Source organism: Aphelocoma coerulescens, chromosome 4A (genome assembly GCF_041296385.1).
Source record: "Aphelocoma coerulescens isolate FSJ_1873_10779 chromosome 4A, UR_Acoe_1.0, whole genome shotgun sequence".
Lineage (NCBI taxonomy): Eukaryota > Metazoa > Chordata > Aves > Passeriformes > Corvidae > Aphelocoma > Aphelocoma coerulescens.
In genome coordinates this window covers 19310821-19381049 of record NC_091018.1, presented here as the reverse complement: position 1 = coordinate 19381049, position 70229 = coordinate 19310821, and the positions used below count along the sequence as shown (strand labels likewise).

Below are 70229 nucleotides of genomic sequence, written 5' to 3'. Positions count from 1 at the left end.
CACTCATGTAATACTTGTAGCAAGTCTGGAAAGAAAGAGAGAGAACAAGAAATTCTTTATTAAATCTCAACTGGGCTTCAGCAATTCATTAGATTTCAGCATGCATTAGAAGCAGCAGTTGCAAGGCAATGCCCTCAGCATTCTAAGCCTTTTACATTTGTTTTAACCTAAAAAACATCTTCCATGGATAGAACAGGTCCCAAACCATGACTTATTTAGATGGCTCAAGGTCTGTTTGAAAATTAAACAGGCTTTTGTTTGATGGCTGCATATCTGTGGATCTTAGAACATCAGCTGAATATTTCTTTCCAGTCTGAACATTTTTTTCCATCCATTTCCTAGGTAAATCAACACCACATCCACCCTGACACAATTAATCCTATAAAAATTACAATTTTCAGCTGGATGCTCCTTATGTTAGCATGTGATGCCATAAGGCTATAGACAAAAATGTCTTCAGCATTTATCATGATGTTAACACCCAAGGATTCCATTTCCAGGTGCAAAAAAAGCATTTTCATTGATAATGTGGTAATGCTAAGAAAAAAAATACAAATTATGCAACCAGAATTATTGATAGCTTCAGTTGCTGAATTGTTTACACCAAATTCTGTAGGTTTGGTGTTAGTGAAGAAGGTTCTCCCAGGCTTGTAGCTCTACTTTGAACAGGCATTAAATTAATACAATTCAGAATCCAGAAGAGGCTTCATCACCTGAATTTAAAATGATGATGCCCCATTATCTGGAGCAGACTTGCACATCTGTTCAACTGAACTATCCAAACAACCAAAATCAACATAAAACCCCAGTAAAATCCAATGTTTAGACACTTGATGGAATATTCACAGTCAAAGGAAAACAGCTTCTCAGGTCTGTGACTGTTTACCTAAGCAGGAGAAAAATAAGGGCAGAACTAGGCACAGAAATAATGAAAGAGCTGGAGTATGGAGACCAGGGGCTTCCATTCCTTCCTCTCACATTAACATAAGGCCATGTTCAATTGTAAAAACACAGAAAATCAAGGGAAACAACCCTTGATATAATTCATGGAGCAGAGCTCCCAGTCAAGAGCTGCTACTGAGCCCAACACCTTGACCAGGTTACAAAAATGACCCAGGTCACTGATGTGCACTGCAGGAACCTGGGCAGCTACAGCCACGTGCTGAGGTTGTGCAAAGCCAGGAACAGCAGCTGGGACTCCAATGGAGATGGGGAAAGGGTCACTGTGTGAGCTGATTTTTGTAAAAGAAACAAGCCCGAATGCAGAGAGGAGCCAGCACACCAGACTAGATGGGCATGGCTGGGACATTTGTCAGCTGAGTATGGAACACTAAAGAGGAGCTAGGAGAGGGAGAAGGAGAGAAGAGCAGGGAAATGCTACATCTACTTTATAACACAGAACTGTATCTCTATCTTTAGCAATGTCTTTATAAATACAGAAATCTCCCCAACCACAGGAATATGCAAGAGAGATCTCTGCAGCTCTCCAAAAATTACCAGAGGCCTCCACAGCAGGAGGCAGGGACATTTCCTTCCTGCCCTGTCCCACCTCTTCCCACTGCAGCCAACTCAGGGCCTCTGTGGAGCCAGCAGGAAGCCACACAGCTGAAAACTCAGATACTGGGCTTAAGGTTATGGATTAGACCAGCACTGCAAAGCTGCCATAAATTAGAACAGTCTAGGAGCTGGCAGAAACAGGGATGGCTTTGAAGCTGCTTTTCTGCTCCTTATTTCAATGCTGTTTTACATGGAATGCTTTAGCAGGAGATGCAGACTTGAATCTGTTCTTAAAATACATTATGAGTAGGCAGAAATTTCAGACAGATCATTTAACATTAAAAATTCACTAAGATTATATACCCTTAAAGCTGTAGAAATAAATAACAAAGCAACATAGGATATAAGAAAAAAGGAATATAAATTTGTAAGTATATTTGCCTTTTTTTTCCTCCTTTTAGTTTCCTTAATCATAACAGCTAATGACTGAAAACTTTATTGACAAATGAACAAGAATTACTCCCACAAAATCCCACCCAAATCAACTAATATGACATTCTGAAACAAAAACAAACAGAACTGTTTGCCACATACCTTACATATAAGCACTTTCAGTGTAGGGTGTCTATAGATTGAATCCTTTTGAAAATGGTTCACCTGCTGCCCACAAGCTGTACAGCTTACAATTCCATGGAGTCCTTCTTCTATGGAGAGGATTACAAACCACACATCAATTGTTTTCATTCTTATTTAAGAAATCTGTATATACCTATTGCATTTTCTTACAATACTCTGGCCTGTCAGGTTTCTCACATGCCTTTATTTCTGCACCCAGCACCAGAGAAATCTTTCTGTACCCATTTGCTATTTTAGGACTGATTTTCCCCCTGATTTCTATGCTTCACTCAGGGTGAAGATACAATTCTTTCCCTTTGAGAGGTTTAATTTGAGTTAACTGGTCACCTCCTGGAAACACACCTAAGTAAGAATCATTGCTAAAATTCTTTCAGAGCAGCTCTGATATTCTGGATGACATTCCCCATTTAATCTTTGTTCAACAAATATCATTGCAGTTCATGTTTGTATTATGACATTTTTTTCACACACAATTTTAGTTTCTCAAAGAAAAGCATGAAAAACTCTTACAGAAAATGCAAGCAATCCTTGTAATAGTGCCTGAAAAATCTTTCCTCACATTTTGTTCCCTTCAGGATGGCGGTTTTTGGGTTTTTCTGGAACTACAATTTTGCTATGATCCACATGTTCTCCCCATGTTGCTGACTGCTCCCATGGTGTGTGCACCACTCTGCTACATTTGGTCAAGAAAGTTTTTTTTTTTAATGCCAACCCCCCAGTTCAGCTCAGAAGGGGCAAACTTGGGCCTGGCAGGCTCACTCCATGCCAGGCTCTTAATCTGACTAATTAATACTCTGAAATCTTTTTGTTTTCAACAGCAGAAAAAGGAAAATCATTTGTGAAACTTCTATACTTCCAAAAACCCAATTTGGGATCAAGCAGATACAGGTTTGGTAAGAGATCACTTAACTGTGAGTTGTCCTTTGCTGTCATGTTCAGTGATTAAGTCAATAAGGAAATTAACTCAAACAGTTTAATTTAATGATTACAATCTGAGTACAGACTCTGTATTTTCTCTATTTTTAATTAACTAATCACTACCCTAGAATTAGAATCAAGCACCAACACCACCATGTTAAGGAACTGAAGGAACATTCTCAGGAACACAGTACAGGCTCCCAGCAATCTGCTGCTGAAGCACAACCTGAGATGGCTCAGGGGGCAGTGAAACAGCTGATCCACCCTCGTAATTCAGTGAAATTCTGAATACAGGATATGTTTGCCTCCAGCCATTCCTGACTGCACGTCCTGCAGGGTCTGTGGACCTGCAAGTCCCTCTCATGAGCTCCAAACCAGCTCAAACACCAGTTTCAAATGCTGCTGTGACCGTGCATGAACACACCCATCACATCACACTCCTCGGGAAAGAATCCCACATTCTGCAGCACAGAATCCAACCCTGGCACACATCACAGTCCTTAAACTCCTGCAGGAATCACTGAGGGTCCCAGCCAACCCAGGGAGAACATGATATTCCCTGCCAAGTCCTGAGCCACTTCCCTTTTTTCCATAACCAAGGCGAAGCACTATGGCCTCCTTCCTCAAACCTCCAAGCTGGCACCAGGAAAAGAGAGAATTTATGAGGCAAACCTTTGTAAACCATGTTACTACTACAAATGATGATGATCCAAAGAAATAAACTACTACTAATTCATTAATACTGAGAAACTATTTAGTTAAAAACATTAACTGAATTTATTCAGCAAAAATACAACCATAACCATGCTGCAGACACAAAACTTGAAAATAATGACACAATGCCTCTTACAGTCTTAGATAAGAGCATCTGGTTGCTAGAAAGGCAAGAGTTCTGCTTCTACCACTATTTCTAATCCTCACAGACATATAATTCCTACTAGAAATGCAAATATTTTAAATATATATATATATATATGTCAGGCACAGTACATGAGTAACCAGTCCAGATACACAAAGGAAAGCCTGCAAATTCCCTAGAGATGGAGATTAAAAAAGCTGGAAGGGCAGGTCATACAAACTGTCCTGGGGATGCAGACACAGGGCACAAAGCTCAAGCACAAGTGTCTTATCTTTTTAACGCTGTACCCCTGAAGAGTCCTGTTGGACCATGTGTAGAATTGTTATAAGCACAAATGGAAAAAGCATTTTTATATGAACAGGACACCTTGCATGAATAAAACAGAACCAACTTCCAAAGTTCATAATTTGGAGGAAACATCAATGCTCAAAATGTCACTGACACCACACGAGCCCAGGTGTATGCACAAGCACATTTCCACACAGTCACATTTCACTCCCCTTCAACAGATGGAGAAATAGCACTCAAAAAATTGCTTTAGAAGAGAGCAAGGATCTCAAATGATACTATGGGAAGCATGACCAGTGTGTGCAAGAGCTGTTTGTATGAATACCCTGGGTACTGCTGGACGTGTGTGAGCCAAGATATTGCCAGTAGAGTTAACAAAAATATCTGCCTTCTTATTGGCTACATTATACATAATCCTCCCTCCTCTCCTTTACTTTTGAGGGAAAAAATAGAGAAGAGAGAAATTAATTTCTGTTAGTATTATAATCTACCTAACCTCCCAGTTTTAGCAGCAGCTATGGCAAACCAGCTGGCACAGCAGCTTTTCAAAGGTAATCCTTAGAAGGGCCCACTGGTCGGGAATTTCCCACAATTTAAAAGCAAAACAAAAAAGTCTTTATAATGTTTGAGGGTTTAGGATTTTTTCTTAGCTCACTGATGGATAATCTGCCTGTACACGTCCCTGCTCAAACATGGTTGCTTTCCTGGTGAGTCAGTGAACGTTCCTGTATAAACGGTGCTCCAATAAAATTCCTTAATAAAGGAATACCTGTAACACCTGATTGCAACCAAGCAACTGCACCTAATGAAGCATCCTATACCTACTGAAAATAAGGAGTTTAATGGGAACTAATCTTAGCTTTCACTGCTGCATTGCAGGGGCAGCAATGGAGGCTAATCTCTATCAGCTAAAATCCTCAATGAACAAAAAGCCAGAAGAGTGGAGGTATTTTTAGGATAATTTATCAGAAATATGGACAATTTTTAGATGTACCAAATGTGGTCGTAAGCAACAATTTAAACCCGTTTCAATAGATGTTTTAAATTGTATTTACCTCCACGCTTTTTGGGAGCTTCAGGTTTCATTTTAACGGTATTTCTGCTTCTAAATTCAGGCCCTTTAAAATCATCTTTGTCTTCATTCAGCACTGGCTCAGGCTGTACAACCACTGTACCTAGAATAATTTTATTTAGAAATTGGAAACCATTACACATCCAAGTGAAGTGCAAAAGTTCTGATTAATAAAGCCAACAAAAAAAAAAAAAAAAAAAAAAAGAAGTGCAATCTGTTGACTAAAACTCAACAAAGTTTTGAATGCACAGATGTTCACAGAAAAAAAAACAAAAAAACCAAAAACAACACCACACATTTCAAACTACACCTGTGTGCAGCTGTAGGACAGAAGCCAAGGACTGAATGGGCTGAGGAGCAAATCCTGCTCTCTCTGCCCTGCTGTGGCACGTGCAGGACAGGACTGTCACACTGCTGGGGGGGTGTAGGACAGGAACTTGCTACCAATAAAGGATATCACTTAAATCCCTCAAAACCCTTAGAGTAGCTATGCTTTTCTCTCTTTGCCCCCTTCTATTCAGTTTCCCTGAAACTGAAATAACTTGATTTATTTCAGTGTGAAATAAACAAAAAAGCAATGGAATAAAACCTGCTTTGTATTTAACAAGATTCAAAACTGACATTTTCATTTAAACAAAGTACTAATCAAAATTATGTGAAGGAAAAAGCATATCTTTCCTATTTAAGAGCCCAGTTTTGTTGTGAGGACACTGAAAATAATCTAATATTCTGAAAAAATCATTTTAGAGTGACTGCTCTAAATACTGCTACTCACGCAGTAAACGGCAGCAATTTTTCCTGTAACTTTCACAGGTAAGAAATGGAGATTAATCCAACTCACACTGCAGCTAAGAGCAGAGGGATGTAGGCCTACAGTGTTAACTGTTTCTAAAAGGTGCTTAAAAATACATCCAACAATGGCATTCTCCCCCCAGAGTTAGTTTTGCCTTTGTTGATCTAATTGCTAATAACCTCAAAGACAGAACAGTAAAATAAGACCTCCAGGTGTCAGAGCTTGAGACTCCTGCAAAACAACAGAATAAATCATTTCCCCTCTTTTGTGATGGTTTTATACAGATGTCAGCAGGCATTTGAAATTAAGCCACCAGCACATCCTTGTGCACCCATGGATTAAAATATGCTGGGTTCCAAACTGAAGGTGCTCAGGTTCCTCTTTTTGTGTGGACAGAAAACCAACAGGACCTTCAAGAGGCATTTTACTAATACATGTGCATTCTAGTGAATTATTTATGCTGCATCATAATCTTGGCTAATTTGCTGAATTCAGAAACAAAAGAAAAAAAGACATGACCTACCTTTAGGCAAGCTTTGCATATCTACATCATTTTCTGAGTTCTCATTTGAAATATCTTCATTTACAGTTTCATCTACGATTTGTTCATCATCTGACCCAACATATTTTGTTACAACTGTAGGTTTCCTGCATAGACAGAAAAAAAACCCCATGGTCTGACAAATAGTACATATTGCAATTCAGGCAAGCTTTGCCTGCAAAGCACCATATTAACTGTGAAAAACTAAGTTCTTTTTAAATTAATTAAAGACATTAGGAGGTGGGATGCTCCAAGTTACTACAATACATAAATTGTAGGCTAATTTTCTGGTTTGGAACAGGAATTCTCCCCTCCCACGTGAAATAAAAATATATACTAATAAAATATTTTTGTTGTAAAACCAAGGTTTGATGTGTTTTTAAGAAAGTCACAGTTCCAGGAAAGAAGTCAAAGAAACACAAGTGAATGTCTGCTCATGAATTTTATACATCATTCCAGGTTTAACAGGCAGCACAAAGAGAACACAGATACTAGCAAATTACAAAAAACATCTTGGCAGAAGAGATGCTTGCAAGGAAATGAAGGAAATGCAGAAAGAAATGAAAAAGCTGTTCAACAAAAGGATCAGCTGACAGAATTCCACACAAACATAATTCAGAACTGAATCCATGAAAATGAATCAATTTACTATGTGAGAATGGGGAGAAAATAATACAGAATATGGAGCAAATTTTTCAGTAGTCTGAAGGCAATGCATGAACTACTGCAGGATACTGGTTTTGTCAGTACAAGGCACAATATGATAAATGGATGAGTGAAAATCCCTTTAGTGATAAGACAGGAAGCAAAAAATGGGACTAAAAAAAGTATATGAATGAAAAGAGTTCAGCAGGACACTGGATTCAAAAGATGAGGGAGAAACTAAAGCCAAATATAAAACCACACTCTCAAATATGGCATCAAGACAAACATAAAAAGAAGACTGAAGAATATTAATTCCAGCAGACATGATAAAATAAAGCAACTGGGATTAAAAGGAGAGTGAAAAGAGATACAGACTTTTAAAGAGCAGTACTGAGGCAGCTGTGGAAAGCTCAACTCCCTGCACAGTTCACTGGGATTTAACAAAAAGCACAGAGGACAGAATTTTAGTGAGCATCAGCTGAGAGCAGATGAGGAGGACTTTGACTGGAACAAGTCTGCTCTTACTTGGGACACAAATGATTTGTCTTCTGTAGGTTCAAGCAGCTGGTAAACAATTCACTCCATACTTTTTAGATCAAAGAGGGGAAAAGGATTAAGCAGGCATACAGCAAATGGCAGTTTCTACACAGGACAACTCAACAGCACAGTCCAATGCTGCACTCTCCCAATAATAAAGCACATAAAGCCTCTTTTTTCAGTGCATGACCCAAGATACAGTTTTGGAAGAATCCTACATGTATAAATAGCAAGACTGAAGGAACTCTTGTATAAACTCCTTTGTCCTGAAGATATGGGATAATTTTGTCTTTGTTAATAATAATCAAGCTTTGGTATCTTATCCTTTCACCCTGAGAAATCATTTGAATTTTAAGTGTACTATGAGGCATTTGCTTTACCAGCACTCTGCTGATTTCATGGATTTATACTGGTATGGACCAAAAATATTTGACACAGTGCACCCATTTTTCTACAGCTTCCCATACCCAAAAAGTAATTTATTGTTTTATTTTCCAAACCAACCTTTTGGAACGGGATAATCCTAAGGATTTGGTTCTTTCAGAAGAACTACTTCCCTAAAAACAAGAAAAAAAAAAGTCAACACATTTATATCCAAGGGACCTGTCAAAAAACAGTTTCTTGCATTAACCAGAACACAACTCAGAAGTCACCAGGGCCCTTATAAAAAAATATTTTAAGAAGTGCAGCAGGAAAAGCAGTAACTACAAGTGACAATTTCAACAGTCACACCAGTACAGTTAAACTGGATCTGTGGAGTTTCAGATCAGAAGTCAGCAGCTTACACAGGCCTGTGAATGCTCTTCATGCTATGTGAGGAAACCATCCCCTTTTCCAACAGACCATTCCAGAGGGTTCTGGCACTCAGGAGTAGCAGCAGCCTGCACCCAGGAATTGCCAGCAGAACAGACTCTTGTTATGTGGCTCATGTGCCAGAAAGCACTGGCTGCCTTCAGAGCAAAACTGATTTTTTCAGCCGTTTTTGCACTCAGATCACAACTAGGTCTGGGCAGTTTAAAATACCTGAATTTACAGCAGTAAAGGCAAACTAAGGCAGGACACTGGCATTTGTGTTTTCTCTACAATATTAAGATACTGTCCACCAGAATATTTCCCACAGGAGAACAGACAGAAGTAAGAAATACCACATGAAAAATTTCTACTCTTGTTTAACACAGATCCAGTATGTCCATTTTTACTTTTTTTAAAAAGGGAGCATATTTGCCTAAAAGAACAGCTAAGTACCTGCTGTTATCTGAGTAACAGGGTGAAGGGTGATGACATTAATGGGTGCTTCTCACAGTATTATTTATTGTAAAAGCAACAGACTGAACTCAGCTGCCGTGCACTAGACATGCAAACAGAATTCAAAAGCATTTTTATTCCTACCTCATCCCTATTGTTCTCCATTGAAGCTGGACTTCCTTTAGGTTCTCTACTTTTACCTATGGAGAGAAATTAAAGGAGCCCACTGAAATGCAAGGAACATCAAAAGTTCTTCACACTGCACATCACAGCATTGTTTATGTTTCACCAGCCTGGCCAGAGATAACCTGTGACTTTCAGAGACAAACTGCTGCACAACAAAAAAAGACATTCCATTGTATGGCATAAATTTTACAGAAATAATTCAGAAATCCCTTTCATTTCAGTCCCTGGGAGCCTTCCTCTGTTGGTGAAGAAATACTGAAGCACTGGCAGTGCAACTGCATGCAGAAATAATATCATTAGTGCATTTTTGCTGATATTTAAGAAGTTACTACAAGTATTTTCTTACACATCTTGACATAAGAAACAAAGTATTAAATCTAGGATTATGGAACCACAGACAAAAACCTCATTTGATCCAAGATCTGACTAAGAATTCCTCTTTCTCAGTCTTGGGAACCGTGGAAAACAAAGCCTAAAGACCTGTAACCTATTGGCACCTGCTCCAATCCACCAGTCCTGGAAATGGAAAGGAAAGTTTGGAGTTCAGTGATTGAATGATTCTTGTATGAAGTTGCTCCAAAAGCTTAGGAACAGGGATTTTACAGATGCTACTGAGTAGGCAGTATAAATTACTGGATACTTGTCAGGATTATTTGTGATTTTAACAGAAAACTACTAGAACTGCAACTTCTTCATCCTTAAACTTCAGTTTTGGGGAAAACCAAACCATTTTCTTCTATACTTTGAAAAAACTGAATCACTCAGAGAATTCAATGCTAGATATTTGACCTCTGCTGAATTGTTTGAGTAAATTTCAGAGAAAATCATCCAGCCATTTCCACGTGTGAAGGGGGAAATAAAAAATGGAAGCAAACAATGTTTTTGGCCTTTTTAAGTACCTGAAATTTCTTCTCTAGAATATTACAGGCATTCCCTAACTGTGAGGGAGGAACCTGAGATTTGGAAGGAGAGAGACATTTCTTCTGGAGCTCGGATAGTGCCCACCTTCTACTCTTGACCAATTTTGCCCAATTGATAAGCCCATGGAAAATACCAGCTTGGAGAGCTTGGCAGAGCTTTCCCTACTCTGGCAGCCCCAGTGTGTGCATACTCTGCACTCAGACTGGCAGCCTGATGCACATGTGCTATTCCCAAAGCAGCTGAACGTGCTCCAGTGCCAGTTTCTCTGTGTGCCCGGGCTGCGTGCACGTCATACCCACCAAATGACCCCACGTGCTGCAGCCATCCCCTCCCAACTCCGTCTGACCCGGCTGCTCCTGCCCCAGCCACTCCAGGGCTCCCAGAGAGCAGGGCTTCCCCTGGGATTGCTGCTCCAGGGAACGAGCTGCACTCTTGGAGCAAGAGCAGGCACTCTGGCTCTCCTGAGCTCTCCATGACTCTTCTGCTGGCACCCATGCAGTGGAGAGGAGGGAGACATCCAGTTCCAGTGCAGAGGAGATAAAGGAACATTATTAAGGCTAGAAAGCAAGTACTGCTTCCTATTTTAACTGACCTCTGTGTGTGGCAGGGACCTAAGTTTAGGGTATAAAGTAGTTTCAGCTAATACTCCACTGATTTCTAACAGCCAGCCCTCCTGGGCCACACTTAACCACCTTCATCATCATCTCCCTCCTCACAATACTCTACCCAATAGTTCATATATCCTCCAAATGCTGCAACAAAACAAGATCCATTACTAAATAAATCTGATTTGGCCCCAGTCACACCCATAACTTCTGCTTGTAATGAGCATCCCGTGGATTAAAAAAAAAAACCAAGTACAGTTGCTAAAGACACTTTCATTATGCACAGAACATTAGGAGGGGAAGGAAATTTGGACAATTAATTCTGGCATTTCCTAGTATTTAAGTGTTTAATTCTGACTCTTCAACTTTAATATGTTCTTTTAGATCTCAAACCCAACATTAAAATATGTCTGCTATGAATTTGCAAGTGTATCCATTTCACAGACAATCTGTGTTTTACAGCAAGGAACCAAATGCTAATTTTTAACTACAGAGGATAAAGGGAGAAGATTTCTTTTTCCCAGTGTGCTCCTCAGCAAAATTTCACTTTGAGATGCATCTACAGCACAGTTTATTTTACTATTCTGCTGAAGCATCATGAGTAGTTTCTTTTTCCTATGCTAACAGTTCCATTTGATGCTGATGTTGAGGAGGTGAGTGCCACAGGCAACAGACTCCCTCTCTAAACAAAACATTAAAAGATAAAAACTACATGCCACAAAACCCATGGAAGACATTACTTAAGATAACAGGAGTTCGAAAATAAATTCTGTAATACAGCCAGTCCACTCTCATTCTCCTGCACTCCACCACATCAACACAACTTTTAGCTTAAACAGTAGAGATTGAAAGGTTTTGCACCTGTATCCAGTCCAATTTAAAGTAAGAAACAATTTAACCAGTTAAATTTGGAAACAGATTTTATTCAGTACTGACATGAAATATTTTCACTTTTAATCGCTGTCAAAGTGTTTAAACTTCGTTACCTATGTCTAACTTAGAAGTAAAAATTTCCAATACCAATTCTGACCTAGAAGAGGACTCTAGGTTTTTTAAAAGTATTATTTTCTTTCCAAATGTTTCCAGCATATATGTAGAAATCTTTTTCAAATTACTATGAAAGCATAATCTCCAGTCCACACCTACAAGGACTGCAAAAGCTTCACTACAGCAGAAAAACCACGACACTGCATTTATAAATTCAGGAACGCTGAACAAGGAACTCCTAGCACAGCAAATACGTGTGTGTTTGCTATCTCATGTTTCATAGGAGGGAAATTATCAGAAGATCCGATTTTTTTCATCTTTAGAAAGATTCAAATTGAAATAAATATTGTATCAAAGGCCTACTGTGTATTTATCCAGATATCACCACTTAAATCACATTAAGGCTTTGTGTAAGTACCCCCGTGAAGTGTGATAGAGTGAAACAACAGCATCAAATTATTTGACTTTAGAATCACATATACATTGAAAATAAACGTAAAACATCCCTTTACCTATACTTTTGTTTTTAGATAATGCTGGAGGAGAGTTTGCGTCCTCAGATTCTTCTGATGAGTGAGCCAAGAAGTCATGGAGTTTCTGTACCAAAGTATTCAACTTGCTTTCACTGTTAAAATACAAGTAATATTTAGAGTTACTTACATATCTCACTCCAATTTATCAAGCTTGAAAGAAATTATGTTTAATCTCAATTAATGCATCTACAAGAGTTTTAAACATCTGTTTCTGCACAAGTATATCAGAGCAAATAAAAAACATAATTTTGCTAAATACTGAGTGAAAGAGTAGGTGCAGCTTTATTGACAAAAAAACACTAAAGATTTTGTTCATAATAAAAAGACTATTTTAAGTAATTTTCACTGTTTACAGTTATTGACAAAATTCAAGAAAGTCTGAGTGGTAACGCTGCTATGACATGAAGACAGCAAAAAATTAATATTCTACTTGTCAGAAGCCAAACAGGTAAGAATAATAAAGTCTTTACTACCAAAAAATGTCACCTTTGGGATATAAACCACGAGAACTAACAGGAGAGTTTCACCTGCAAACTTAGAAACAAACAGGTCCACTGAATATGAAAGTTTGCTGATGCCAAACTTTTAGTAAATCTACCATCTACATGTTGTGTTGTGTTAATTTCATCAAGAAACAGCCATGCAGGACCAGATCATTCCTTTATATGAGTACTGATAATTAACTCATAAAAAATAATCCCCTGGCAACTTTCACTGTACACTTTTAGACCCCAGGAACTGTCAGTCTTGTGCACATTTACTGATTACAGTAAAAAGCAACACCTTGATCCCAGGCTTTCCTCGAAAAGCTGTTCCATTTCATAACCTCCATGTTACGCCCTGGCATTTTACAGGGTTTATTTCTCCCAAAACTCCTACGATTTCCCAGGATAAGGTTTTTCCAGCTGCCCTGACTGAGGCCAAGGGCGCTCAGCCCATGTTCAGAAGCTGCTGCTGAGCTGTTTGCTCCCTCCCCTCCTATCAGCCCTCTGGAATCTGCCAGCTGATCTGTCCTGACTCATCATGCCTTATCTGCTGCTCCAGACACTTTTCCCACTGCTGACCTACCCTACCCCCAGCAGAAGTGAGCCCAGCTGAAGGATCAAGGATTCCACCCTTCCCACTGTTTTGTTTCCCCATTAATTTCAAAACAGTCTTCTAATAGCAAGAAGAAATTACATTTTCTGTGCCTGTTTTATTGGTCACAGGAATTTTTGAACAATCATCCAGAGCACTCACCTTTACCATCTCTACCATTCCTCTGAACACATCCATTTGTTAACTTCTGACTTTCAATTTAACTGTTATTGCTAAAAAAAAATCCCATTTTATTAGAAGGATGTGAAGGTGAGTGCCCTCTTGAGCAGTGAGCGGAAGGGCATCCTCATATCAATGCCAGTGACTATTCCAACCGGTGAAAATTACCACATAAAACAGTGTAAACCATCCATTAAAAAAAAAAATCATCTGCAGTTTCTTTAAATCTCCTGAGGTACTCAAAATAAAACAAAATAGCACTTTGCAATGAAAAGATTTTCTGCATGAGTGAAGGGCACTTTTCTTTTGAGACTACATATGTACCATCAATCACTCGAGCAAGTCTGAAAGAGCGGAACAAAGCTCTTTAACTCTCAAGAGTACCTTAAAATTTTTCTCTCAATCTGTCCAAAACTCTTTCCCTCTAATTACTGGACTCATGCTGCTACACAACTGCCAGTTCCCTAATCTTGGGCTTCCCTTTTTCTCATGGATTGAAGGCATACTCGGAAAACATTACAGAAGATGATAACGGTACACTACAGTCTTAACAGCTTGCAAGTTCTCCTTTAAAAAGGAGATTTAATGACAATTTACTTGCATTAAGTGAAAAAAAAAATTAGGGTTGTTCAGAATTATTTGATAGTAAAAGCATATAAAGAGATTTTATATCCATTCCAGATGGTCTGAAGAAATAAAGCACATTTAGAAGGCCACAAGAAAGTACATTTGTGGTAGTAAAAACAACAACAAAAAAAACCCCACACATGTGGAATTCTGCTCACTTAGTTTATAAATAACTTGTTTTGGAAACAGCATTTTAGAAAGAAAATAGGAGCTATAGATGAATTTAGTATTATTGTCAATACAAAACAAATTCAGAATAGTATGCATGTGTCTTTGTGACTAATACTTGGAACATTATTCACTATCGTATATTAACTCTTATCCTAACTAACCTAAAATTATCATTTTCAGAGCAAAATGTGCTTGCTGACAACCAATCAAAAAAGATGATATACAAACTAATACTAAAAAGTCTTCTCAACTTGGTTTTTCTCTTGATTATTCATATTTTGTGCCATAAGCCTTTGTTAAGGAATACCAGGTCAAATCTAAGTAAAGGTGTTACTATACTTCACTAGAGAGAAATGTTAATTTAGGGCAACGCTTTACCTGGTTTTGTACAAAATACAAAAATACATGATTTTATGTCATGCATTTGTACTTGAGAATAGTAATCTATCGTTTTTGTTTAAAGCTTCTACTGCAAAATGTTTATTTTTTGCAGTACAGATCCAGCCACTATTAAATTGATCACAACCTATAAACGCATGTTTTTAAAAAAAACCACAGGAGCCTAAAAATGTAGAAGCATCTCTGAAGCACTACTGAGGCAAGCAGGCTCCTCTACACTGACAGTCCCCACGGTATTTATTAGTGTTTTCAGACTGGAGTTTTCTAAGCAAATGGCTTCCCCATCACTGTAGAGTTATTTCAACACTGTTCAGCCTAATTAAAACAGGACTGAAAGGGAAGGTGCCCTGCTATTATTGGTTTGGCCATGAACCTGATTTGTGACCTTGGGAACTACCTTGGAACATACAATTCCTTACCTACATTCAGAGCAAGTGCTGTAAAAGCAAACAATAAATGTCTGGCCCTTACAGGATAACAAAACATCCAGAGTAGGCAAATTACCTCTAAATGAGTCCACAAATAATTAGAATAAATAAAGAGCCAGACAGGCTGTGTCCTAATCTAGACATAACACACTTCATTCCATCTGGCTCTTGAGTGCTGTCCCCTTGGATGTTCTTACCTGTACCAGATTTGTGTGGCCAGGTTTTGGTAGTGGGGGGCTACAGGGGTGACAAACTTCTGAGCAGAGATGCCAAAAGCTTCCCCCATGTCCAAATGAGCCAACACCAGCCTGCTCCAAGAGGGACACGCTGCTGGCCAAGGCTGAGCCCATCAGCAGTGCCCATAGTGTCTCTGGGATTATGTATTTGGGAAGGGAAAAAAACCTGCTGCACAAGAGCAGCTGGGAGAGAGGAGTGAGTATGTGACTGCAACAACCCCGCAGACACCGAGGCCAGGGAAGAAGAAGGGGAGGAGGCACTCCAGGGCCAGAAGAGAAATACACCTGCAGCCCATGGGGGTCCACAGGGGAGCAGAGACCGAGCTGCAGCCCATGGAGGACCCCACACCAGCACAGGGTGATGCCCAAAGGAGGCAGTGAGCCCAGGGGACGCCTGTGCTGGAGCAGTCTCTTCCTGAACCCCATGGGATGGGAAAGGACCCACGCTGCAGCAGTTCGTGAGGACCAGCAGCCCATGGGAAGGACCCACATGGGAGAAGTCCATAAAGAAGCATCTCCCACGGGAGGGACCCCACACTAGAGCAGGGAAGGAGTGTGATGAGCTGACCACAGCGCCCAGTCCCATCCCACCGATCACCAGGAGGAGGCAGAAAATCAAGTGAAGTTGAACCAGGGAGAAAGGGAGGGGTGGGGAGAAGGTGTTTTAACACAGGGGATTTATTTCTCATTACCCTGCTCTGATTTGATTGGTAATAAATTAAGCTGATTTCCCCAAGCAGAGTCTGTTTTGCCTGTGATGGCAATTGCTGAGTGATGTCCCTATCCTTATCTGAATTTGAACTTTTCCTTGTGCTCTCCCTCCCCTGCCCAGCTGAGGAGGGGCAGTGCCACAGTGGGTACTCACCACACAACCTCACCCCCTGTGCCAGCTGATGATTGTGCTTCCCCAAAGCAAATCACATCACCTTGGACAAATAAAATTTTAAGGGACAGTTTTCATTTGGATCCAACTTGCCACACATTCACATGATCATATTTCTTCTGAAGGCAAGTGAGGTGATGAGAATCCATAACCAGGGCAGTGGAAGGAGTAGCACTGACCATTTCAGCAGCAAACCCAGGACACATTGGATTATCCTATGAAACTGCACTGAAAACCTTGTTATTGCACTCCGTTTCTATTTGCTTTCTTCAGACACTTCAAAACTGGAAGAAGAGTATGTCTCAGTTATTGTCAACATCTGGAACAAGAATCTGAAAGCTACATTTTCTTTAAACAAACACCTACCAACTATTAGTCTAAACAAGTGTCCCTTATCTGCATTTCAAGTGGCTCCCGAAAGTGATACAAGAGTCCTTTCCAGCTTTTATCTATCCCAGGGTTGACAAATATGCTTTTTTTAAGCATATGCCTTCCTTAAGTTCAATACCTGTCTAAGATTTTTCTATGTTTAAACTTTTAAAATAGTTCAAGGCACAAGTTTTTTAAATTTATGTTTACAGTTGCTTCAAGTTAAGTCTCAGCCATTTTTCACTTCTGAAACTGAAACGAAACACTGCAGAACAGTGTTTAAACAGACAAAATTAAACACTCCTTAGGAAAAATAATTGAAGAAAAATAAAATCAGCTGTACTTTTAAACTGCTGGTCTGTAGACTGCCATCCTCTGCTTCAGACTGTATCCCTGTGTGAACAGCAGAAATCCAACAACCCACAGCAAAAGTCACAGTATTTTATTTAGGATAGTGGGAAGAGAGACTACTCCTAAGCCTTGATATAATCAGGCCAGTATTCTGTCACCTGCAAATCTTCATAAAAGTTTTTCCTGATGAGAAGGAAAAGGGTTAGAATTAGCCCAATTCTAAGATTTCAGTTACAAGGGCAGAGTCTACATTGTTGTTTCACATAAAACATGTCAATATCATGGCTGAACACACATGAATGAAATAGCTTACAGCTGTGGGAAAGAGTGAAAAAGGACAAAACCTGCAATAGAAGTTGCTTATTTTCTTATCCCAATTAAAAAAAAATGGAGTGAACACACCTGCCATGTCCTAAGAAACCTACTCTCTCAGAAAAAAATACAAAAGCAAAAAATAAAATCAGCCTAGCATTAATATTACTTGAACAAGTAAAACACAGTTTTATAATGGTGGGGAAACAGAGCACTTCATGCCAGTGGTTGTTTTTTAACTCAACAATGGTTTTCTGCAGGCAAAGCAACATGACACTGTAAATCCTAGATCCAATTCATATTTTGGACCTTACTTATACTGATACACCAATCATGCCAAACCAAGTGAGGTTTCACACTCAAGATTCACACAATCTGTTCGTGTTGGCATGAACCAGCTCTACTGCTCAAGGACACAAACCCTCACACCCCGCACACACCTGATGCCATCCACACTCTTCAGTCCTTTCCTTTCTCCTCCTCTCCACTCAAGGGACCTCTGGACATGTCTTAGTCCAATCCCCAGCACAAGAAGAGACAGGTACAGGTCACCCAGGAAAATGTCCAGCCAGGTTCCAAGTGACTCCACAGATGGAGGCCCCACAATCTTTCTGGGTGACCTGCTTGTGTTTGACCATTATCACAGTAAAGTACTTCTCTTGTGTTTAGGAGGAATTGTACCACATCAAACTTACTAGATCAGATACATCAGAAAATACCTGAACACTAAAGCTCTGACTGAAAAGAGATAGAGGCATCTAGCACTTCATCAGCGATTCTGTATGTAACACTTTGCTAACATACACTCACTTTTTTACTTTGTTTAGAACTGACTTTAAATCCACAGGGGCTTAATCAAGTGATACCTGCTACAGCTGAAGACACTCAATGATGTGGATGAAGTAATTAAAGAGCTTAAATACAGCATAACAGGTTCAGACAAGTAAACAGAATTATTCTCCTCCAGACACACAAGGGGAATGAGAAGGCAACAGTTCAAAGTCACTAAGAGACCCTTTATCCTGTTCAAGGAAGATGCACAATTTCTTTCTGTTGACGTGGTGTGAGTTATCACACTTCATTCACTAAGAAGTGAAAAAAAAAAAAACTTTGTTTTTAACCTGTTTCTTTAATGGGATCTTAAAAAACCCAAACAAGCAACATCATCACAAACCCACAAGGCAAAAGTAAGACAAACAATCTCATTTTTAGGTTGGTTTCAATGTCACTGAGAAGTGTAACTTCAATGGTGAAATATCCTGCAAGCTGAAAAAGACTGAAGCCACCAAGTGAAAATCTAAACACAGCATTTTCACCTTTGTGAGACAAAAATCATGACAAAATGCACACCTTACTCTGGTGATTCAGGAAAAGAAGCTCAGTCTAGCACAAACCAAGCTGTATTTAAAATGCTTAAACACACTCTGTGTGAAGGGAAGGAAGGACCCACGACCAAGAGCAATCTGGGCCCTCTAACTCTAAAAATGCCTTTTGCTTCATTTGCCTTCTGCTCCCTGGAGCTGATCACAGATTCTCAATGAAACATCCTTCAGTACAAACTCTGCCTGAGAATCAAAGCCTGGCCCTTCAGCTCTCCCACATATTCCCAATCACAGTTGCCACAGCTTTAAGGGTTGTAGCTCATCCAAAGGACAGGTTTTCATTCTACAAGATAAAAGCCATCTCAGTCCCAAATTTATTGCCTATTTTTTAGTTTTGCTTTACATGACAGACGCATTTGCCCAAAAAAGCTTCTAGGCTGAACCTATTAAAGCCTACAGTTGGACCAACTCAGACAGAAATTTCTACAACTATGCAACTTTCAGACTTGCAAATGAACTGCTTCAATAGCACTACAGCTGACATTGGTCAGCAACCTGTGTCATCAAGTTCTTGATTTTTTCAAGGTTTCACTCCTTTCCTAACAAAAAAAACAAAAAACAACACAAATTGATCCATCACCCACCTTGAGTGACAACTGCATTTCACCACAGACTATGATAGCTTTATGCTCCTCCTTTAGTAAATAAATCAGGACACTTCACCTCTTTTAAAGTCAACATAAAACCTTCCATTATATTTGCCACTGAATTTCTACAATTTCTTCTTTCTCCTGCTGCCACACCAAGGGAACAACCTGCCACTGACCCATCCACGAACTGATTCATGTTTCCAAATCACCTGCAGGCACGAGCTGAGCTCCAGCAATACAAAGTGTGATTTCATGAGGTTCAGCACTATCCTTAGGCTTTCCCTTTATAAAAGACACTTCTGGTAATCCAGTTTAAACTGTACTTGGTCACAGGCTGCAGACATTTGTTTTTATGGTGAACACAGCACATTTTATCATCACTTTGGTATTTTCTTTTGGTGAGGTATAGGGACATAAAAAGCACTATCTTTTCCACCCTCCAAGCAGAGGGTACAAAGAGTTCATCTATAACAGAACTGAGAATTTCAAATTCCCACAATGTTAAGGTCACCCCGTTACAGAATTTGTATTACACATCCCTTTGTCACACCAAATTATTTCCTAGAAAATGAATATACCTTCGGTTAAGCCCTATAAAGACCCTGACACAATTTCCAAAGCCCTAACAGACAATACTGTATAAAACCACAAATAACAAAGTCTCTGCACTAAGTTCTTCTCCCAGAGAATTTCATTTAAGTGCTGCAGATATTGGTTCTGAGGCACATCTGGCACTAAAGATGACACAGTTTTGCTCTTCTTCAGGAAGAATCAAAGAATCTCCCTATGCCCATTCCAGAACAGTGTGGAAGACAGAGAACTTCCACTGTCCCTTTAGGGAATACAGAAGATTGGTGTTGACTTACTTCCAATTATATCATTGTGGCATCAAGTAACACACTCAAGCAACCCTACAATATCACTCAGAACAAAGACATTCAACTGACTCAAAAATGCACACAATTTAATAAAAACTTTAAAATCAAATGACAATAATGTGAGGTGAAAAGTCTGAATTAAAGAAACCCAAGAACAAAGCTCATTTTGTCAACTTAAAACAACAACAAAAAAATCTACATTCATTGACTACTAGATAGTTCAAGTAAGGAAGATTCAAAACTTGTTTTCTTTTCCTATTGCTGTGCTTATTTTGTATGATGTATGAACTGGTAAGAACAGGTTAGGTCAGTATGACAAAGATTCCTCCCCTTTAAAAGAAAAAGATGAAAAAAAAAAGTTTTTCGGGCAAAAGTTATTGAGACATCTTTATAAATATTTACAGAAGCAGAACTTTTTAAAAGTTTTTCAGTAAGTGATTCCAGTTTTTATCATTCTAAATTTCTCATTCAGGACATGGGAGAATCCTAGGATCTTTATATTAAATAAAAGTATTCCTTATAATAATAGTTCAAAACTTCTCTGGGAGCAGACTAGTATTGATTGATTATTTGCCTCTGAAACACTCTATCTTCCACAAGAGCTGGGAATAGATTTTCCATCCCAATTCAGTTTTTTGCACATCTTCCCAAGATTTCTAACAGCGATCCCCCAGTCCTTTATTTCTGCACACCTCTGACATGGGCAAAACTACAGAGGCAGAGGATGAAGTGACAGAAATGCAGGCAGCTGACAGCCAACAGGACGTGTGGGAAATGGGAACAAAAGAGAGAAAGACAGGGTGTGCTTTTCTTTTTCATTTCCTTCTCTCCAACTCCAGTTTTAAGCAGAACTGGAATGGAGAGAAATAAGGAAAAGCCCATGCAATGTGTTCACCACAACCCTGAAATGCTGGGACCCTGCAATGCTGTGCCCAGCTCCTGGCACAGATCTTGTGAAGTACAAACTGCTCAAGATGAGCTCTACGCAGGATGGCACTTGTAACAAACATTTAAACTGAATGAGAATTGAGTTCCTGAACAGAAGGAGAGTTTGGAGCACCAAAAAAATTTTATGTCTATCTACTTAAAAGCAGTTTGTGACAGGGCTGCTTACTCTGTGGGCAGATTCCACCCAAAGACAGCACACAATCTCAGACCTGTTCTGTCCATGCTTTCTCATCTTCAAGATCACAAATTATCTGAAATAATCCAATTCTCTCTGCAGGTAGCCTAAGAAATTGCACGGGAAATGTATGAGCTTCTGCATCCTCTTCCTCCAAAGCACCAACTGAAGCAGGCCCTTGGTAGTAACAATAATTGTGGCACTAATGACAACACAAGAACATGGCATGGGTTAAGCACAAATCCTTCATATTACAGACCAGGAACAAGTGGTTCAAGAAAAGGCAAACAAGATTATGGATGACAGAGAACAAAATATGACAATCACAATAAAACAAAAAGTGAAGTGGTCGTAATGGAAGAGCATTTTTCAGAATATAAAATACTAATAGTGACAGAAAACCGGACCATAAATATTAGTAACTCAGATCTTTTTGTTCTACAAAAGTCAAACTCTACCCTTGATTTTCAAGGGCTGGAGAATAAAGAGGAGAAAGCCCCTTAATTAGCACTTCAGTCTACTCAACAAAATAATCACTCCAGCAAAAGAAGTTGTTTAAACTGTCAAAGTACTTTAAGAACACAGAGGAGAAAGTGGGAGTGAGGAGGAGAAAGAATGAGAGATGGACAATCCCTGTCTTACAAAATAAGGAAGGAAATACATGCAGAAGAAACTGCTAAACGCTGGGAAATCATGCATCAAATAACGTGTATTTGCAATGCTCATGACCTACATCAGCATGTGATCAACATCAACAACGACGATAATGGTAAAAAACCTCTTTTTTGTAGATTCCTAATTGGAAAGGTTAAGGTTTCAAAAACAAGCAATATGCAAGAGGAGAAAAACCACTACCCCTTTAACTTTTGTCTAAAATGACACAGTAGTTATGAACTACTCAAAATAAGGCGGGAGGTGAAGATACTCAAATATGATCGCGGAAAAAACTTTACCCAAGGCTCAGTACTAAAGACAGAGCGATGAGTACTAAAGACACAGGGATGCTTCTCCAACACGGTTTGAAGATATGTGTAGCATTTGTGAGGATCAAGGGACAACACCTCATGGTTCGTGTAGCGCCTCAGGCACGCGGCGTGTCTGTGGGTGATGGACTGCGGGGCTCAGACCCCCGGGGATTCGGACAAACCGAAAGCACACAAAGACAACTATTTATTAACAGTTTAACATGGCGCCTCTCTCAGCCCGGCTCCACGGGCGTTTGTCAGTTATTGCCGTTCCGTGTCAGCCCCGCGGCCGGAGGCAGCGGCCCGGCGGTGGCGGCCGAGACCGGTGCCCAGCACGAGGCGCGGGCGGGGGCTCAGCGGAGCTTCTCCGCCGTGCTCGCACGTGGGGCGGGGGCCGCCCCCGGGGCCTTCCCGCCGCTCGGCGCGGTCCCTCCCGCCCTCCGCGCCGGGCCCGGCCCCGCCGCCCCGGCCGAGCGCGGCGCTGCCCTCCCGCCGCCATCCCGCCTCCCGCCGCCATCCCGCCTCCCGCCCTCGTCCGTCCCGCCAGGGCCGCGCCGCGCCGGGCCCGGCCCCGCCCCACCCGCGCGGCCGCCGCGGAGCCGCCCGGCCCGGCCGTACCTCACGGGCTCTGCGGTCATGACTCCGCCGCCGCTGCTCGGAGCGGAGCGGCCGCCAGGGCCGGGGCCGCGCTCAGGCGCTGGGCGCAGACAAAGCCGCGGCCGCCGCCATCGCCAGCGCCGCCGCCATCTTATCGGAGGGAGCCTGAGGGGACCTGCCTCCTGCCGCCGTCCTCCTCCGCCGCCTCCCATTGGCTCACGGCCGCCCACAGCTATTTTCTGATTGGGCGGCGCCGCGCCGACTGTTGCTAGGGCAGTTTACGTCACCGTCCCAACCTTCCCCGCGCTGATTGGCTGGGGCGGGGCTGACGTCACGCTGGCGTCATGGACCGAGGCCCGTGACATCATTTCGTAACAAAGTGCACTGACACCTGTGCCCAGCAGGGGGCCCCAGCGCGCGGCTGCGGCCATGGCGGCAGGAGCCAAGCGCTGACACTTCCCAGGGGATGGACGGGGGGGACAGGAGCTGGTGTCACACCAGGGACAGGCGGCACTGCAGCGCAGAACTGCGGCCTTGGGCGACCCTGCAACCGCGGTAGGTCGATCACAGCAGTTAGATACGTCACCCTTACAAAGGGTAACATGGAGTGCATGCTCAATCTCATAGTAACAGCGCGACAAGGAGCCTCCTACTCCATGAGCATCACCTGAACAATCCTTCTCTGCAGGGATCCCCAGAACAACTCTCCTACTCCATGAGCATCACCTGAACAATCCTTCTCTGCAGGGATCCCCAGAACAACTCTCCTACTCCATGAGGATCACCAGAAGGACACTCTTTCTCCATGGGGATCAGCAGAACAACCCTCCTCCTCCTCTGCAAGGATAACCACAACCACCCTCCTCCTTCAACAGGATCACCAGAGTGATCCTCCTGTTTTTTGGGCATCACCAGCACAACCCTCACCTTCTGCAGGAGCCAGCCCTGGAACTCCAAGCCCAGCAGGACACGAACCCAGAAGCAAGCTTGAGAGGAGACTGTCTCAGGTACAACGACAGCAAGATGGGGATAACGGGGATAACGTAAGCGGCACACAGGCTGAATGTGAGCAGCCCAAGTAACCCTGCTTGGGGCCACTTCAGCCAGGCTTGCCTACAACTTTTTCTTTTTAATCAGAAAACTCTCTAGATAAGTAAATGCATCATTGGCAGTTACACCTAAGGATGCCAAGACAATTTTCCCTGCTGGTACTAGCAGCTTCTACACTCTTGTCAGATGTTAAAATGCTGTGAAAGGAGGAGGATTGGAATACAGCCCTCTTCAAGGGAAAGTTGTTACAGGCTTTTTTGAGAAGATGACTGAACACCACAGGCTGGGGTTTTGGGTGAAGTTCCATCACCACACAGGACCAAAACAGAATGGACCACCAAAAGCCAGCCCAGTACCACAAAGAATCTGAAACAGGTGACAAGCATTATTCACTTACTATAAAGAAAACCACTTTTGAAAATTAATACCTTTTTCTGCAGAAACTAAAGAAGAAATAAAATTAACCTGCTCATGGGGTTTCATAAAGCAACATATGAAAAATGAGAAAATACCCAAGCAAATCACCCCTAACACCCTTTTCATTCTGTGATAATAGAATCAACAGCACTTTCACACTTCAGCACATCCAAGCTTACACATCTCCCAGGGAAATTCTACAAACAGGTCTAAACATAATTCGCTTTAGAATGTAACATTTTACCCAAGAGCTGTGCCCTGTATCTGCTGAATTTAGTAATAACAGAGAGCAGATTTAGCAGCAGCTTTGTTACCCAACTCTGTCTCATGGCCAGTGCTGCACTTGGACAAGACCAAAGCATCACCTGCCTTCTCACTCCATTTTAGAAGGAGGAAAAACAAAAGCCATTTTAACTGACTGCTACAAATTCCATTAAAAAATTGCAAAAAGCCATTCTAGGTGTTTTGCCACCAGTGAGATGAAGGAAACTGGAAGCATTACTCAGTCTTAGCTCTGCATTAGGACTCCAACTGCGTGATTACAGTAAGAACACAAAACATTCATTTTCCTCCTCAAGGGATTTAGTCAGCATTACAGACTAATATCCCACTGATTTAGAATAACAGATAGATTTATTACTGTTGTTCTGTAATATTTTATTCTTTCACTATTTCCTTGGGGAAGGTATCTGAAAGCAGTTCAAAAACCCAAATTTAATTGCCTCCAGTTCATAACTTCTATCTGAAGCCACACATGAAAAAGGAATCCTACTGTAAGAAAAGGTCAAGATAAAGTAAAAATGGAAATGCTTCCATCTCCCAGCAATTACTCCAGAAGACAAAACCTGACATTATCATGAGGTTGTCAAAAAACAGATTGGAGAAGCACAGGATCTTTCTGTACACTGAAATCTGTGTACAGACAGATGCTGAGTGCATCTGCAGGGAAACATTCTGCACATCCACCAGACCTGCACCCAGTTCAGTTTCCCAGGACCACTTCCCCCTGCTCCAACAGGCGTGGGAGAGTCAGGACTCAGAGCTCAGCTTGCAGGACAAACCACTGTAGAGTCTCATCACAGCCATTGTTTCTCTTCATAATGATAGCAATTAGTTTCCTTAAGTACATATTACCCTACTTTTAAGGAACATGGCTGAAAGACATGTACAGCTATCAATTGACAAGAGGATATTTTAATAACTTGATGTGCTCCTGACCTAGAAATACAAACTACATATACATCTCTTTCATATTATTATCTGTGATAAAAGTAGCACAATTAATCCAGACCAATAAAATGCTACGCCTAAATTAATTTTGTAGGAATGATCAAGATCTGAGCTGTTAATTGGAACAGGTTATGTGCAATGAAACTCTCTATTCCTCAGACAAAAAGCATGATAAAACTGAAAACAGATGACACTCACTTGATGGCCTGGGTTTGTTCTTTGTGTTGCTGTTGCTCTATTCCCCTTAGGAAAGTTCAAAGGGATGGCAGGGAGTCACTTGAGTAGTGGTTTGTAGTTGAGAATTAAACCTTTTCAGCATGAGAAAGCAGCAAACACCAAGGTCCAACACAGAAACCAAGTGCCAGTACTTTCCCAAATCCTTTGTGAGAATTACTTCTCACAGCAGATGAATGCACTTGGAAATTTTGAATTCTTAATCGGATTTCAGCTTGTTTCTCTATTATAGAATGGGTATTTTTTAAAACAGACTGCCACAAACCACTGCCAACAGCCCATGAGGGAATGCTACAGACCATTCTTCTCTCCCAACCAAGTCTGGCTACAAGATGCCACAATTTGGCATCATCTAATATCATGGGCAGCACATTCAAACGAACAGAAGCCATCCACACATCTGATTTCCTTTGGATGTTCCAAATGTTTTGAAAGTTAAGCAATTTACTTTCTCCAGTACTTCTGAAACTCCAACTTGAATTTGCTGGGAATGAAAAAATCCCTGCTATGCTTTTACACATTTTGAACAGGGCTCAGAACAAGCCTTGCTGTACATTTACTTACACTCCCAGTAGCTGTGACCATAAAAGCATCTACATTGTCCTCCTGAAGTCTCTAGCCAGCCATGATCTCACCATATTCCCCAAGCATGCATGGCCACTCATCCCACTGCCTGCTAAGAGGCTGGACTTGTTCTTACCCTCATGGCTCAACCTTAGCCCCATGGCCATCACCTGCCAGGGGATTCATTAAGGTTATTTGCATGACCACCAAGAACACAGCAGATGCAAAGCTGAGCACATCTTCCACCTTGCTGGAGGACTGGGCAGTTCAGCCCCTGAAGGGCAGGTGCTCATGGAGCATCTGTAAAAGGCTTACCTGCAGGAATGACCACTAGGCACCACTGTCACAGAATTCCAGAATGGCTTGTGTTGGAAGGGACATTAAACCTCATCCCTGCCATGGGCAGGGACACCTTCCACGATCCCAGTTTGTTCCAAGCCCCATCCAACCTGGCCTTGGACACTTCCAGGGATCCAGGGGCAGCCACAGCTCCTGTGGGCAACCTGTGCCAGGGCCTCATGAAAATCACATTCTGTGCTAAACACTAGAATGGTTTGAAGGCAGGACCTTCCAGTAAATTGCACATAATGCAAAACCATTACACAGATTAATCCATTTAAATTTACTGTCTTGCCTTGAGCTTAGGGCAGAGAGGTCCCAAAATTATTTCTAGCTGTTATTCCAAAATATCTTCTAAATACACCACAGCTCCTTCTCAAAAGCAGAAAAAAGCAGAAGTCACTGAGGCCAGCCACATTAACAAAACCACACAGCTCATTTTCAGCTGCAGAATACACCATTTCCTCCCTTTATTGCAAGTGTTCTCTCAAGGTGAGCTTTTAGGGCACTCCTGAGCTATTTAATGACTCACTTCCTAAAGGAGATGAATTCCCAGTTTTCCCAGAGCAGGTCTCGAATGCATTGCCTCATGCACCTTTGTTCTGCTGGCCCCAGCTGTGTGTTGTATCAACCAGTCAGTGAGCTGCCAGTGCCCCGGGCCCACAGAGTCACCCTGGCTACCAATTAGAGCCAGCCATTACCTCTCAACTGCTGCTCAAGTCAAACCTTGCCAGAATTCATCCTCTCTAAGCCTGCCACTTGTCCTTGCAAGCACTCAATCTTCTGCTCCACTACCACATTGTTCCCTCCTCCATGCACTTCAGTTTCAGCCTAGAGAGCAGAAAAACTGTTGGAAAAAAGGAGCATTATTTTCATCTTAAATGTAAGCATGGAAACAAAGAGGAAAATCCCAAACTCTCAACATCCTGGCCACCTCAAGTGGAAGGCAAACATGACTCCACCATCCACCTGCATGAGGTGCCACTGTTTAAACTTAGTCAATATGGAACTGGGTGGTTTTAGAAGGACAGAATAAATTATAACTAAAAAAGTTTATGGGAAGCATTTTACCAACTGGGCAGGAAAACAAGCCACAAGTACAGCACTGCTGAGTTGTTCCAGGCAAATCTACAGTGCTAACAAGATTCCACCTCCAGAAACACTGTGAGTTGATCTGTCTAGAACTCCAGGAATCCAAGATTTTCACTGCATGACAGCTGTCAAAAACAAGCCAAAAACCATGTAATCTTTATGCTATCAGTTGGCTACATGAGCAGCACTTCTGTAGTGCTGACATTCTGGGCTGTAATTCTCCACAAACACATACAGGCTACTAATCCAGTCTACTCATCCATACTCAGGTTCTTTACTTTATACCAGGCTATGATTAACACACTGAAGCAATAGTGGAAGAAAAGAGCTTGGCTTGTTTTATGTCAAAGTTCAAAAGACACAGGAGCATGTATTAGACTAAAAAGTTTTATTGAAACTTGTCCAAAATCCAGTCAGGCACACAATTTATCCATTCCACTAAGGTTTATCATTCTATATGGCATAGAAAAATGCATCTCAACAAGTTGAAACATCAAACAACTAAATTAGTCAAGTTAAGGCACTTGAGATGTGTATTAATTTAGCAAAACTGCATAACATTCTACTTGGAGAGATACAATCCTTTCTGAGATTCAATTTCAAACACCCAGATTCTGGAACCCCTTGAAAGAGGGGAGAGGCAGAAGCAGGAGACAAAAGTCTCTCTGACTCCAAGCCTCTAAGGCCACCACAGCCTACAGAAGGAAGTGTTACTGAATCAGGCTGCAAAGATTTCCTGTAGTACAACTGCTGAACTGCACAACAGTTTGGGCTGAGGCACACTGTCTCCCATTCAGGAATTCTTAAGGCAAAGCATCTTTGTGAGTGAGAGAACAAAAGGAGAGAGCAAGCAGCACATGCATTCAATTGTAAGGCTACCAAATGTGTCCTGGGGTAACAACATTTATCCTAGTAGTAGACATCTCTGCTCAAAGGATAAAAATGTGGAGAAAACAAGTGGAGAATGCAAGAACTTACTATAGCGACCACAAATCTGGTATCTGTTGGTTTGCCAGGGTTCTAAGCAGTAACTTGAGAGCCAATTAGCAACTTTGAATTCATGCAACACATAGATAGTTACCTTTGTACTTTTGGTTTGTATTTTTGAGAGGGTGAGTGTTGGCCAGTCTAAGGACTTTTTTTCCAGTGCTGAGTCAAAGTTTACAACTTTAAACGTTGCAGTTTCAGCATTTGGCAAAGAAAGATTTAATTAATAACTTGGTTCTACATGTTGAAAACTCCCCCTCCACCTGTGGAACAACCTCTTGCATCATACAGCAGTTAAGAACTCTTCTCAAAAATGAGATACAGCTCTACAATATGCACATTCCACACTGGAACCTGGAGCATGCTCCAAGGGTCGCACACAGGCTGAAGGAAAAGATTTCCAGGTACATGAAGCTGTTTCCTCAACCACGAAAAGGCACGACAGAGAAGCTGCTGTCACCTGATATGCACAAACAGGAAGATGATAATTCAAGGGAAAAAGAAAGATGGTGAACAGGTTATCCAAGTGGATTGAAAGTACCATTTCTAGTTAGTCCATGGGAATGTAGTTTTAAGCATTATGTTCTGAATTTCGCTAGAAGTAGAGTTGCTTAAGAAGATGTAAAGCTTATGAAAGAGAGATTGCATCTTAATACTCTGTGTCCTTCAGAGCAAATTGCTTGTTGTATTTAAGGCACTACACGTCGTCTTTGGTTCAGTGTTTACTGTCTCAGTGTAAGCAGAGGTAGCACAAACCACACACATTGAGCTCCTCATTCCACCACATCCAACTTCAGAGCCACCACCTTCCTGATGTTACAGACTCTGGAATCCTTTAGCTCATTAGGAAACTGTGAAGAGCAAAATAACAAACATTTTTATTAATCTTATAAGAAGCAAAGGTGTGCAACATTCCACTTAGCTTTTATAAATGCCAAGAAAACCAGAATGAGAAACTGGGCCTGATGCTGCTACAACAAAAGCAGCTGTGAAGTCACTTAAAAGTGAGTTTCTAATAACTCAAAAACAAAGACAACCACATCTTCCCTACAATAAAGTTAGCAGGAATACCCAAGACTGTCACAGAGACCAGAATAAAAGCTGACCAATTATCAAACAGGGAATAATTTCAGCTGTCTTCTGCTCTTGAGAAAAGTCTTCATAAAATATCAAGTTTTATTATTTAGATATTTTTAAATAAGAACACATTTCTCATAGAGAGGGCATAATATCTACCTATGGGATTAGCTTTATAGACAAATTCAGCTCATTGCAGATGGTGAAGTCATTAGAAACTGGTCCTTCAACATGTATTTATTGCTTCAAAATGCATAAAAGCTAGCAAACACATCTAAGATATCTGTATCAGTCAGACATATCTAGAAGTGGTCAAATAATAGTATTAGACTCCTTACCCAAGCAATACCAAAATGTAGGCAGCTTTAAAGCATCAGGCATCCTCCTTGTTCTCACAAATAAGATTAATAATGAAGATGTATGAAGATGGAAGAGAAAAGTAGGGGGGAAAATACATTTGTTGGCAGTATAAACTGGCTGAGATATCATTATGAAAATAGAAGTATTTTATAACATGAAATGGCATGGAAATGAGAGCTCCACAATCTTTCCTTTGGCTAGACTGAAAAATCACAATATCCATCAAACACTGGTATTTCTGCTGACTTTATCAACCAATATTGCTACTCTGAGAAACCAGTAGAGCATTTTTAAGAGAGTATTTCCTGCCAAATGAGCCAGTAGAGCTACAGTGGTGTAGCTGTACCACAAAGGCCAGGAGGGCAGTGGCTGCAGGGTCCCAGCCTGACCTACCTGTAAGGGTAGCCGTGGTATTTGGATCTGAAGACAGACAGCAGCCAGCTGAAGAACAGCACCACCAAGCCAATGCCAGCAATGCACATAACTGCAAGAGATGCACAGGGAGAGGCTGTGATGTGACAGCTGCTCCTGGAAACACCACAGTGACTCAGGTTTTCAAAGCCTTCTGCAATAGTTACAGATTTGGTCAGATGAGGCCTCTATTCATGTCATTGAGAAATACTCAATTAACACCAATTTTCTTTCAAATTCCTTCTGTGCATCAATTTTATACAAATGCTTTGAGAAAAAGTCCCTTCTTCTCCCCCTTACTAGCAAAACGCTGCATCTTCATCTCTCTCCATCTGCCAAAAGGGTTTGAGTTTATCTTGCAGTTTGCTAAGCAACTCCAAAAACTGTCAAAAATCCAAATGATTCTCCTCAGCTTAGAGGTGGGAAGTGTACAAAACCCCCAGTGCAAAAACACTTCTGCTCAATGATGTATCAAACACCCTTACTGAAAATGCCTTTGCTCAGAGAGGAAAGTATCAGTACTTACTTTTTCTTTTCCCCACATCCATGTCAGAAGTAGCAGCTTCGTGGAGAAGGACCATTCCTAAAGTAACTCCACCATCTACACACACTGTTTAAGGCTAAACCAACAAAGTACAATGGACTCAACACACTCACTCCTCATCTCCTCAATTCAGCTCCCACACCATACCTGGGGCATTAAAACTCACTGGAAAAATCAAAGACTTCCCAGCCAAATCAGCAACTATGAGGGAAAAAGCAGCTGAAAAACGTTCATAATGTGAACTTTTAAGGGAAAATAAATGCAAAGCTTAAAATACAAGATGGAATGTCTTCAGGCAGAATTAAAAACATGCATTTATTATCTCAGCTTGTAATGAAGCAGCATTCCTTCCCAGAGAGATTGGGTCCACTCCTACTGCTGTTCTCCACTGGAAAATCCCCAAAGGAATTCAGCTTCTGCATTCACTCAGCCAACAGAACAAATAAAACACATGCAGTATTTAATCCAAAAGGCTGTCTTTCAAGTGGCAATATTTCTTTTCTAATTCTTCAGATTTAAGGAACTAAAGATCACAAAATTAAAGAAGCACGGACAACACAAAAGGCCTGACACTTGCCAAGAAGGAATTTTAACAAAGCAAAATAGTGAATCTAGTGGAACAAAAGACAGAATTCCCAAAAATTTCATTCCAAGTCCAGTCCCAAGTCTCCTGCAGAAAAGAAAAATACTTATCATTGACTGCATAAGGAATCTTTCCATTTCAGACACAGCCCACCTTCAGCACAGGAGGAAAGTGACTTGAACCCACAGAAACCTCACCAAATGTAATAATTTAAAATGTCTCCAGCAACTGGTAGGTTGGGTCCATAACATGATGGATAGCAATAACACAAATAAACAGCTACAAAAAGTTTCTACTTTGAATTTGACCAAGTGGATCAAAAGTACAGTAATAGAAAAAGATCAGAAGTTCCCCTCCAAGTGCCTGTTTTAAGTTTAAAAAATTAAATATCAGAAAAAGTACTGAGTAAAAAATAAAGGTGCTGATACAGGTGGACAAGACAGGGAAGAAAACCTCCAGCCAGAAATGATTGAAGCTACAAATGATGGATCAAAAACATACATGTGGGAATAGAAAAACAGAACATTGAATTTTAAGGTATTCTTATGACCCCAAAGAAACATTTTTTGTACAAATGAGAAATGTAAAAGCTCTCAATCTGAAAGTTTCCACCTGCCTTTCTTGATAGCATGGCAAAATCCTGCATCATTAGCACAAACAAGATTATAAGGTAAGCAAAGAAATAAAAGATCAGTGATAGAGGAATGAATTCAACACCAAAGCAAGAAATAAGTGACATTGAAAAGAGACATCCATAGCAGAACAGGGAGCATCCTGAAGAATCTTTTGATTCCATAAAGATCCACAACTTGAATTCTGTATTCATTTTGGTACTTAAGATGAGAAGCAGTAAATATTTTTCTATTCAACTTAATGATCAGAGGCACAGGAAAAGCACAGTTGCCAGTGCAGAAAGGTTCTACAAGCTTCGGCATCAGTGTTAGGTGGCAATTACAGCCATGACAAAGCACCACAGAAAAGGCAGCAGCATTTGCTGACCAAAAAACTGTCACCAACCACATGCTTCTCACAGGAAGGATACTGAACAGCAGAACTATGTGTGTTTCTGCCACAAACTGGGCTTGGCTGCTTCCATGGATATAATTCTGTAAGAAACAAAGAGTAATTAAATTCAGAAAAGACTGGAGTCAACTTTGATGTGATTAACAGCTATAGAGCCTGGAACTGGGGTTTGCATTGTTTCTTTTAGGAGAGAGCAGAAGTTGGAGCACAATTTCAGCTGTTGATCATTGATTTTTGGGGGAGCTGCAACAGACACAAAAATCCTTCTTCTATTACTATTGCACAATCAGCCTCAAGTACCATCCAGATTACAGTAAGTGCAGCTACAACCTCCGTGGTCCAGATTCTCAGTCCAGCTGGGAAAAATACCATGAGATTAGGCCCTCCTGCATCCAAATGTGATCCATTCCCTGACTGAGATTCTTAGGTTGTGTACACTGCTGCTCAGCTTAAGTGCAATCCCTTCAATCTGTGTATGAACCCAACTCACTTGGCTCCAGAAGCAAGCATTTGAAATCTTTTTCACTCCTGGGTTAACAGAAAAATTGAAATTTGTGAAAGAATACCATTTTTTAATCCCTATTATGGTTGTGATGTTGTATCTAAGTAGGAAAAAAGAAGTTTAATCCACTTTCTACAGAAGAATACAGAGGGTCTGACCCATCTAACCAGGCACAAAAGGACTTTCACCAAATTAATTGCCAGAGTAAAAACATGAGAAAAGCCAGTATGTGATGTGTAAGCACCTGAGGAGATGCAATGCTCTCCAAACACTGTAACTACTTTTACAGTGCATCTCATTCTATATTATGAACAGAGCAGTATATTCCAAATTATGTTAAAAACAGACTTTTTTTCCAAGGAAGACTTAATAAATCTGAGGTCGCTAGATATTAATTTACCTCAAGAATCTTGAGGAAAGATGTTTTTATGTGGAAGTCATTAGATGAGTGTATGAGTTAACAAGACCAGGTTGAAACAGAATTGCTAAGCTCAGCAATAGGATTTTTAGCATGAAAGACTCAATCCATAAATACCTTTATTGTGCTGTAAGCAATTTAGAACTTCCACATCCCTTCACTACTGGAAATACAACATATGTGCAAGACATGTTGATTTGCCTTGCTCACTGCAGGAGAGTTTGGTCTCACACAGAGAGAAGCCAGAAGCAGAATTTGCACTCTGACTGTCTCTTAGTATCAGCCTGATTCTGCAGAAATAGAATAGAAATGCAGAAAAGAAAATGAAGGCATGACTCACCACTTGTCCTGTATGGGGATTCTTATGAGCATAGGGAGGGCCTCTAATGTGGTTCCACATCTGGCCTGATGTCATTGCTAACACAAAACACTGAAAAGGAAAGAAGAAACACTATTTAATAATGTTTCTTTTTTATTTTTAATTTAGCCCAATATCTTTTCACTTCATACCAAAATGCAGTGGTTTGGAACACAGGCTAAAAATTATCCCACTATATTTGTACAAAAGGCATCTAATCAAGCATTCAGTGAGCTGGAAAGACTAAGATCATATAATATTATCAATCTACCAAAAAGTAAAACTAACTGCACTTCATTTTCCTCTACCAGCTTCAGGAATCTTGAAATACAGAAGCTTTTAAAAACTTGAATTGCTACAAAACTCAATAGAACAGGGCAGACAAGAGTCATGATTACTCACCAGAGCAGCAAAGGCCCAGCCAGTTTTGTTATAGAGAAAATCCAGATTGCTGCCCCGCAAATACACGAGGCCTCCGATGACAGCCAGCAGCAACCCCAGCATCAAGGGTCCAGCATAGTTTGGTGGCCTTATCACACGGATCTGAACACAGGACAGCAAAATTATTGTCTCTCAGTAGGATTATACATTATACCTGCACTCCTGCTAAAAAAGCCCACAACACATTGAGTGGAAAAAACATCAACACACACGTTTTCTGTGTAATAAATCTGACTCAGGAAGTAAGCAATGCTTCTTCCACCAATAGTGTAAGTTCAGTTTCACAAAACTTCACCCTATTCAATAATTTAGAGATTGTTTTTCTTCCACAGGAAAAAAAGAGCAAGAAGGAAGGAGATGAGTTTTACCATCTTCTCAAATACAGCATTACACAAAATACCAGCGCAGAGACTGTAAGGAAATTGAAAGATGCAGCTGTGTGTCTGAACTAGATTTTGTAGACGAGCTATTTAGAGCAGCTCAGGAGCCACAGCACACAAGTGATGTTCCCCAGCTGGGCCTGCACAGAGGGGCTGAGGGAAGGGGTCTGCACTCACGTGGACGTCTGTCCTGTCGGCCACCCAGCGCGCCAGCTGCTCCGCCGCGAAGCCGCGCACCTGCAGCTCGTAGGTGTCCCCCCGCTTGGGCTTCCCCTTGGCCGGGAAGTTAATGAAGGTGGGGGCAGAATTCATGTTCAGCTGCAGGGAGAGAGTTCACAGAAGACACAGCCTGTGAAAGGACTATTTGATAACGCAATTCTATGCCATTTCTGTCTTGCAATATTGTTGCTGGATAAGAAAAATTAGCTCTTTGATTTCATTGGCCATGACTTTTTAAAAGACAGCACACAGCTGGCATTTCTGTATTTCACACACACTTTTTTGAATCTGTTTCTTCTCTAAATACTACTTTTGATAAAGAAATCTGCAAAATAGCAATGTATGATTATAAAATCCAGAAAGGCCAAAGCTTGAAGAACACGTTTCTAATGTAACACTAAGGAAAAAATTAACAAAAACAATAAGAAGACATCTCTCTTCAACTCTCCAGTTCAAAACCCTCCATTTAATAAAGTATCACTGCCTAAACTGTGTTGCTGTTAAACAGAGATTAGTACCTCCTAAAAAAAAAAAAGTTAAGATCTGCAAAACTATAATGAACTATTAATGTGACCTACAATTGCAAGCATACCTGGAATATTCTCACAGCTTGAGAAAAAAACATGGTCACACAATGTTAATAGAAGAGAAAAATGGCTGGGTACTTGAAAAGAAATCAGTTAACCCATACCAAAAGCCTAATCTATCATTATATAGTAATCTTAAAATTGTAATTGCTGTTACTAATGACATCAGTGCTTTCTATCTTGCCTCTTCATGTACCACAGAAGAATTCCATTAAGAATTACACTATAAGTTATTATAGGAGACAAATTCAGGGAAAAAAGTCAAAGAAACCAATTTACTCCTTGTACCTATTCCACATCTGTCAGTTCTGTTAATATTCCTACCAACATGCTCAGACCATCTTTCTTCCAAGAGTGACAGCTTTTAACTCTTCATTCCCTTATTCACTGTAACACCAAATTATGTAACATCTTTACCTTCTTCCCAAAACCCGAGTTAAAAACAATGTTAGAAGAGAAAAGGACATTACCATCTGAAACACATCTGAGCCTTCGTCAAAATCTACCATAGCAAAAAAAATCTTGTTGGTAAAGGCACTGGAATACCTCCAGGAGTTTGCCAGAATCTGGTATTCCTCATCAGCTTGCCTGGAAAACACACCAAGTGAGATGCTGTATCAAGGGTTTGTCCACAGCACGAGTTGTAAAGCAGCTGAGGGAGCTGTGCCCACCCACCCCATCAATGGGTGCATCCCACACCCACCCCATTAATTTTCTAGGGTTAAAAAGAAAGTTTAAGTGTTAATGAAATCATTTAAGCACAAACACTTACCTACCATCAGGTGAAGCATTTGGCACCTGTTTTTTTTAAATGCAAGGGCAAGATTTGTTGAGTCCACAAACACAAGCAGAGGTAATTTCTAATTGAAAGGTGAAATAGAACCCAGCTGCTCATGATTTGCCTGGTCACAGAGCAGCAAAATGTGGCCAGGTGTGCCCTTTCTTCCATGTCAGAGCAGGGGAAACCAATAATTTCAATGGACCACCTACAGAAACCACCCTCACAGACCTCTGCCACCTCTGGATTAATAAAGGAAAGGCATAATAGGGTTAAAGAATTAGAATATTATAATTGCAAATAAGTGCCAAGCAATGTATTAATTAAGAGCAACATTTAAGCTGCATGGCCAGCAATAATTCTACAAACATTTCTTCAGCAGCTCATGCCAGAAAAGCTGAGCTTCCAGTGTGTCTTTCTCCAGAAGCCCCTCAGACTAAACACTGCAAAGCAGGAATTATTTTAGGAGGAAGATAAAACTAAAGGATTATGCTGTTTTCTCACAAGCACATTACACACATATTCCCACACATTAAATTGCAAAGAGAATCCTACTCTAACTTGCCCACATGTATTCCTTCCACATGTGTGAAAGTTCAACCCTATTATTAAATTTAGTTTCCTACAGAGCATGAGATGACTTTCAAGTCCTAATTTAGGAGTAAACGGAGCTCATACTTGCACACAACACACTGTCTGTGAGGCTGAAGAGCAGTGAACATCACAATCACTGAGTAGTTTCTGGGAGGTGCCTTCACAAGGCGCCGGAATTTGTCTCCGTTCATTCGGATCACAGATCTTTTACCGGCCCACTCCATCAGCTGGTTCACTTTCTCTGATAACACCATCTGAAAATCAAGCCAGAGCAACATTGTTGGGGTTTTTTTTCCAGTCTCACAGCACAATCTTAAAGGTTTTCCTATTTGATGGAACAAATACCTGCACTGCTTTTCATAACACCAAGCAGGTGATGTGATACTTCAGTGAGATTCTGCAAGGCATTCACAGAAGCTTTTGACAGTCACCTTAACATAATTCATTAACTTCAACCACCTAGCAATACACACAGCTTTAACCACTTAACATGACCAGGCTGGTGAAGACCCTCAGCTTACCAAGCCCTCCTCACACTGCTAATTGCAAGACTTCTTTCAGCTGTACCAACTGCCTACATCCCCTCCACAGCCTTTTTTCTACACTAAGCATTAAACTGTTTCAACTTTCAAAACTTGTGACACTGGAATCAACACCAGAGATGGAACCAACCTCAACATTTCATTTTCAGCACTGCTGGAAAAGAAAAGCCTGTAATTCAAAACATATTCAAAGAACTCAGAAGTGCTCAACACTAAAACATTCCTTAAAAAGGAGACAATAGATTCTATAACATTATAAAAAGAGGCATTAATTTGACAAACTAAATGTTACATTTATCATAAAGCACTTCTCTAGTCATTAACACCATTCTTCAGATAAATATGTTTGAGGAAATCATAATATACTCTGAATTGGAAGGGAGCCAGTAGGAGCATCGAAGTCCAACTCCTGACCCTGCACAGGGCAGCCGCAAGAGTCCCACCACGATAACAGCAATAAATTATTCTTCTCTGACCTACAACTGACACAAGTATAAACACTTATGCAGCAGGATTTTTCCAAACCCTACGGGTCAAGTGCATGGAAGTAATTTGCACCTTAGTGACCGCAACCAAAGACTACCCATCCTCCACCCCGCAAATCCCATGCAGTAGGAAGACAACACTCATACAGTGCTCCTAACAAGAACCGAAGAACCTGGAAACAAAGACCTTCCCTCGCAGCGGGTTCCCCTCAGAGCCGGCCGAACCTCGGGGGGGGGGACCCGCGGTGAGGCCACGCCACCCCGCCGGGCCCTAGCCGGTCCTGCCCTCAGCCCGCTCAACGAGAACGCGCCCCAGCGCGGCGTGGAGCTTCCCGGTGTGTCTCACCTCCTTCCGCCTCTGCCCCGCGGCCCCGGGCCCGCCACATCCTGCCAGCAGCAGCAGCCCCAGCGCCAGCAGCGGCACCGGCAGCGCCGCCATCGCCGCCGCGCTCCGCCCCGCTCCGCCCCGCCGGCAGCGAGGCCCCGCCCGCAAGACGCCGATTGGCGGAGGCGCCGGCTCGTGCGTCGCCGCCGGCCTTCGATTGGCCTTCGCGGGAGCGCGGCGAGCTGGAGCCGCGCCATTGGTGGAGCCCCGAGGGGTCGGCGAGCCCTGAGGGGTGGGCGGGCGAGCCCCGAAGGGAGGGCGAGGTGCGCCCTGAGGGGAGGATGGAATGGGCCCTGAGGGGAGGGCGGAATGGGCCCCGAAGTGCGAAAGGATGGCGGGGTTCCAGGGCATTCTGAGGTCTCTCGGCCGCTCCCCGTGCTCAGCAGAATCACAGAACCATCACGGTTCGAAGGGATCTCTGGAGATCATCCGAGAACAGGTGACACAGTGTTGCCCACTAAGATACCGGATTTGTTACCCGGTGTGCAACGAGCCAATAATTACACACAGAGAGAGAGACGTTGCTTTATTTCAGAGTTGTGCTAGCCTTGGCTGCTCAGTGGTGTTCCACAAATCAAGCACACCAACTCTCAAAATTTTTTACTGTTCATACGCTTTAGCAAACAAAGGAACTTGTGTTCATTGGATACAAGTAATGTAGTTCTCTTATTAATTAGTATTCTATCTTCTGTTGGTTAATGCTTCTCTTTGCTTCTCATACTAATTAGTGCACATGCTCCGACTTTCTCCTCTTTTTGGTCGGTGTGTTGGTGATCTGCTCTGCTGGAATTACCTTTTGCCCGGCTGGAGCTGATTTCAGCCCAGTTTCTGAGTTGGCTTTGTTAGTGTCTTCCTTATTGTGGGAGTTCTGCAAAATGTCCTTGTGGCCTGTAAGTTCCACATTCTTTGTGTCTGCTATCAGTGGCACATCCTCCTTCCCAAGCTTTGTTAACCTCCCCCTAGGCCTGAGATAATTGAATGTATCAAGCCATAAACCTTAACAAGGCAGTTTACCAAAAAGTAATTTTTTTTTTCCCAGCATCTGGACATCACTTAGAGCTTGCTACCTGCTGTTTCATGGATTAAATATCTTTCCTTGTTGATTAAGCTAGAAAGTATACAAAGATCAAACATCGAAGAACATCCTTTCCTAAGAAAATTTTACATAATGCACATTTTGAAGCAACACAAATGCGTGCAGGTGAGTTTTGAATGTCTCCAAAGAGGGAGATTCCACACCCTGCCTAGGCAGATGTTCCAGGGCTCTGCCACCCTCAATGTAATGAAGTTCTTCCTCTTGCTGCATGAGATACACGCTTCGTGTTATACACACACGCTATAAATTGCTGGGTCGTGCGTTACAAATATTGTTAAAATCCAAATGCACTGGGGAATTCCTCAGCATTGTGGTGGCTTATGGCTCTGTAAAGAATCGCCAGAGAGAAACAAAGGTTTACTCACGCTTCAGGATTCATTTGCCTATTCGAAGACACTGTTAAAATTATTCCTGGTTTCCATTTGCAGTAAAATCCCGGAGTTTATCAACTCGGTCCTTTTGTGAATTTAAGTTAACCCGACCACGTGGGGGGGGGAAAAGAAAAGTGGTGTCAGAAGTGGGATTCGAACCCACGCCTCCATACGGAGACCAGAACACCCAAACCCGCCGCGGGAAGGCGCGGAACGCCTTGAGTCTGGCGCCTTAGACCACTCGGCCATCCTGACACTGCGTCTGCAGCCTCGGCCACGACTCTCTTACCGCTGTCGTCACGGCCGCATCCGCTTTTCTCTGTCTCCCGGCCCCTCACGGAGAGCCCGTCTGCACCGGGGAGGTGCCGGAGAGCAGCCAGGGAACCACCGGCCCGGCCCGGCCCGGCCGCGGAGCTCCGCCGCAGCGAGGAGGAGCCCGGCGTTACCCACAGGCCCTCGCCGCGCCGCCACTTCCGCCGCGACCATTTTGTTCTTCACGGTCGTGAAGGGTACGCGCTCGGCTCTCATCATGTTCCCGGTGGCCAGGGCCGCGCAGAGCCTCGTCGGTAAGGATCGGGGCGGCTCCCGGGGAGTGGGGGGGTTCCTCAGGGCGTCACCCCCGGTTTGTGCCCTACCCTGTGCGGACTGTCCCTCACAGCCCCCGGCTCGCTCTGCACCCGGGGAGGGTCGTGAGGGCACCTCAGGGGCTGCGGGCGGCTCTGGCGTCCTTTGCCTCCCGCCTTTTTTTCTTTCTTCCAGCCTTTTTTATCTCCTAGTTGCTTTTTGACCTAGGACTCCCTTCCTTGGTGCTTTTTTCCCCCTAGTATCTAAAGGCACATTCTGGTCTGGTAACCTGTGGTGACAAGGTGTAGTCAATACCCAGCCCTTAAACTCAAGGTTAAAGTTACCCCTTCAGTGATACAGAGCCCGCAGTGTCTATTCCTCTGGTCCTGGGTCACGATGTGCTTATCCCGAGGTGCGGGCACCTAAAGTAAACCTGTTTTGGTAGATATTCTGGCTTTTTTATGTCTAGAAAAACGCCTTGTGCAGCCTCACAGAGCACGCGAATGATGTAGTAACATTATGGGTATCACCATCATCTTCTCTAGTCATGGTTGCATAAAACTGCAAACCATTGACCTGAGACAAAAAGCTTTTATTTTGTAATATCTTTATGCGCACATCACCTTCTCATCAAATGCTTTGTACACAGCTACCGGGCAGTTTGTGTTTTGTAGCTATTGCTTTGATTTTTTACTGTTGTCTTCTCTTTAATAAGCGTACCTTTTATAGTGTACATTTATAATGTACACCATCTGAAGATATCATTGTGTATTTTTTTCTCTATTATTTGTCTCATGCCTACAGGTTATTTCCGTTTCCTTCCTCCCACACCCTCTATCTTCAACCCCATAATTTGATGGTGAGCTTCAGCCTGACAATGTTGGGTACAACACTGCCAGGATAGATATTTATATATAGAAATCCAAAAAAGCTAGGCACTAAGCAAAACATTTTATTAGAGAAACAGTAATACTAAACAAAATATATTAGTGAAAAAGGTAACTTAGAAGATTTTTTTTTTCTTACTGGAGTTAGACATAAGGAGTAACTTTCTAGAGAGAAATTGAGAGAGCTGAAAAAAATGAAAGGATTTGTGTATATCCCATGTTTTGGAGTCATTCCAGAGTTCTAAGTCCAAAAGATTATTTTTTTCCAGCATTTTTAATCTTTTAACACTAGCACCTCTCTGTTGGTGGGAGATGAGGACTGTGAATGGTTTTTAGCATGTATTTTTGTTGATTTCTGTACTTCTGAACACTCCTCAGCTCGTGGCATCCAGCACACTGCAGTCAGACAAGCTCATCACAAGCATGAGCCGAACTTCCACGATAAATACGGAACCATGGTCCTCCTTGGAGGAGCTGCCATGTTCTCCGCTGTCTGGGGCTATGTAAGTTGGTTTGTCACCTTTTTGTCTCTTGTGACTCGAGCTGCAAACTTTAAAGGTGTCGATTCTGCCTGTTTGAAATAAATTCAGTGGTCAGAATTTAGGAGCTTCTTACATAAGCGAATAGTGATGTGATTGAGGTGGAAGTTCTGTTAGTTCCCGGCTTGATTTTGAGTTGTTACTCAAATTTCTGTGTCAGTCTATTGCTTGATTTGAAAATGCATGAGAAACACAAGTGTTCTCTATTGTATTTGGGATTTCAAACCTGTACAGGTACAGCTTTCAGCAGCAAAATTTCTGGATAAGAGTACCAGTACGGTGGTGGGGTTTTACATTGCAGATTCTTTCTTCTAAAGATGGGTAGTTTGAAACAGAAAACTGAACCATTTAAATGCTATTCAATATAAATATATTCCACTTGTTTAATTAGAAAATTAATGAGATGTCATGTTCTAATACAAGAAATCTGAACTGAAAACAATAAAAATAGCCCTCTGTCAGAAGGTTTCTTTGATTTCTGAGTTAATAACCTTGGGTTTTATCCCTTTACAGGTGTTCACAAAGCTTGGCATTGCGTGGGGCGTTTCACCTGTTGGCAGAATCACTCCAAGGGAATGGAGGGAGTAACAGCCTCTGCTTCTAATGAACTGGTCTAAACTTTCACAGGGAAAATGATTGTGTAATGGCATTTGTTCCCTGATTACCACTTGGACAGTGGCATTCCTGGTCTAATAAACATACCTAGAAACCTGTCTGACTCTTTGAGGTTTCCTGCGTGCTCTGCTTCTGCTGAAGGATAAGAAATAGTGTAAAAACCCCAAGTCATTTTACACAGTCCCAGTTGTTGCTGTAAAGGTCACCGGTGGATAAAGGACAAGTCCAGAACATTGTGGAGTCGTCCATTTAGCCAGATGTGTGTGTGAATCAACCTCACTGCATTCCCACTGCAGAGTGCACCTCCCTTTCCATCTGACTTGTAATGACAAAGTTGAGATCCCATTTTTTTTCCACAAAAGGATTTTTATGTCTTGAATCACTCTGCCAGTAACCTGCTTCTCTCTGTGGCCCGTGAGAGTCATGAAGAAGTTAAATTCAGTTTTGAGTTGGAGAGGCTGCACAGGAACAGGCAGTATCCCAGGGTAAACGGGACTTTCCTAATGAGTTCTTAGGGAATTACAGAATGATTTGGGGTGGAAGGGACCCGAAAGCCCATCCTGTTGCAACCCTGTCTCTGCATTTAACTTCTGTTCAGGGTAGAAGTAACCAGAGAAATGAGGTGGGAAAAGAACAGTTATCGGGTCATGCTGGTGTTTGATGATCGGAGAATCCCAGGCTGCTTGGGGTTGGAAGGGACCTTAAAGCCCATGTACTCCCCGTGGCTGTGCGGCGGGCGGGTCCCTGTCGCGATACGGCGACAGCGACAGCGGCTGCGGCCCCGCCTCCTCCCGCCGCCGTCACGTGTCCGCCGCCGTCACGTGCCGGGTGGGCGGGGCCGAGCGCCGCGTGTCACGTGGCACGGCGGGGGAAGAGCCCGGCGGTCCCGGGCCGGGAGCGGCCATCGGAGCCCGCGGTCCCGGTGAGTGCGGACCTTGCGCGGGGCTCCCTTCCCTCCGTCGCTGCGGACCCAGCTCGGGGCCCCGCCTTGGTTGGTTTCACTCCGTCAGTGCGGAGCCGCCTTGGGGCTGCCGCTCCCCCGTCCTCCGGGGCTGTCTCCGGCAGCGCGGACCCTCGGGGGGCTCCCGCTTCCCTCCGTGGGCGCTCCCGCGGCTTTTGGTGCGTGCGGACTCGCCTTGGGAGCTCCCGCTTTTCCCTGTCCCCCGGCGCTGCCCCCGGCCCGTTGTCACTGTGTTCCCGGCGGGGAGGGGGTTTGTGGGCGGCTGCGGCGGTGCTGGACTTACGTGTCCCCGACGGGAGGGGAGGGCCCGGGCCCCAAAACAAGCGCGGCTCGGCCGGGGTCTGCCGAGCCTCTCCGTCCGATATGTGAGGGTGCTTCATCCCGGGGGAGTCGGGGGTGCCCCGGCGGCATCTCCGTGTCCCGGCGGAGCCCCGGAGCCAGAACGGCGTTTCCTGCTCAGCCGCTTCCCAGCGCCCCGGCAGCCGCGGGGGTTCGGCGGGGCAGGGGCCCGGCTCCGCTCCGGGGGCTGCTGCGGGCCCGGCGGGCTGTGCTTATCAGGCAGCACCCACGTTTCGGGGCTTGGCACGCAGTGAGTCTGCACTCACTGGGAAAAGTCCCTCTTGTGCTCTTGTCAATGGCCAGAGAAAGTCTCTACACGCATGAGTCACTGAGCTTCTGTTCCAGTTCTGAGCTGCTCACCTTGTCCCTCTGAAACACCTTACTTAGTGTTTATTCTTATGCTACCTTATGATGGCAGCACTCTGTGCACAAGCACCTTTTTCCCATTAAAAGCATAGTGTGGATATTCTGGAAAAGGTCGAGGAGTTGTTTATGATGCTTTGGGGTGAAATCTCACAAAAATGAGCAAGAGCAAAACAGCTTAACTGTTGCCTCCCTGTGTTCATGTTCTGGAAATTGCACATAAGTAGTATAAAGTTGCTTAAAATCTTTCATGTAGTCAGCAAAGATTGTGTTTCTGAACTTAAATACTTGTTGGATTGGGTGGATATAAATAGGTGAAGATTTGGTGGTGTGGGGCTTTCTGTGTGTCACAATGCCCTGTGTGAGCACAAACACAGTTTGATTAGCAATTAATAATTATTATGTGTTTTCTTAGTAGAGAAAAAACCTGAAGCTTTTTTTCCTCCCCAGGTGGCAAAGCAGGGAAGCAAAAACTAACATTATATGTAGTTTGCTGTCTTACTCTTCTTATTTTTACTGTATAATGCATTCCACATTTTTCTGCTGAGTACTTTGAGACTAAGCTTAAGACTGAGGAGCCCCAGTTGACCTTGGTATGCTCACATAACAAGGGGTTATAAATTATATCCTACTCATAATATTTCCTATGATTTTTCCAAGGGAACGTTCATATTCTGCAAAAATCTGACTTGAAGAGGTTGTAGAAAGCCAAGAAGGAGTTAAAGGATTTGCTAAGAATTTGTCTCAAGTTCTGTAAAACTCGTTAGAAGTGAAGCAGAATGCTTTCAATGAGTACTTTTTTTTCCCCCCCATGCAGTTTGTATAGAAATAAATTCCCTCAGAGCAGTTTCTGTCCTCTGCTGACCAAGCAAGACTTGTTAAAGTCTTGAGCAACATGAATTACAACCTATTTAGAGCGTCATGTAGCTGTGACATTTATTGCAGATGCGCAGTTTCTCTCTCAGTGATTAAGCCTCATCTATCCATGGGCCTATCATGCATATCTCCTATCTAGTCACACTTTCAAATGGATCTGTTTGCCCATGAACCCTATAAAACCTCCTTCTTCCCTATTGGCACCATCTCCTGTAGCAGTTTTTAAGCCCGAGGGTGAGATGATGCAGCTTTTTCCTTTCCTGCCCTTTGCTCCTTTCCATAGGTGCCTGCAGACACTGAGGGACAGGCACTTTTTTTCCATTTAATGTAATGAGTAATTTAGCTTCCTGCTGCCATCAATAAAGCGAGCTAAGTAGCACTTGGCCATTTAGAAATTTAATAAAATCCAAAGGCTGTAATTAAACCTGCGAGATTCTGTTGCTGCCATTTGTGTGGTATTTGCCAAGCTGTGACCTCTTTTAATTTCAGCAGCTATAAATTCAAGGTAGTTATAGATAAACTGGTGAAAACTGGAGCTGTACAGGTAACCAGAAGCACCTGTCTTTCCTAGTTGTATCCCTACTAAACCCAAAACAGGCACAAAGTGTGTCTGTGGGGCACAGAGTTTTGTTGCTCTGTGATGCCTGGGTGAGCTCAGGTGTTAGAAGCACCACAGTGTCTTTTGTAGAGTTAAAAAGGACTCTGAGTTTTTACTAGTGTTGTAACTTCTTCTTTGTATTGCTCATTTTTTAAATTTTCTTTTTTTGATAGTGTGGATTTACAAATTACTGAACTTTGACTTCATCAAACTTTGTTTCTTCAGATATTTTACTTACAGTGACTGGTGTTAGCACATCAAAAAAGTATTTAGAGAGATGAATGAGTGTCTCAGTCACCTTGTGCTTGATCACTACTGAATTTTCCTTTCCATAGGGAGAAATTTCTGTTGGAAGTAGAAATCACCTCTTTCTATTGCTTCATTCACTTCACAGAAGCACTAACTGATGTCTTTCAAGAAAATTGAACTAAATACAGAACTGGTAACTTGTAAAGGGAACTGCCATTTCTTTCTACTGTTAAATGCTGCAATTCTTTACTAATTGATGGCAAAGGTGTTTCATAGAGCAATGCACTGGTTAAGAATAAAAGCATATTTTTTTCTCTAAAACCTGTGTAATCCATAATTTACCATCTCAGGTCTTTTCAGGACCTCAGCTTCAGGTCTTTATAAGAAAATACCTTATGATTAAAAGGATATGTCCATTCTAACTTGCACAAACCATTGCTTTGGAATATATGGACTGCCACAGATAATGACTTCTACATCTATTTTCATGCAAACTTGGGAAAATATTAACCCAAATGAGAACTACGATTAAATTGTTAATATTTGTGTGCCTTTTGTGTGCATCTAGTCCTGATTCATTGGTGTAACCTGTATTTTGAGTCTGCTTAAGGAAGTCATGGTCTTCCTTAATTTAAAGTTGTCAGGAAGAAGAAATATGACAAATATTTTGTTCAAGTTTGAGCCAGATTCTTTCTATCTTGAAGCACTTGTAAGGGAGGCAGAGCATCAGAACTGAAATGAATATGACAAGGTAGAAGACAGTCTCAGATGTAAGGATGTGTTGCCTTTAGATTTAACTGGTTCTCCAAGCAGTTTTGCTTGGGGAGGAAAAAAAAGGATGTGTCTACTTAGAGTCACTGTGTGTAACCTCATATTTCCTTCTGAGAACAAGATCTCTTCGAAGCTTCAGGAGCACTGGAAATCCAGACAGTTTGGCTTTTGGAAATTTCAGCAAAGCTGTACAGAAAACAGATTGAGAAACAGCTCATTAACAATTCAGTGTTAAAAATACCATGTGACTGATTAAAGAGACCAGTATTGCTCATTAGATTTGGACATGTCTCATTTCTTGGAGAACAACCTGTTTTTAAAATTAGTATAAAAACTGTTAGCAACCTGCAACAAAGCAGATAAAAATCCCTGTTGGTTGTCTTCCCCACCAGCAGGGAGCTGTGGGTGATGCTCATGTCGTGGAGATCGGGGACATTCTTAATTGAAGGTCAGAGAACAAAAAGAAGAGCCAGTTTGATCCAACAGATAAATTCTATTGATGGAAGTTCTGCTTTCAGTCCTAGTACTTCAGGGCCTTGAGGGGTTAAAAAGGAAAAATAATTTTAATTTTTTTTTCTTATGCATTTATGGTTTTTGTTTGAATTACAGCCTCTTCCAGGAAAGGGTTTTCTCTGCTGTGTTTATGAATGAACAGCAGAAGAGCAAGGAAACAGACTGAGAAAACGGAGGAAACACTTTGGTCATACAAACTGTAGTAATAATAGATGTGAAGAAAAATTTAATGTTATTTTTACACATATAAACAGTTGGGTTTTTAATGCGTTGCTGGGCATTTGGTAGCAGTGCTTATGGTTACTGTAATCAGTGTTAATTCACTGTGCTGAGAGTGTGGCTGCTGTTAGTTTGACAGAGAACCTTTAATATTGTATCCTGGTTTCTGTAAAAATGGATATTATTGTCCTGTAGCTCGACTCTACTACACCAAAGCCCAGGCAAGGCAGCCAGGAGCTCAGCAGCTTTTCCCTGGCTTCCAGCTGTACCCCAGCTCTCCTCCAAGGCAGCATCTTGCCAACCTTTGATCATTTTAGATAGCAGCTCACAGCCAAAGTGTCCCCTTCCTTTATTTTTGTTTTCAAAGTACAGTGTCAGGACAGTTCGAGTTGGTCGTGTACCTGAAATGCTTTTTAAATGTCTCTCCAAACCCTACCAGAGGGCAGGTTGATCCTGTCTGTGATGTCTCATTTCAGTCCCATGTGCCTGGCTGTGCTCTCAAGTTCCCTGTAAGTCAAGTGCTTTTTGCAACTTTATTTGTGCTTCAGGCTTGTGGGAATATTGGTGTGTCCCTGACTGTGGAGTTACAATGCTGTCCTTGTTTGCTGGGTGTGGGCTGAGCATTCCTTCAGGAAGCACAGAGGATTACGTTTCCATAGGATGACAGGAAAGCAAGTGTTTTCTTGCATAGCTTAGTGGTTTTTAAAGTATTTTGTACCTCTGAGTGCGCAGATCAGCCTGAGAAAGGAGCTGCTGTATGAAATTTGCTTAAAATATACTTTCCTGCTGGTTGGTAATTCTTGTGTCAGGTGTGAGTTCTACATTTCTGTAATGTGTGGATATTCACACACAAATATTGTGTGTTGCTAATAACTCTGGTAACAGCAGGTGAGAAGTGAGATCTGTAATAACTCCTCAGGCAGAGTTGTCTTATTTCTGTTCTTAGCAGGGATAAGATGTATTTAATCTACTGGAAAAGTCACTATTCCCAGTTTTACATTTCTTTCACTTCTTGTTGATTAAGTTCAGCCTTTAGTTTTGTGCATCAGGGAGGTAAACCTGTTTCTATGATGAAACTTCCTTGTATTCTTACATGGTTTGTAACACATCTCAAAGTGAAACCAGAACCCTTCAGGCCTTCTGTAACAGGGAACAGTCTGGGAATGTCACCAAGGAGCAAGAAAAATTTATTTTACTGAAATCATGTAATTGAGTTTTCCAAGATAAGTCCTCAGGGTAAGAAAACAAGTTAAGCTTCTGCTTCACTTCAGCTTGTCAATTAGTCATCAGATTTTACTGCTGCTTCCACTGCTGCCAGACATTAACTGTGATCATTTTCCTGGTCACTAACCTCTCTGTCAATGAAAACTTGCATTACTTTTTTTCAAAATATTAAGAAAAAAATCTGGAGATTTGCTTCTTTTGCCCTCTTTTCATCTTAGTCACTTACAGTTTATGCATTGGGCAAAAGAAGTTCTTTGCATTGGCTGTTATTTCTACAAATTAATTTCATTTAGGTTCATTTTTGTTTTCTTGTTTTTGTGAGCAAAAATAATAATGATTCTCTTCAGAGGAGCAGAAATTAGACTTTCTGAGTGAGGTATGGGAAAAAGCTTGATTTGCTTCCTGAGCTAATTTCAGTTTCACTTGTTTTTGCAAACAGAGGGCAATATATGAGAGAGAAATGTGGAAAAATACAGTTATCAGCTGTGCCACTGTGGCTGCTGTGCCATCCTCTTGTTTCAGCATTCTGAGAGCTGCTGTCCCCCTCTCTCTCTCTCTTGCTTCTCCCTATAATTTAATATTTCACACCAGTGAATCACAGCTTGCTGCATGTGATTAAATGATCTCAATTGTAACCCAAATCCAATCATAGATGCCCGAGTGCTTTGCCTTTTTGAAAATTCAGGGGAAGAAATATGTAAAGTTCTCCATTCTGCTTAGGTCTACTCAGATTTTGACATCTACCAGAATTCCATGGTAAATCCTAGAATCCCAAAATGGTTTGGTTTGGAAGGGACCTGGAAGCTCCTCTCATTCCAGCCCCTGCCATGGGGACATTTTCCACTACATCCCTGTTTTCATTTCAATCTCTGTGAAATTCTTTAGGAACTAATGTCCTGATTGTTTTTAGCCACCAGCAATGAGAAGACTTGAGTAGAAATTCACGATGGAGGCAAAATCCGTGACCATCGGCGTGGAGGGGATGACCTGCAACTCCTGTGTCCAGAGCATTGAGCAGCACCTTGGGAAGATGAGTGGAATCCATAACATAAAAGTAAGTGACACTAGCACTGTTTCTAGCAAAGCTTTGTAGGAGAAACCGTGATAAATTGTGCTCCAAGGGAGGAAAATCACGTGGGAAGAGTTTGTGTATGTTTCTTGGGAGGCTGATGTTGGAGGTCCATTGGTGTATTTCTGGTAAATAAGAGAAAAGCAGCTGCTTGCTTCACTGCTGGGGGAGCCAAGTCATTATCTGGTGCTCTTAATTAATTTTCTGCTCTACAATTAATTCAGTATTGTGAAGTAATGGGGGGAAAAAAAGGCAAGAACAGGGTTTGTCCTAATTCAGGCTTTCTTTGCCTGACTTGGTTTTAACTTTTTTCTTAGCTCGAAGGAGATACCAACATTGTTCGTGGTTTTTTTCTGTCATGGGCAAAATTTTGGACTGTAGAACATTCCAGGGTGAGCTGATTATCCTTGCAGAGTACATCATCTTACAGTAGTTTTAATAATGGAAGCAATTTAAAAGCTGGGAGACTCCTATGAATTTTGTGACCCAGCTTGTGGTAGAAAAAGCAGTTCCAACAACAGAAAATTGAGGAGTTTATTTATTTAGTGTCCGTGTTCTGAAAGCATCCTGTAACATTCTGTAGTTGTTGATTTTACTCCAAACAAAGTTACATCTTCCTGGTTTTATCAACAGTTAACTCCTATTTTAGTGAGGATATCTTAGGTGAACACTTCCATTCCCAGAACCGGGCACAATTTTAATTTGGGGGCTGTGTGGTTGTCATCTGCACCTGGTTTTGCAAGACCCATTGTGGTGCACTTCCCCTGCAGAGCAGGTGCTGCACAGTTCAGAGCAGTTCCCTTTGGCCTGAAACAGGTGTTTGTGTACACACACACACACCCCCACACACACACACAAATTTTGGTGAAAAGCAGCAAAATTTACAAGACAGATAATTTTTCATCTTACTTCAGCTATAAAGGAGCTTTAATGTGAGTCTGTGCTCTGGCAGCAGTGCCCTGGAGCTCTGAACAGCCCCCTGTGCATGGCCAGATAAATCAACTGGGTGTCTGCAAGCATGAACCCAGATAAAGGCTAAAAGCAGCCTGTAAAACAATACCCCCTAGGGAGGATTTCAGAATCATCCCTTTCTCCTTCTTCTACCAAAATGTCATTTTGTCAGCCTTGTGTTTTCTCAGGTAATTTCTGTGAATACACAGGTGACTTTGGATAGGACAGGGAGATTTATACTTTAAATTGATTCAAGACAGTGTGCATCCCCAGTGTCCTTTATGTAAGGAATGAAGCAGGGCTTTAAAAGGACAGTATTAAGACTTTTGTATTTAGGTTTTTAGGTAAATACCTTATCCCAAAGCTGAGTGCTATTTCAAAAGATACATTGCAAAAACTCAGTCTGAGTAGAGCAGGACTCTACTCAGAGTGGAGTCCTTTAAGAGGACTCTACTCTGAGTAGAAACTTTAGGAGGTCATATTTAGTAATTATCCTTTTTACAGCATCAGAGCTTCAGTCTAGCCAGATCAGTTGTTTAAGAAAATTCTCTGGGAATAGTAAAACAGGGTTTAGTTTAAAGATTATGAATTAGGTCAACAAGGGACATGAATGTTAGATGACTAATACAGACAAACAGCTGCTTTTAGGTTATTCTGCAATGAAACCAGTAAATGGCCATGTTGCTAATTCTGCTAAGGCCCATAATTGGGACAGAAATGAGGAAAGGTGGTTCTTAAAATGATTTAACTGATACAATTTAATCATGTCTGTGGTCTTTAGCTTGTACCTTTGCCCAGAGGAAAGACAGAATTGAATTGATAATGTGTTGGGCCTCTGGCAGGCATTGCTTTTTCCTTTTGGAACCTGCAGTTACTGTGTTTGATATATCATCTGTTGGGAGAAAATTAAATTGAGGATATGTGTACCATCAGATGGGAAAGGTTAATACCAAATAACGATGTCTCTGGATCACCAAAATGTACAGAGAGAGGAAAAACAGATTCTTTAATATTAGTCACATATCAGGTTTCTAAAGTGAGTTTTGGTGAAGTTTGCTGTGGGTTTTTGCCCACAGCAAGTTACCAGCCTGTGCCTCCATTGCCTGGAGATGCCTGGCTCCTTTCACTGCTGCTTAAAGCTGTGGGTTTTTTCGAAGAGTGTTTTCTTCCATCCTTGTAGCCTGAGGGAAGTTACTCCTAACTGCATTAGAATTACTGCTAACTGATTTGGATGTCTTCTGTGGGCTGTTTTGCTCCAGGGATTGAATTGGGTTAGTCATTCCAATCCAAGTGAATTTGGCTCTGGAAGTTTCATTAAATGTGTTGGTGCAGTCTGGATGTTGCAAGTAGAAGTGGCCAGACAGACTTGTAAAGGATTCTGGAACTGGGAGTCGGGCTGGGATCTGTTCTGTCCAGCCCTGTTATTGCACAGGAGAGCAGGAGTTACTCAGTGGTGGTGGCTTTGCTCTTTGAGGTGAGTAGTGAAAGATAAAGTTATGCTGGACAAGTATTGCTAATATTTGCAAGTAAAGGCAGCTTCTAGTCTGGTGCAGTGTCAGTTCTCAACTTTGTGTGTTGCAGTTTGCTAAATTGCTTTGTTTGTCCCCTCGAGGTCTCTCTGGAGGACAAGAACGCTGTTGTCATCTACGACTCCAAGCTGCAAACTCCAGTGACTCTGCAGGAAGCCATCTGTGACATGGGATTTGATGCTACCCTGCCTGATTCAAACCCAAAGCCTGTTCTACCTGACACAATTTTCCTCACCCTCCCTGCTCAGCCAGCCCTAACACCCAGGCAGATTTGTGCCACGCTGCTGAGGAACAAAGGGATCGTGGATGTGAAAGTGTCCTCTGATCAAAGAACTGTAGTGGTGACTTTCATCCCTTCCATCACCAATGGCAGCCAGATTACCCAGCTGGTCCCAGGAGTAGATTTGAACATCTCTGTGCCAGAGGTAACACCTGGAACTTGGGAAGATTCCAGCTGGTCCCAGGCGAGCAGCGCTGTGCTGCGCCTGAAAGTCGATGGGATGACCTGTCACTCCTGCACCAGCACCATCGAGGGGAAGCTTGGCAAACTGCAGGGAATTCAGAGGATTAGAGGTAAAACCTTAGTGTGTTGTCATGTAAATTGAAGCTGGCAAATTGCAAGGAATCCAGCAGATTAGAGGTGCAATCTTAGTGAGGTTTTATGTAAATTGAGTTTGGCTGTGCTGTTTGGTCTCTGATGGCTGAGATAGCTAAATGTGACAGTGACTCTTTGAGGGACTGAGTATTTAATTATGCTTTTAATATGGACTAGAAGTGAAGAAGGGAGCCCCCATTGTGGGAAGGATGTGGCTGTTACATGTGTGACAGTGTTCAGAGGTTGTTTTGCATTTGGTAGGGAGCCTAGAGTAATTGTGCTCCGTAATTTTATTATCAGTTATAGAAATCTCTAATAACAGATGTCTTCTTAAAATTACAATTAATAGTAGTTCATCTTTTCTGTCCAATTAAAAATTTCTATTGGCATATATGTAATTGTATCTGAAAGGCAGGACCAGCTTACTGATATCTTTAGCTTTGGGATAATTGTATTGCCACAGATCCCAAAACAAGGATAAATTCTGTAAGGAGTAGTGATGCCATTTGTGAAAATCTCAGGGAAAGAGCAAAAATTTGAGGAGGAGTTGAAAATTGTTGTAGTACTAGACAAAAACTGGTTGAAGAACTGAGTTGTTTGATCTTTACCAAACCAATGAAATCTCCTTTCTGTTGCAATTACATTTCTGACCATTTAAAGTGTTGCTGGAAAGCTTTGACAAGGTCCTGGGATATGCTTATTATGCTTAGGGCAGTGACACACACTTATTTTATTTATTTAATTTCCAGTGTCCCTGGACAATCAGGAAGCTGTTGCTGTCTACCAGCCTGCTCTAATTACAGCAGAAGAAATAAAACAGCAAATTGAAGCAGCGGGTTTCACAGCAGCCTTCAAAAAGCAGCCTAGACCCCTGAAGCTCAGTGGGATTGACCTGGAGAGGCTGAGGAATGCTCAGCCCAGAAGCTCTGAGGCATCAGAGAGAGAAAACTCCAGTGGGACTGGCACAAAGACAGTTGTGTTCAGAGTTGAGGGGATGCACTGCAATTCCTGTGTCCTCAACATCCAGAGCACCATATCGGCGCTCCCAGCAGTGACGAGTGTAGTGGTTTCATTAGAGAGCAAATCTGCTGCTATAAACTACAACCCAAGCTTAATTAGCATAGAAAAGCTGAGGAAAGCTGTGGAGAATGTGTCTCCAGAGAGGTTCAGAGTCAGCCTTCCTGAGGAGCATGAGAACGTGGCACTTTTCCCCACGCTGGTGTCTCCCCTGAAATCTCACCCTGCATCCAAGGATCCCAGCCAGCCCCTCACACAAATTGTTGTGGTCAATATTGAGGGGATGACTTGCAGCTCCTGTGTGCAGTCCATCGAGGGAGTCCTGTCTCAAAAGGCAGGAGTGAAATCTGTTCATGTCTCTCTCCCAAATGGAAATGGGACTATAGAGTACGACCCACTGCAAACAAGCCCGGAGGACTTGCGGTCCTCAATAGAGGAAATGGGATTTGACGCCTCTTTTCCAGGTAATGACATGTGAAACTTTTAGATTTACAAGGGTTGTGCAGTTTTGTTCTGGATTTGGTACCACCCAAGATGAAATTTAGCAGCTGACATACAGTTTGACATACTTGCCAAGAGAAGCTTTGTCTTCACTGCAGGTGAGATCATTAAAGGTAACGTGCACATCCTTTCATACATCAGATTGGCTCAAATGCCTGAGGGGTCACAATATAAATATGTCAGATAAATGCTATTTTATGTCAATAACTGCAGAAGTGGTTGGGTGCTCACACTTAATCCTTTTCACCCTTTTCTTGCACAAACAGAGCATCCCCTGAGTTGCTGTAAGGAGCAGTGGCCTGTAGTTCCAGAGCCTTTCTCTAAGGTTAAAAACACTGACTTTGCTTATGAAACGTGTATTTGCTTACAAGTTCAGCTTTGTGCTCCAGGTAAAGTCAATAAAACTGGGGGTAAAACTAAGGTTGCAACACAGAGGTTTTGCTTACAGCTACAGGAGAGGACAAAGGATGTGCAAGAGAACAAAGACAATGAGGAAAGGCAAAAGGAAAAATAGTAACAAACAAGTAAGTTAATCAGTGGCCACCTTTGTGCTGACTCTTAACTGACAGAGAGGTGGATGGATCAGCTTTACAAAGTGTGTACAACCACCATTTTCAGTCTAAACAAACAGCAGTGTGTCTGTCACAGCAGCTCATCCCTCCCTGCAGTGGCTGTTCACAATGTCTCAAACTGCAATCTCCTTTCCAGCAAAGGCAGAACTCCCTGTGGCCAAACCTCAGCTCTCCCTCGAAGCACAGTTGGACTCTCACAAGCCTGAGCCACCCTCCAAAGTGCCACCAGCCCACCTTGGCAGGCAGGAGAGCAAGACCATCTCCAAGTGCTATGTCCAGGTCACAGGAATGACGTGTGCCTCGTGTGTAGCCAACATCGAGAGGAATCTGAGAAGGGAGGATGGTGAGATGTGTGTCAGTGTGGTCTGTTACATTTCCAGGCATTTGTTTTGGAGAATCCATCTGGCTTTTGCAGTGTTTTTAAGGGCTGGGTTGTCAGGACAGGTGTTTCTGCTCAGCTCTGGTCCATAGGGCAGGAACAGGGACATCCTTGCTGCTTTATGGATGTGCTGCCCAGACACTGCTGTTGCAAAAGCAGCAGCTGAGTGCTCCAAGGAATATAGGGATGAAACATGGAATCCTTTTGAAGGTAAAACAGCTCTTTCCTACTGCAGGGAGGTGCCCAGGTGTGCAGCTGAAAGGCAGAAGGAGATGTGTGCTTTAGGGAGCTGTGACAGAGGGGCTGTGTGAGTGGATTAGAGGGACACAGGTTAATTTTAGCTCTGCGAGTCAGGGCAGTGGTGTCTGTGATTATATTTGCAGGAACAAACAGCTGCATGACTGTGATGTAACAGAGTCATTAATGCAGACTGTGTTTAATTACTGTAATGAAGATGGATGGGTTTCAAGTTAGCCTGGATTTTAATTTTTTTCATCCTAGAAAATGGATGAATCTAAATCCTCTCAGTGCCCAGTAGGATTGCACTGTTAGATCTGCCCTCTCATACAGGTTCTCTCTTGAAAAGAGGCTTCTAGATATGGTAAATGCAGATCAGAGAAATATGCAGCACTGTATTTTAAAAGAACTTCTTTTAAGTAAAAATAGATAATTTTTAATATGGCATAGGCAGAATTAGATTTGTCTATTTAATATAATTATTTGTCTAATTAATTTGTAATTAGACTGTTAAAGGCATGGTGCTCATATGGAGTAATGCTTTCATCTGTCACACCTCCACTGAGGTGGGTGTTGGTATAGCTTCCAAACATGAGGATATTTTTCTTTCTGTACAACACAGAAGCTTTCCCAATTTCAATAAACTGTGTTGTGCCCTCACGTTACAATAAATGCAGGCTGTTTCTTAAGCCTCATCTGCCACTCACATTTTGTTTCCTAGGAATACACTCGATCCTTGTTGCCCTCATGGCAGGGAAGGCAGAAGTGAGGTACAACCCTGCTGTCATTCACCCTGCAGCTATTGCAGAGCTCATTCGGGAGCTGGGCTTTGGAGCCACCGTGATGGAAAACTGCGGGGAAGGAGATGGGGTTCTGGAACTTGTTGTAAGCTGATCATTAAACCCAGCCACCCTCAGCTTTTATTGCTTTTATCTGTTGGATGTGCTTGTGTTAGTGTCCACTTCCTGGAGTTTAATCGTGTCATAGAACTTAATTTATAAAAAATGTAGTATAAGGGTACATTAGGTACGTATCATAGATTTTATCTTGTCCTGCAAACTGTGCTGGCTCACTACTGCTACACTGAAAATGCAGAGAAATACTCCTGTATTTTTCTGTTTGCTCTTCCTGTTGCTAGAATTTACTTTTTTTTTTTCCTTTTTGAAGCTGAGTATAGCTCGGTGTCCCCCAGCTCGGAGACTGAACAGCTAACAGAGTTTTAGCAGGGCTTAATAACCTGGTCTTTAAGCAGTGCTTCCGCTAGAAGGATTGGAGGGGCCCCTGAGCAGCATGGTTTTGTGGGAGGCATCCCTGCCCATGGCAGGGGGTTGGAACTGGATGGTCTTTAAGGTCCCTTCCAGCCCAAACCGTTTTATGATTCTACAGCACTCCCATCTTTAACTAGAAAGATCCATCTCACTGCTTCACACCCCAGATTAAAGCAATAAATAATGCACCATAGTCACAAGCACTCTTCCTACTTCTTAGGATGCATTTGCCAGGTAACCTGTGCTTTGCTAACAGGAAGGAACCTTTATTTTACAGGTGAGGGGGATGACCTGTGCCTCCTGTGTGCACAAGATAGAGTCCACCCTCATGAAGACCAATGGTGTTCTGTACTGCTCGGTAGCTCTTGCAACCAACAAAGCCCACATCAAGTATGACCCTGAGGCCATTGGTCCTCGAGATGTCATACAAGTGATAAAGGTGAGTTTTATGTAGGCACCAAGTGTCCTAGAATATCCAGTGTCCTTGGAAGAGTTACACATCCCAGAAATAGAAGGAAGAGCTCTTAAAGCAAAAAATAGGTCTCTTTTCTTCCATCTGCTTTCTTCTTCTTAGTGCAGGTTTCTGCAGCTAATATGTGTGTTCTGGCTCAAAAATGCTCTGTTACAACTTTGCCTGAGTTTTTAAACAGAAATAAAGTGAAACTCAGGTCATGGTAGACTTGGAGATACCAGCTATAGGTTTTTAGAAAAATAAAAGCACATCTATTTAAAAATAAAGCACTGTAGCCGGTGAGAGGTGAAATAAGTTCTCAGCCTTCTTCAGTTTCTCTTTTTCTGTGCTTTAGGAACAACCATTTTGGAAAGTCACACTTTAGAATAGCATTTTATTCCCAAAAGGTTAATTTCTACATCAGATTGTTTTTCTCTCTTTGTAAGGTTACTAAACATTAGTAACAGACAACAGTAAGTAAACAACAGTTACATTTCATATCAGAAATGTTAATAAAGTTAATCAAAGGTAAGACTGGCGCCGCCAGTAATTTGGCAGTAACTGAGCACAAAGTGTATTTTAGAGCTGACTGTTCTCATTTTTATTACTGCGCTTTTTTTCTTAGGATTTAGGTTTTGCTACTTCCTTAGTCAAAAAGGATAGATCTGCCAGTCATCTGGATCACAAACAGGAAATCAGGCAGTAAGTATTCCTGAGCATGCTAAGATTCTGTAAACATCTTTGATTCTTCTTTGTTACTCAAGCATCAATTTAGGATATTTTGTGTGACTGTGCAGACTTACTGCTTAAAATATTCTCCAGCACTTGGCTGCAATACAAGTTTTTTTCCCTTTCTGTTTTTTTTTTTTCCTCTTTTTAAATCTGAGGTGGAAAAGGTCTTTTGTTGTGAGCCTGGTTTTCTGTATCCCTGTCATGGGGCTGATGATTTACATGATGGTAATGGACAGCCAGCTCTCGGATGCTCACGCACATCACAACATGAGCAGTGAGGAGATGGAGGCCATCCACTCCTCCATGGTCCTGGAATACCAGCTGCTACCAGGATTGTCTGTCATGAATTTCCTGTCGTTTTTACTCTGTGTCCCTGTACAGGTGAGTGAGGTTATGGCAGCTCCTGCTTTGTTGGGCTTAAATGCTCAAAATGGAAGGTGATGAAGAAATTAAGTTTGAAAAGTGAATGTAATTATGCTGATGCAAAATGCTTTTGAGGTTGTGTTGCCAAAATAGTTGGTTCTGGGGACTGTCAGGGGTGGGGCAGGGCAGGCAGTGGAGAGGTGTTGTGCACCTGAGGCAGCTGAATCCCTCTGGGAGGGCACTGGAAATACTGGGAGTACTGTGGGAAGACCACAGCCTCAGGTAGAGCTGGGATTTTGCTCAAGGAGAGAGGCAAATAACACAAATAAAATGGAGAAGCTGCCGCTGTGTGTTAGAGATGTGTGAAATGCCATTGCAGGTGTTCGGGGGGTGGCACTTCTACATCCAGGCCTCCAGAGCACTGAGGCACAACACTGCCAACATGGACGTGCTCGTGGTGCTGGCAACATCCATTGCCTTCCTCTACTCCTTCGTCATCCTCCTGGTGGCAATGGCTGAGAGAGCCAAGGTGAATCCTGTCACCTTCTTCGACACCCCCCCGATGCTGTTCGTGTTCATCTCGCTGGGCCGGTGGCTGGAGCACGTGGCAAAGGTGAGGGAAAGAGACCCCCAAGGCACTGAGAATCATTTCAGGATGTTGTGAACCTTGTAGAAACACCCCCTGCAAAAGCTTTGCTGGGTTCTTTTAACCTTCTGTGTTGTAAAATTATCTTTAGTAACCGAACTAATAAAAGTTTGACTTAATTATCAGACTGTTTGCAGAAAGTGTTGTCTTAAAAGGGTAAATTGCAACACACACAGTTGTCATTTACCCAGCTTTTTTTTTTCAGTAGTATAGTCAGAAAAATATGAAAATTATTATTCTAGGGTAAAACCTCAGAAGCACTGGCAAGACTAATTTCATTACAAGCTACTGAAGCTACTATTGTTACCTTGGGCCCCGATAACGTTCTTTTAAGGTATCTTGCTTTGTCATTTGCTTTTTCTGTTGTTCCTTTTTTGTTGCTAACATGCTTAATTCACAGACAAATTTTACTATTCTATAGAATTATGAAGCAAATAATTTCAAATTTGCTGGCAGATAAAAATATTAAAATGCAGAATTAACACTGCTCTGCTTTGTTTTATTGGTTTATTGTCCTATTGCTGGTTTGGTTTGGGTTTTTTTTCTGTGATAAGACAGTGGATTTTCTTAACTGGAAAGTAAATAAAATTCTGGTAAGATAGGCCATTTCAAAGAGCACTATAACTTTCTTGTGGTCATTTTGGTATGCACTAATGCCAGCCAGTGGGGTTGTGCTTTGTGTGTAGTGCAAGCTCCTTTGCCTGGGTCGTTCCAGTTCCAATCTCTTGTAAAACATTTGCCCTGTTCCAGTGAGGAGCAAGTGGATGTGGAACTGGTTCAGCGAGGTGACATTGTCAAAGTGGTCCCAGGAGGCAAATTCCCAGTGGATGGCCGTGTTATTGAAGGACACTCCATGGTGGATGAATCTCTCATCACAGGTCAGCATTTGCTTTTTCCAAGTGTAAAAACGTTTTCCTTTAACCAAATCCGCAGACAGGAAGTCAAAGCTGATGTTCTCCCTCTTGTCAGGAGTTGGCAGCTGTCCCAAAGGTGCATTTTTCAGCAGTGTTGTGTCTGTTGTTGCCTTTCCCTCAGGTGAGGCCATGCCTGTGACTAAAAAGCCTGGCAATACAGTTATTGCAGGCTCCATCAATCAGAACGGGTCCCTTCTGATCTCTGCCACCCACGTGGGAGCTGATACCACTCTTTCCCAGATTGTTAAACTTGTGGAGGAGGCCCAGACCTCAAAGGTAGAGTATCATCAAATTTAGCACTCGAGGTTTGCTGTCTCATGCAGGCACCAGCACACCAAATCACTGGAGGGGTGGCTGAAACTGCTTGGATTTGAATTGCAGCTGCATAATGAAATATCCTGCTGAATAAGGGCTTTGATCCTGTCTACTGAGCCAAGTCTCATCCTGTTATTAAGTAAATCTGTAATTATAAAGTGTGGCAAGCTGAGTGTGCTGCAAGCAGCAGCTGTGATTCTTCTCTTCTGTGCCTTCAGACACAAACATGATGGTGCTGAGTGATGTTTCTCCTTCCCAGGCTCCCATCCAGCAATTTGCAGACAAACTTAGTGGCTACTTCGTTCCTTTTATTGTGGCTGTGTCTGTGGTTACCCTTCTTGCCTGGATTATAATTGGGTTTGTGGATTTTGAAATAGTGGAAAAATACTTTCTGGTAAGTAAATTTCCTTAAGCACCTTCTGAATTATTTAATAAACAGCCTTACAATTTTATTAGACTGCAGTGATTCCCTTTCTGGATTATCCCTGCAGGCAGTCACTGACTATTGCTGCTCTTGTTAGTACATTTTTTACATTATGTATTTTTTTTTATACTCTATCACTCCTGCAGTTAAAGAGAATCCACATTAATTTACTCCTGTAAGTTAGGATTTTTAAAAAAAGTTAATTAAAAGAAGTAAATATTAAACATCAAAAATTTCCCACCATCCATCCCTCCTCTGTGAGGGGAAAAAAAAAAGTCCCTCCTGTCAAAAGCTCCAATTCTGCATCTGGCTCTGTTAGCACAGCTCTGTGTAAATTCATCTTGGAAATCAGTGGAATTCGTCTTCATTACAAATTCCAAAGGAGGGTCAGGATTCCAGCTTGGGTTTAAGGGTTGCTTAGATCACAGGTTTCTTGTTTCAAAACTATTTCTGATTAGAATTTCTTAGTTTCCAAGAAAGCAATCTTCATATCTGCTTTTTTTCCCTCCTTACTGTATATATCTTTGATAGACTATCTTTTATTACAGTGCATCATTAAAGAATTGTAGCACATGGTGTCTTGTTTAGGAAAATGTCCTATAAATAAAACAATCGAGGGTAGATGCAGTATAGAACAGAATTTGGTTAAACAGTCATTAATTTAATCATTCATCTTAGGTTTTGCACAATTTGCCTGTGCTTTACTTCAGCATTAATACTCAGGAGCTATATTAGCAGATGTTTCCTGTAGATACAAAAATGCTGCTAGCAAGGATTTTCTTGCTGGTTTCTGGGTCCGTGGGAGACTTTTCTCTCTGGCGGAGGAGGTGGCAGGGAATGTGGACGGCCAGGACACCTGCAGCCTTGAAAAGTCTTGTTTGTGGTGTAATGGAGAAACATTTTGACAATGGATGTTTTAGGATTTTAGCCAGTCACCCCCAGGGGGTGGCTGGCCCTTTGTCCAATTGGGCTGTGAAGGGAAAAGTCTATAAAAGAGTTTGTAAAATAATTAAATAAATCAATCTTGCTGCACAACTCCTGCCTGCTGGATCTTCTCTCCTCCTCCTCCCTATGGCTGCGGGACACGGTGATATACCGTAGGAACCAGGCCTGTGGGAATAGTTTCCAACCTCCAGGGCAATGTGTAGTTGAACGTGTTGTTCCTCCTGTTCACTTTCTTCCCTGACCAACTCCCCTCTGTGCCCAGGGCTACAACAAGAGCATTTCAGCAGCAGAGGTGATCATCCGCTTCGCCTTCCAGGCCTCCATCACGGTGCTGTGCATCGCCTGTCCCTGCTCCCTGGGCCTGGCCACCCCCACGGCCGTCATGGTGGGCACGGGCGTGGGGGCCCAGAACGGCATCCTCATCAAGGGCGGGGAGCCCCTGGAGATGGCACACAAGGTGGGCACTGGGGTGTGCCCACAAGGGCTGTCCAGCCTGGGGGTGGTGGCATTTTGCCAGCTGTTGTTGGAGCAGATGATGGAATGTCCCGGTGGGTCCCATCCGGCTCGGGATATTCCGTGTTACATCGTCGCTCCGTGTTCGGAGGTTTGGTTGAAGGAGGTGCTTTTCTAAGGAATCTGCACCTCCATGATGGGTTCATGGAATCAAATCTTCCTGCTGTCCTGCAGGTGAAGGTGGTTGTGTTTGACAAAACAGGGACCATCACCCACGGCACTCCTGAGGTGATGCAGGTGAAGTTCCTGGTGGAGGGGAACCACCTCCCTCGTCACAAAATGCTGGCGATTGTGGGCACAGCGGAGAGCAACAGCGAGCACCCCCTGGGAGCAGCGATCACAAAGTACTGCAGAAAGGTGAGGGGCTCCCACAACACTGCCTGCTCCCACTCATGGAAGAACCTCTCTTACAGGGCTTCATAAATACCACAAGGCTGTTCGTGCTTATTAAGTAATTGCTGTTTAATTGGGTAAGCTGAAAATCGTGGAGCCACATAAATTACACCGTATTGGATGCACCATTCAGACTTAGATTTTGATGATTATTTCCCTCCTCCTCTTTGTTCAACTGCACTTTATTTTGTGGGCTTTATAATTGTGTTGTGCTATTACATATTTAAAAATTTCATCAGTTTCCATCCTTTTTTTTTTTCTAGGAGCTGAACTCAGAAACCCTTGGGACATGTACAGACTTTCAGGTAGTTCCAGGCTGTGGCATTAGTTGCAAAGTCTCCAATATTGAAGCTTTACTCTACAGGAAAAACAGAATGGTTGAAGAAAACAATGTTAAAAATGTGACACTTGTGAAAATTGAGGAGAATGCAGACGAATCAGTGCAGCCTGCTTTGATCATTGATGCTCAGCTGCCAAGTAAGTTAATTCTGGGTTTGAGAATAAAATGGGGATTTTTTTGATTTTGTGTCTTTAAGATCCTTAAGAGTGAGGTCACTTATTTCTGCCTGGAGAACCGGGCTGACATCAAGGCACACATTAAACAGTTGCTCATCAGTTTATTTCATGCTCACACATCACTCAGAACATTTAAATGAAATACAATTTCAAGTTGCATGTTGAATATGGGACTGGAAAATCAGACAGGAGTTGTCTGTCTGCTCTCTCTGGCTTTACTTTGCTTCATCCCAAGTTACCACTTGCTAGCCAAAATTATGGGTATTTGCATAACTAATTAGTTTTCACTCAAGAACAGCTCATTTTTAGGTTTTTCAACTCCATTGGGCTGTTCATAGAAATCAAAAGCACTGATAAGGGGAGTTGGTCCTTTGACCTGGGGTTTTTGGCCCTCTGACATGGGGTGACTCCCCAGGACTGAAGAAATGTGGTGTCTCCCTTGTTAAGGACACATGAAGAGATTGGTAGGGCAGAAAACACTGAGAAATTCTTTATTTCTGTTAGGATTTCCTGCAGTGCTGTTCCAGTGCATACTGGGAGAGCCTGGCTGGGATGAGCTGCAGGGAAGCTCCCTGGTTATCCACATGATGGTAGCACTGTGCTTTCTTCCTTCAGCTACTGTGACCTCTCAGAAATACTCAGTTCTCATCGGGAATCGGGAATGGATGACCAGGAATGGCCTCCTGGTGAGAAGTGAGGTGGACAAAGCCATGATGGAACACGAGCGGAGAGGCCGCACGGCTGTTCTGGCAGCTGTGGATGGTGAGTTCAGGGCTGCTGTATCAGTTTGGTTGTCACTAAGTACCACATAAAACATCACATAAATCGAAATTAATAAATAGTGATGTCATAGCAGCTGCACCTGAAGCAGGGTAATGGGCTGAAAAGAGATCATTAATCAGTTTTACAGCACTTTCTTATGGGAAAGGCTCTTCCTACCTGACTTAGCTGACAGGAGAGTTGGGCATAATAATAAAATGCAAAGACTTCAAAGAAAGCGAAGGGGGAGAAAGGAGGAAAAAAAGGAACTTTTTTTTCATTGTGGTTGTGCAGTCCACGCTCTGTATAGCTTTAAACCTTGCTGCCCTGATACCTGTTCTCATCCCACTTTCTACTGTCAGTAAGAACTGGTTCTGGAACTGGACTTACTGGGAGAAGTTCGTTTTTCTAAATCAATAAAGATCTTTATTACAAACATTTTCTTTCTGTTTTCAGGAGTGCTCTGTGGCTTGATAGCTATTGCAGATACTGTGAAGCCAGAGGCTGAGCTGGCAGTGTACACTTTGAAGAGCATGGGGTTAGAAGTTGTCCTCATGACCGGTGACAACAGCAAAACAGCCCGGTCCATTGCCTCTCAGGTGGGCTGGGGCTGGTTTCAGCAGGAAGGGTGGTGTGGCTTGTTGATATTGCTGGTGGCTGGTCTGTTGTGAAAGACGGTAATATAAAAAAATTCAGAATAAAGAGGGAATGCAAGAAGTTTTTGAATAGAAATAATACCAGCTGTGAATTCAGAGCTGTTTTCATATCATTGGCTGGGTTTGCTCTTTAGCTCATGAATGATAATATGGATTTCACTCTTCCTGGCCACATAATTGCAGGCAGGAGCTTTGACAGCTGCTGGAAAAGCTGCAGCACAGTTGTGTCCTCTCTCTCTGTCTAGGTTGGCATCACCAAAGTGTTCGCAGAGGTTCTCCCCTCGCACAAAGTGGCCAAAGTGAAGCAGCTCCAGGACGAAGGGAAGCGAGTGGCCATGGTGGGAGATGGGATCAACGACTCCCCAGCCCTGGCCATGGCCAACGTGGGCATTGCCATTGGCACGGGTACGGATGTGGCCATCGAGGCAGCTGATGTGGTTCTCATCAGGGTAAGAAACTGGAGTTAAAGGGAGCTGGTAGGAGGGGTCAGAAGGCCCAGAGTGTTGGGGTGATGCAGGGGTGCACAGTCTCCATAATCCAGGAGAACTGGAGCAGAGGTTGTCCTCCCTGTGTTTAGATCAGTGATTGTCCCATGAAGGAAACTTCTGAGTTTTCTGGGTACTGGACATTTGGGGGTAATTAAAGTTTGAGAGTGGGCAGAGGGGGAGAAAGTGACCTGTCCTTTGGCAAACACAAATTACATTTGGGTAACACACCACGGCACCTCCAGTGTCACAGGCACTTCTTCCTACACATCAGCAACACCCTGGCAGACCGTGGTCAGTGTTTGGAGCTGTCCTGTGAGGTGCTGTGGATGTTACTTGGATTGTGATGGATTGGCACTGACCAGAGCAGCCTCCAGAGGGCTTACTGTGATTAGCCTGTTACATCCAGTGCACTGTGGTGAGCTGTAGAACAGGACTATGCTGGCACTACACGTGTGCTTTCTGTCTATCTGACTGCTCCAATAAACATTTTCACTGCAGGATGACCTGATGGATGTGGTAGCAAGCATAGATTTATCCAGGAAAACTGTGAAGAGGATCCGGATCAACTTTGTCTTTGCTCTAATTTACAATCTCATTGGAGTTCCCATAGCTGCAGGTGTGTGAGTGTTGCCTGCACTAATTGGCTTGGGCTCAGTGAGTAGAAGATGGCAGTGATATACTGTTGTGTGGGAGAGTTTCTGTTGTCTTTATTTCTGGCTGGCAGTAAGGGCAGAGTTCTCTGCCTGGGGATGCTGCAGTGGAATATTTGTGAGCTGTCCTCATCCCACATCCCACACTATGGCTGCTATGGATGTGCTCAGCACATCAAAACAACTTCAGGATAAAAGGTTTGTTGAAAGAGCCTGGTCCTGTGAACAGTTCTGTTGTAGGGTGGGCAGGATATGCCACCTCTGAGTTTCAGACTGTGGAAGTGCAGCACATCCAGGTGTGTATTCACCTGAGGTTCTTGTTAAGATAACCCCCAAATCCCTATGGATTAAATATGGGTCATTTAAACTAAAATCCCATTTACTAACAAATTAAAAAACAACTAAAACTAGACGGTCCATGTGAAATTGTATCTATCAGTAGATGAATAATGCAGTGTTCCTGCTCTGAACTTGCTGCTGGTGTAATTTTCCAGGTGTCTTCCTGCCCATTGGTTTGGTTCTGCAGCCCTGGATGGGATCTGCAGCCATGGCTGCCTCCTCAGTCTCTGTTGTGCTTTCTTCTTTGCTCTTAAAGATGTGAGTAGGAACAGTCTTGTGGCTTGTAACTTGGGTTTGAAGCTCGGGTCTTTTACTTTGAGTGGCAGAAAATAAATGTGGGACTGTGAGAGATTTTGAAGGCTTTTGAAGAGCAGTTCAGGCAAGTCTGTGTTAAGCAGACAGTAGTGTTTAAAAATATAATTTCTAATGTGAAGAGATGTACAAATTAGAAGTGTTCAGAATGGGAAATTCCTTAGTGGCCTTTGTGTGTTTGTGAGAACTCTTGTTGCTCAAATTATAAATGCCTCTGACTTGTGCATAATCAGTTTCTATCCGTATTTCAGTGTACTTCACTCCAGCCTTAGAGGTATTGATATATTTTCGTTTTTCCTTCCTTAGGTACCAGAAACCAAGTTCTGAGAAGCTGGAGTTCCGTGCTCGTGGTCAGCTGAGGCACAAGAGCCCCTCAGAGATCAGTGTCCACGTGGGGATCGATGAGAGTGGGACTGGCTCCCCTAAGCTGAGCCTGATGGATCGAATCATCACCTACAGCAGGGCCTCCATCAACTCCCTGTTGTCAGACAAGCGTTCAGTGAACAGCATCGTCCTCAGTGAGCCTGACAAACATTCACTTTTGGTGGGGGATTTTGGAGAAGATGATGACACAGCCTTATGAAAGACTCGCTCCTCCCACCCCCACTAAGGCAAAACAAAAAAACCCCGAAGCAAAAAACACAACCAAAACAGCTGTGGTGAGGTCTGTGCATGTCTTGATCCTTGTGGAGGTCTTTTAGATGCATTTCTTCTTCAGTGTAGAGGTAGTTTTTGCAGTGACTTTCCAGGATCTTTTGTGGTTTTTAATCTAGACTTACCAAAAATATCTGGTGCGGGGCTGTTGATGCTCACAAATGGGGCTGTGTTCCCATTCCATGGAGCTTGCAGTATAGCATTTATTTTGGCAAATTGTCAAAATACAATTAACGAAGCTAAGGAACCAGAAACTCATTTCCCAGCCTTATACCAGGCTATTTTATGCACAGTGGAGTTCAGTACTGTGTTAAAAAATTGTGAATTTGCATCTGCAAAATCCTGAAGGTTCTGTTTGCAGAGAGATGTGCCTTACTTCAGAACCCTCTCGCTTCCACAGCCTGCCTTCTGCCAGGAATGGGTCCTCTCACATGCCTTTTCTGCTTGTCAACATCTGGTTCCAGCTTTTCGCACTCCAGGCTTCAAATCATCTCCATGGGATCTGGATTCCTGTGTGGTGGAAAATGGGGAGGTTTGGGGCTGAATCCACACTGAGCTCTGCACATCCTGCCCCAGGACACTCCTGCCCTGAGACTGTCTGCCTGAAGGTTGTCCAGGTTGGGAGGTTTGCTCATTCCCAGCCTCTCCTAAGCCAAAAACTCCTGCAACACCTGAATGCAATGCCAGTGTGAGGTGTATTAGCCAAAATGTTCAGCTTTAGGAAGGAGCAGTGCAGTTAGTGCTCACCACCAGAATCTGCTGGCACTCCTTCAATGAACCAGGGGAGTTTGTCACACAGACTGCCTTTAAAATCTTTACAGTTCAGTCTTTGCTTGTAAAGGTAAGTGTCTGTATTCTAGGAATGGCCCAGCATCACTGCACTGGTTGATGCAAACCCCCTTTGTTTGGTCTGTGCAGATCCAGGCACTGTGAACTCAGACAGCTGTCATTTGTTACTGCACTGCAATATCAAAATGCAGCTTTTGATCATGAAATCATGAATATCAAAAATATCCTCAGTGAGAGATGCCCATCAGCCAGTAGCTGGTTACCTGTTTGTTACTCACTGATCCTTGCTCTCCCCATGCACTGCTGAGGCAGCCATCAGCCCCAGTTGCTGGGTTCAGTAATGTTCAATTTCATTATGAAGTGCAGTCCATGATGTAAATGTGTACTGATTGTGCTTGTAGAAGAGAAATGCTCAGTTTGGTGTAGATAAAGAGATTCTCTCTAATATTCTGCTTTTTAACTCAAAGCCTGATGTCAGGGCATAGATTGTGTATGTAAAAAGTCCTGAGTAAACAGCTCTTGCATTTCATCTGAGAACCACCAGAAAAATCCCGTTGTGTGAGAGCAGAAGAGCTGTACTGGGGGATGTGTTGTTAGGAAATCAGGATACCTGTATTGCAGTCAGGAGAGCAGCATCAAATGCTGCTGCTGCTGGTTTAAAAAACAAAATACTTCTGTAGCAGGATTTGAGTTCTTAATATCTCTACATGAATACAGAGTATTTTTATAAATTAGATTCCAGCTGTATGTAATATGTAGTGTTGTTACATGCTGAGATAGATCATTGCACAGCCATTCCATGGGGTTTTGTTCTCAGTTTGCAGCAGCAGAGCTGTTCTTACAAAGCAGATCGTTACCCAAAGCTGTTTGGTTTTGTTAGGATGTGTTTTAGTGCTTCACAATCATGCAAAGACTTCAGTTGTCTTGTTTATCCCCCCTCCTTCTCGGTGTTCTTGGCACAGTTGTGCAGGTGAAAGGGAGGTGTTTACATATTTCTGTCCGTGCTGTGGGTGGTCTGTCACTCCTTCAGATGGGAGTTTTCAGTGCTGGTTGGGGAGTGGATGGCATGGAAATGACACATCACCCTCCTACTGCAGGAAACAGGGAGGTAGTTCAGGGTTGAGTTCCTGGTTGGTAGATAAAGCAGCAGAAAGAACTTCTTAAACTATTTCCAAATATATTTGTAGAGCACTTTGCCTTCAGCCTTTTGTTGTCCAAGTGCTGTGTGGGTTGAATGTCCAAGTGGGTTGAATGTTTACAGCTTTACCTCCAACTTTTTCCCAGCACAGATGTTTTTCCAGGCTTTATCATTTTCTGTGAAACTCAGTGTTTGATCCAGGTACAGCAAAATAAGGCTCTTTTTCCAAACCAGGACACTTAGAGTGGTGCAGAGATGATTATCAGGGAATAAGGAACAGCAGCTGCTATCTGGGAGGGATGTGAGAGCAGCTTGTAGGGACAGACAGAGGATCAGGCTCTGGGGAGAGGAAATAACTGAGCCCAAAGGGGGGTGGGGGCAAGGTGGTTGTGATAAAGTCAGATTTTTGAAAGCAGGTTCTCTGTCCAGCACTCCCAAGGGTGAGGTAATGGCTTCTAGGATGTTTAATTTGTGATTGAAATACTGTAAAAGGTGCTTTATGTTGAAGAACCAAAATCCCCTTCCGTTTGAATGTAGAGTGCAAGTGGAATCATGTGTGGGAGCTCAATGTTTTCCCAAGTGTGAATGTTTTAATGTGTAAATAGGTTGCTCCTGTTGGAGACACTTTAAATTTCTGAATCCAAACTATCACTTGGAAACACTCAGTTACAAACAATATTGTATTACTCCTTTGTCTATTTTATTGTTTTCTGTATCTAGCTATTTATAAACCTGTGCTCTATTTAATAAAAAAGTACATATGCTCCAGGCTTTACAAGTTGCTCTTTGAATCTTCCCAAACTTACTTAAACTTTCTAAAACACTTGAAATTTTATTAAAAAAAAAAAATAAAGGAATATGAAGTTGACAGAACACAATGGAAGCAAGAAAACACTTTTATTTATTAAAAACGATGCTTTTTTTTTTTTGCTTAGAGCTTCCAACAACATGTTTTAAAATGGAGAATTTTTGTTCTTCAGTTTTAGCGATGAAGGGAGAAGGGAATGGTAATGTGGGGCTGTTACAGTTCTATCATCTCAAAATGTTGTCTCACGTTTCCTATTCTTCTAAGACTGTGCCTCCATCATTCTAATGGCAATTAGAAGCTATGTAATAAAAACGTAGCATCCAAAGGCTGTTTTAAATCATGTTCTTTCATCTCCTTTAAATATTTATTGCTGTCTCAGCAAAAGGCCAAGGATTGGGTGTTAGGTGTAGTTGCAGCTCTGCTAAACACAGCCTTGAGCAAACTCATGGCTGCAGTTGGGGTGACAGTTTGGGAAGGATGGGGGGGCTCTTCACATTCCTGGAAAATCTTATCAGAAGGAAAAAAAACCCGAAACCTGACGGAATGGAGCCAAGGAAAAAGATAAGACTGAGAAGATGATACTCAGCAACTCCAAAGAATGAATGAATGATGCATGATGGTGATGAATAAAAATAAGCGCTGTACTTTTAAGCCGATCTTTTGGCTGTCAAGGTGCGCCTTTGGCTCTCT

General features: G+C 42.5%; 4 protein-coding genes and 1 non-coding gene across 13 annotated transcripts in view; 2 read left to right on the top strand and 3 right to left on the bottom strand.

The window, feature by feature from the left end:
- Positions 1-23021, bottom strand: part of ATRX (ATRX chromatin remodeler) — a 66090-nt gene extending 43069 nt beyond the window's left edge. For 2 of the 7 annotated variants that reach the window (XR_011150994.1, XR_011150995.1), the window contains exons 1-8: positions 12243-12332; positions 10438-10619; positions 9176-9231; positions 8291-8343; positions 6587-6711; positions 5254-5373; positions 2092-2201; positions 1-25 (exon numbers count right to left, since the gene is read on the bottom strand). The exon at positions 1-25 is cut by the window's left edge and continues 43 nt beyond it. Coding sequence is in view for 5 of the 7 variants with exons in the window: in XM_069015661.1 (XP_068871762.1) it covers positions 1-25; positions 2092-2201; positions 5254-5373; positions 6587-6711; positions 8291-8343; positions 9176-9231; positions 10438-10612 (664 nt within the window). In the remaining 2 variants the exon portion in view is untranslated. Of the gene's footprint in view, positions 26-2091; positions 2202-5253; positions 5374-6586; positions 6712-8290; positions 8344-9175; positions 9232-10437; positions 10620-12242; positions 12356-13046; positions 13220-22852 lie in introns of those variants that run through there. The other 5 variants (XM_069015664.1, XM_069015663.1, XM_069015661.1 and 2 more) reach the window with 5 other exon arrangements.
- Positions 23022-28126: 5105 nt separating this feature from the next.
- On the bottom strand, positions 28127-38628 carry MAGT1 (magnesium transporter 1). The gene is given in 12 exon segments (XM_069015660.1): positions 28127-29595; positions 30575-30665; positions 31119-31193; positions 32762-32825; positions 34003-34092; positions 34423-34563; positions 35019-35159; positions 36118-36235; positions 37104-37273; positions 38393-38506; positions 38508-38595; positions 38597-38628. Coding segments are annotated over 12 exon segments (1140 nt in total). The 3' UTR covers positions 28127-29579.
- A 1408-nt stretch (positions 38629-40036) lies between these two features.
- Positions 40037-40153, bottom strand: TRNAL-CAA (transfer RNA leucine (anticodon CAA)). Its single transcript has 2 exons — positions 40116-40153; positions 40037-40082 (listed from the first exon to the last, which is right to left on the bottom strand). It is a non-coding gene; the product is annotated as a tRNA-Leu (tRNA).
- Positions 40154-40344: 191 nt separating this feature from the next.
- COX7B (cytochrome c oxidase subunit 7B) lies at positions 40345-42601 on the top strand. The gene is made up of 3 exons (XM_069015659.1): positions 40345-40464; positions 41728-41852; positions 42402-42601. Exons 1-3 carry the CDS (start codon positions 40428-40430, stop codon positions 42474-42476), a joined length of 237 nt encoding a protein of 78 aa, XP_068871760.1. The 5' UTR covers positions 40345-40427; the 3' UTR covers positions 42477-42601.
- Positions 42602-43340: 739 nt separating this feature from the next.
- Positions 43341-69495, top strand: ATP7A (ATPase copper transporting alpha). 3 transcript variants are annotated; one of them, XR_011150993.1, is made up of 24 exons: positions 43341-43425; positions 49527-49670; positions 52249-52738; positions 53510-54241; positions 54987-55193; positions 56188-56351; positions 57012-57173; positions 57811-57887; positions 58073-58298; positions 58660-58893; positions 59169-59260; positions 59677-59804; positions 59962-60116; positions 60415-60549; positions 61787-61981; positions 62212-62394; positions 62694-62907; positions 63562-63708; positions 64162-64304; positions 64607-64810; positions 65348-65465; positions 65994-66096; positions 66457-66814; positions 67205-69495. XR_011150993.1 is itself a non-coding variant. In XM_069015657.1 (23 exons), the coding sequence occupies exons 2-23, from the start codon at positions 49563-49565 to the stop codon at positions 66731-66733; spliced, it is 4494 nt and encodes a 1497-aa protein (XP_068871758.1). In that variant the 5' UTR covers positions 43341-43425; positions 49527-49562; the 3' UTR covers positions 66734-69495. The 3 variants fall into 3 exon arrangements, 2 of the variants coding, with proteins under 2 accessions (XP_068871758.1, XP_068871759.1); XM_069015657.1 differs by having other exon boundaries at positions 66457-69495; XM_069015658.1 differs by having other exon boundaries at positions 43400-43622; positions 66457-69495.
- Positions 69496-70229: the final 734 nt, after the last annotated feature.

Bases quoted from the DNA above. Each gene is read 5' to 3' on its own strand.
- COX7B (XM_069015659.1), top strand. From the start codon at position 40,428: ATGTTCCCGGTGGCCAGGGCCGCGCAGAGCCTCGTCG. The intron at 40,465-41,727 runs GTAAGGATCGGG...AACACTCCTCAG, and splicing joins GGCCGCGCAGAGCCTCGTCG to CTCGTGGCATCCAGCACACT. The intron at 41,853-42,401 runs GTAAGTTGGTTT...ATCCCTTTACAG, and splicing joins TCTCCGCTGTCTGGGGCTAT to GTGTTCACAAAGCTTGGCAT.
- ATP7A (XM_069015657.1), top strand. From the start codon at position 49,563: ATGGAGGCAAAATCCGTGACCATCGGCGTGGAGGGGATGACCTGCAAC. The intron at 58,299-58,659 runs GTGAGTGAGGTT...ATGCCATTGCAG, and splicing joins TACTCTGTGTCCCTGTACAG to GTGTTCGGGGGGTGGCACTT. The intron at 59,805-59,961 runs GTCAGCATTTGC...CCTTTCCCTCAG, and splicing joins GGATGAATCTCTCATCACAG to GTGAGGCCATGCCTGTGACT.